The 72,089-nt window shown below is 36.1% G+C and overlaps 3 protein-coding genes and 2 pseudogenes across 3 annotated transcripts; 3 read left to right on the forward strand and 2 right to left on the reverse strand.

Annotated features, from left to right (window-relative positions):
• Positions 1-1,538: 1,538 nt before the first annotated feature.
• On the forward strand, positions 1,539-8,376 carry LOC142629575 (putative RNA-dependent RNA polymerase 1). The gene is made up of 4 exons (XM_075803577.1): positions 1,539-1,766; positions 4,150-5,990; positions 6,533-6,683; positions 7,495-8,376. Exons 1-4 carry the CDS (start codon positions 1,539-1,541, stop codon positions 8,281-8,283), a joined length of 3,009 nt encoding a protein of 1,002 aa, XP_075659692.1. The 3' UTR covers positions 8,284-8,376.
• Positions 8,377-12,567: 4,191 nt separating this feature from the next.
• On the forward strand, positions 12,568-23,887 carry LOC142628721 (RNA-dependent RNA polymerase 1-like; annotated as a pseudogene).
• An 11,502-nt stretch (positions 23,888-35,389) lies between these two features.
• On the reverse strand, positions 35,390-36,022 carry LOC142628722 (uncharacterized). The gene has a single exon (XM_075802766.1). It carries the CDS (start codon positions 36,020-36,022, stop codon positions 35,390-35,392), a length of 633 nt encoding a protein of 210 aa, XP_075658881.1.
• A 257-nt stretch (positions 36,023-36,279) lies between these two features.
• LOC142628724 (uncharacterized) lies at positions 36,280-40,572 on the reverse strand. The gene is made up of 4 exons (XM_075802767.1): positions 40,466-40,572; positions 40,235-40,348; positions 37,461-37,675; positions 36,280-37,196 (listed from the first exon to the last, which is right to left on the reverse strand). Exons 1-4 carry the CDS (start codon positions 40,570-40,572, stop codon positions 36,280-36,282), a joined length of 1,353 nt encoding a protein of 450 aa, XP_075658882.1.
• A 30,858-nt stretch (positions 40,573-71,430) lies between these two features.
• The window catches only part of LOC142629886 (RNA-dependent RNA polymerase 1-like), a 4,891-nt pseudogene continuing 4,232 nt past the window's right edge, over positions 71,431-72,089 (forward strand).

The following is a 72,089-nucleotide window of genomic DNA, read 5'->3' on the forward strand; positions in this document are numbered from 1 at the left end:
AGCCATTAGCAAAATTATGCCGAAATACATAATGCTCATAATAGTGTGTTAAGAATAAGCAATGCTTTCTACCAAAAAAAAAGAAAAAAAAAAGAAAGAAAAAGAATAAGCAATGCTACCAATCATGTACTGCCACCTCATAATGCTACAAAGTGGTACTTGTACTCAACTTTGCTGACACGTTCTCAAATCTTTGGCTTGGAGGTGTGTAAAGTTTCTGTAACTCAACTTTCCTCATCACCGGCTTAGAGACCAAGTGACTGAGATTCTTTGAGGAATCTGATGATGAAATTCGTAACAAGAAGAAGAAAAAAAAAAAGACAGAATGTTCCTTGGAAAAGCATCGAACGCCGCCACATGTCAAGACAGAAAATGTTTACGTCAGCTTCACATATCAGCAGAAGTAATGCATATACAATAGTCCCCGCGAAGCAGGGAATCATGACAGTTATCTTGGCGCCACACTGCACTCTACTCTGTCTATATATAGTTTGATCATGAGCCTTACTTCTTTCACTGCAACATATTTTCTCTACTTCTCTCTTTGCTTAGCTTTTAAGGTGAGACTCTATTGCTTACTTTCAATCATTCACTTCCATTTCTCTTAATCACACTTACATATATATATACATGGTTGAAGAATGTCAAGAAAAACAAGAATTTGAAGCCTCTGATCATCCTGGTTGAAGAATTAGTATTTCTTTGAGATTTAATTTCTTCGAAGTACATTAATATGCATTGAATATTTGTTTAGTACTTGTGTTGAAATTTTGAAAATGGTTTTGATGATTTGATTGCATCAATGTTGCAACCTTTGCGTTTTTGGGCATGACAGTAAGCTAAATTTGATATCTGATTTTCACTTTCAAATGCACATGAAAGAAGATTTTTTTAAAAGTAGTTTTCTAATGTTTTCCTGTCTATTTTTTTGGGGCTCCATTTATTATTACTGTTCTTTTTTGATCTTGAAAGATATCTATTTAGTCTCTTTGATTTAGTTTTGTGGGTTCTCTCTTATTAGTATATTATAATACTTCATGTGTAAGGTGCAGTGATATGTAACACTTGAACCAGTATTACTTGGCTAGGCTGTTAATATTTGTGTAGTTTCATTTTAGTTTGATAGGCTTTAGAGATATAGTTTCAAATTTTTGTTTTAGTTCTTCCCCTACCTAGCTAATGGTCTTACTTGTTTAAACCAATCCATGGAAAGATAAACTGCATCTAAGTATTTGGAACTACTGTAAACCATTCCTAGACAGTCATATAACCAGCGGGGACATATATATAGAGACTCGGGAAAAAATGGAATGGGGATATTTGAACCCCTTTTAATTTGCTTTTTATTTGTTTTTGTTCAAGTTATTTACATTGTAAGCCTGTCTAATATTTTACTATGATTGATAGTTTCTGAACTTTTTTCATTGAATACCTTAATTGGTAATGTGGTTCTAATGACAGCCAATTTTTGCAGAATTTCAGAAATCATAGTCTTCTTGGATAATCAACACCTGTTGCTGTGCTCTAGATAATATACCATGGATAATATAGCATTGCACTTTGGATATCAGACTTCAAGGGAAACCTTTTCTGTGCTCTGGAAACAGGAAAATGTTTTTGTCAGATTTGACTCAAACATGAGAAATTTGTACTTCTATTTCTCTGATCTTTCTGAAGAATACAAGCTTGAACTCTCTTATGAGAACATTTGGAATATTGAGCTCCATCATCCACACGGTCAAGCTAAAAAGTTTCTTCTCATTCAGGTTAGCTGGTTAAAACATTAATTATAAATTTTCACAATTTGCTGCTTTCCATGCTTTTTTTAGTTAACATTCAAACAAATTATTCTTCTTGTTGTTGTTTCCTTTGCAAAGCTATGAGGAATAGATTGACATGGGTGATAGTTATAATTTGGAAAAATTTAATGAAGTAGGAAATGGGATAGTATATCGCAATGTGTGGGTGTGTTCATAGTTCTGCAGAAACGCATAGAGTTGGTAATCATATTTCTCCCGTAATTATGGTTGTTGCTTGTAACGGTGAGTGTGTGTGTGTGTGTGTGTGTGTGTGTTTGTGTGTTAACATGTATTGAGTCTACCAATCATATTTTAGCATATGACACCTTTAGCTTGTAACTACAGTTCGTAATTACGTTCTGAAGTGTTCCATCTGGATTTAAGAAATAAGGCAAACTACTAGCTATATAAAATGGGTAAAGAACTCCTTAGATTATACAACCTATCTCTTGTTGATCAAGAATGTGGTAGTAAATGGTGTAGAGCCACTAGTGAATACTGGAATTTGGTCTTCCTTGGAAACAGGTGCTGTATATCCTTACAATGGGAATTAAAAGGACCTAATTTAGACTTCTTAGCATGTGTAAGCATTCATGCTACGCTATTCATGTCTTACTTTAAGGTCTTTCGCAATTAGCCGTACTTAACATCCTGCTGATGGGGTTGGAGAAGAATGGTTGGCGAAGGTTTCAATTTTCAACAAAATTTTGGTTATGAAAGCATTATTGGCTCCCTTTACGGATGCTGGAACTCCATATTGTATGTGTTAGTAATATAAATATTTCTTGAGAAGTAGAATTAGGGAAGCTAAGATTAAGGTTCCTGTGTGATTACTTTTTACATAATAGACTAATAGAGAACTACATTTTACATCTTTTGAATGCACTTTGTAAGGGGGAGCAAAAGCTTTTTATGATTGCCTTCTAGTTGGATAGTTCAATTGGTGTGGACACAAGATACAGGCCCCCAATTATACACATGTATGAGAGGAAGAGCAAAAAGAAGACGGCATAACCTGTGGCCTTATGGATGAAGCCTATTAGTTATTGGGCTTGAGATTAAGCAAGCCCGAGCATTTAATAATTAGGGTTTCTTTATGCATTTTGTTATTAGCTATTTAAACACTTTTTCTGATTATTGTAAGACAGCTTTTGAGAATTATTAAAAACGTGTGTTTTTTTTTACACTGATGCCGACTCCAGTTTGCTTGGTACTGACTCCAAGCAGCCCTTAGGTGCTGACTCCTAGGGTTTATCCTATTATTTTTCTGTTCTATTAGAATATTGTGGTTGTCCTATGTCATCAATCTTGCTCTAGTTCATGGTGTGTCTGTGATTCACCTATTACACAACCTGTCCAAAGGTTTCTTGTTATTCCTCTTTGATCTGCTATAATTTTCTTCTGGTTCTAAGGTCTAGTGGTTGTGCTACTTTAAGAAACCGATTTCCACAAGGCAAGTGGCCTCTTATCCTCACCTTGGTATTATTGTTATTATTATTATTATTTATTCACATTACAAACATTGACTAAGAAGATTAGGGGAAAAGCTAATGCTTGCTGTGTCTCCATATCTTGAAGGTGGACTTCTTGAGAACTCTTCTGCGAATTTTAAGATAAGACCAGAAGGATATTCATTTTATTTGTTTGACATCTCTCTTCCCTTTAGCCTAAATACATAGATCCCATCCCAGCTATATATCTCTCACATTCCACAGCTTAATATTGGTTGGTTGGACACCCTACCATGTGGCTCCAGTGTTAGTTGACTTCATCCAGTGGAGGTCACCACATCACAACATCCAAGGGTATCCACGACACAAATCGGACTACCGACCCTTCTCTTTTGATCTATATACCATGGACTGATCCTTTCTCTACCCAATCAAGATATGAAGATATATATAACTCACCCCTGTTCTTTCCCCATCAAGTAGAACTTAGTATCACTTAGTGATTAGAGATAACCGCTAGCCTTTTTTATAGCTAATACCAAAAGATGAAAAAAATTGTACTATACCTCAAAAGTAATAGTCAAGTAATAGTTGAGACCCCATAGTTGTTTATAAAGATTAGATCGACTCAGTATACTCAATGTAGGACTTAGACCCACACAACACCCACTCAACTAATTCAATTCAATATCCAATCAATCCAGGGTATCACAAAAATATACTTATTTACATTTTCATGTCAAGAATGCTTAACTTCATTACTTTTGAAATAATGCTTGTCAATGTTATTGGTAGAACCCTTAGTCTTCTTTTATATAGGTTGAACCTCATAGATTTATGTGATATTGAAAATTGAATTCTTTTTTCTTGTCTTAACGAATTTTTCTTTGCATTGTTAGTTACTTGGAGCTCCTCGGATTTATGTGGAAGATCATACTCATCATTGGGTTCGAGAAGTTGATTTCACTCCATCGTGTTGCATTGGCCAATCTTCTGCTCTATGTTTAGAGCTCCCACAGGAGGGCCAGCTTCCAAAATTTCATGGAGATTTTGTATCTTATAAGGAAAATGAGGGCCCTTTTGTTCTGAAGCAAGGTATTGCTCTCTCTTGCAGTTCAGGACTAGTCCCTACTGTGAATCCACCCGAAGGCTGTGACTTGCCTTATAAAATCTCGTTTAAGATCAACTCTTTAATTCAGCATGGTTATCTTCCTGGGCAAGCAATTGATGAAAATTTTTATCGGTTGGTCGATCCTAAGAGAATAACAATTGAGCATATAGAAAGTGCCTTGGACAAACTGTCTCATTTGAAAGAATGTTGCTATGAACCCGTAAGCTGGCTTAAGGAGCAGTACATAAAATATGCCACATCGATGCGACTTCTCAAAACTGTTGCCATATCTTTAAATGATGGGTTGGTATATATACACAGGGTTCAAATAACTCCATCTAAAGTGTATTTCTGTGGTCCGGAGGTGAATCTGTCCAATCGTGTGTTACGCAATTATCCTGAGGATATGGATAACTTTCTTCGTGTTTCATTTGTTGATGAGGACTTGGATAAACTGCACGCAACAGTTTTATCATCATGTGCATCTTCGGCAAATGGGGAGAGGCAAACTGGCATTTATGATAGGATACTATCCATTTTACGAAATGGCATAGTTATTGGTGCTAAGAAGTTTGAGTTTCTTGCCTATTCAAACAGTCAATTACGAGAAAATTCTGTTTGGATGTTTGCTTCAAGAACTGGGCTGACTGCAGCAAACATCAGAGAGTGGATGGGTGATTTTCACGAGATTAGGAATGTGGCAAAATATGCTGCCAGATTAGGTCAATCTTTCGGCTCTTCAAGAGAGACAGTGAGCATTATTAGGCAGGAAGTTGAAAATATTCCTGATGTAGAAGTTGTAAGGAATGGAATCCCATACTGTTTCTCTGATGGTATAGGTAAGATATCTGCAGAATTGGCTAGAGAGGTGGCTACAAAATGTGGCCTAGAAATTTCTGTTCCATCTGCGTTTCAAATTCGATATGGTGGGTACAAAGGTGTTGTGGCTGTTGATCCAACTTCTTCAAAGAAGTTGTCATTGAGAAAGAGCATGTGCAAGTACAAATCAGAAAACATCAAACTAGATGTCTTGGAATGGAGTAGGTATCAACCTTGTTTTCTTAACCGTCAAATAATCACTCTTTTGTCTACCCTCGGAGTTACAGATCAAGTTTTTGAAAAGAAGCAAAAGGAGGCTATAGAACAGCTAGATGCTTTGTTAACAGATCCATTGAGCTCACAGGAAGCATTGGAATTGATATTCCCAGGAGAGAGGACAAAGGTTCTAAAGGAGATGCTTTTGTGTGGTTATCTGCCTAGTTCAGAACCATATCTTTCAATGATGCTACAAACACTTCGTGCATCTAAGTTGCTAGAATTACGGCTCAAAAGTAGGATATTTATTCCAAATGGAAGATGTATGATGGGATGTCTAGATGAGACAAGGACATTGGAATATGGACAAGTATTTGTTCAAATTTCTCGCTCTAGTAGGCAACTCTCTAATGATTTCTCCCATATGTTTCGCACCAGCAGCTCAATCCCGAACAATTTAATTTTTGAGGGTGAGGTAGTTGTTGCTAAAAATCCATGTTTGCATCCGGGAGATGTGCGTGTTCTAAAGGCAGTTGATGTGCCGGCTTTGCACCACCTGGCGGATTGTGTTGTTTTTCCGCAAAAGGGAAAAAGGTAATAATGTGATATCCCATTGTAGATAATTCTAAGGCATGAAATCCTATAATATTTGCACTGGGAGATGCACATGCATATAGAGTTTATACATAATCCTATACCAGCACTAGTTTATACACATTTATGTATACCTTTACTTACTTACATATACATGAATAGGTAAGATATATAATGAGCCATTTGTACTTCTATGTTGCATGCATAGATATAATATGTATGTTATTTAAATGATATGCAACATATTCTCCTCCACTAGGTTAATTACAATGAGGATAGCTGGTCTATTTGTATGTCCATATATAATATGTTGTTATCTTAACTTATTTTATATTAAGTTTGCAGACATACAATGTCCTTTTTCACCACTTCTAGGATCGGAAAAATCTAACTTTTTTGGCATGCTCATCAAATAATTTTATATTGTACTTGCATACTAGGATGTTGTGTTATTTGTCTTTATTTGTTTTCTTGCCTTGGCAAGACAGCACCTAATTAAACAAATAAATAATTTACTAACATTAGTTGAACAATTGTATTAGACCTCATCCAAATGAATGTTCTGGGAGTGACTTGGATGGAGATCTGTACTTCGTCTGTTGGGACCCTGATCTTATTCCTCCTCGACAAATTCAACCAATGGAGTATATCGGAGCAAAAACTATGCCACTCAATCATGATGTTACAATAGAGGTAATTTCACTTTATATGTAGTAACAAGCCATGCATATTTTGTGCACACCACATTTTAATTTGCCTCTGCAATTAATATATGCATAAAACAGCACTATAAAAGTAGGGTATTATAGCTCTTTCTGAACAAATGTCTATTCATTTGCTTGTACCACTTGATGAGAATACACCTTGTTTCCATCATCTAGCCTTTGCGATTTGGGTTTTCTATATGTTAAAGACATTTAAGCATTTAGTTTATATATGGCTGTGGATATTCTTGTGCATCTAATAAGCAGTCATTTACGAAACTGTTTCCGAACTTGTTTTATGTCAAGAAGGAAAAGTGTTGTTTCCATACTCTAAACAATTATCTTTTCTGTTTGTGTTATATTATTCGCCAATGCACTGTGTTCTTTAATGAGCACAAAAGAATAAGCTATGCACATATCACATATGCTCGATCGAAACACTCTTTTTTGGATATTTAGGATCATTGAGAAAAGTCTGCAACAAATATGTTTAATTTTGTTAAAGGCTCTGTCTTGCTATTCGGGAATTAGTTTGGAATCTGGAAATTCTAAGCACGAATTTCCTTATCTTGATCAAATCTAGAAATCCTGGGCCTTATGGTCATTCCATTTGTTCTTCCTGACATTTTGAGTGATAGAGAAATCTAGGCTGGAGTGAGTCATACTTAATGGTAGTAATGCAACACACGTTCCTCACTTATGTATTTAAAGATTGCATTCATTCCTCATATTCTCCACCCCATCTGCAACAACATCCTTCTATACCTTACATAACAAAGCATGTGACCTTTGTGCTACAGGAAGTTCAAGAGTATTTCGTCGACTACATACTCAATGACCGTCTAGGAATCATCGATAATGCCCACATTGTCTTTGCAGATAGTGAGCCCCGTAGGGCAATGAGTCCTAAATGTATTAAGCTTGCAAAATTACACTCAATTGCGGTTGACTTCCCAAAAAGTGGTATTGTTGCGGAAATACCCAATTATCTGCGTGTTAAGGTATATCCAGATTTCATGGAAAAGCCTGATAAACGCACCTACAAATCCGAACGTGTGATAGGAAAGCTTTTTCGAGAAGTGAAAGAACTTGCATCGCTCACGAGCCCTGTGACACCCTTCACCTCAGAAGTAGCAAAGCAGTGTTATGATCCTGACATGGAAGTAGACGGCTTCAAGGACTACATCAGTGATGCTTTCTATTACAAAAGGGAGTATGATCACAAACTGGGGAGTCTGATGGATTACTATGGAATTAAAACTGAAGCTGAAATAATTAGTGGAAACATATTGACAATTTCAAGATCTTTTGATAAGAGGAGGGATCTGGAACAAATTAATTATGCCGTAATGGCACTAAGAAAGGAAGCTAGGAGCTGGTTCCACAAGGGAAGTGAGTCGACTTCTGAAACTGATATTGTCAACGCAAAAGCAAAAGCATCAGCTTGGTACCATGTGACATATCACTATAGCTATTGGGGTTGCTGCAATGAGGGAATGGATAGAGCTCATTTCCTCAGTTTTCCATGGTGTGTCTTTGACAAGCTTATCCAGATCAAGAAGGATAAATTATGTAACATCATAGCTTGAGACTTATCAGAATTGGAGCATTAGCTGAGTCATGAATTGATCTTGGATAGAAGTTTAGTATAAGCTCCTAAGTATGTATTTAAGAAATTTGCTTCTTTAATTACTTTTTATCCTTACTTATTGTAATTGGTATATGGTTGTTGATAAACTACATGTAAATGCTCCAGGTAGTTGTTTGGGGCTATAAATTATGTTTCAATTCCTGTTGGAAAATATATGTATGTATGGTTTCTTGTCATATTTTATTTTTTATCAACATCTAGTGTTGCATTCAGATCCATTTCTCCTTGTCAATAAAGCTTGATACTATTTGAGCATATGCTTGAGAATATCTTGGCACATTATATCAGACGGCTCATATGTCAAGATGTCGGACGACTCATATCAATGCATGGTCCTTGTGGGATGGGTCAAATTTGCCTGTTGGAGAGGTCTAATTGAAATGTTCCCTATCAGAAAAAGAAAATTGAAATAAGTGAGCAATAACTTAAATTTTTTTTTTTTTTTTTGTTAATATAATCCTAGTACGTTTCATCTTTTATTTCCTTTTTGCTTTTTTTTTTTTTTTGTTTTGTTTTCAAATGTATTGATCGATTCCCATTTTCTTTTTTTATTGATTATTTTCTGATTGAGATGTATTGATCAATGGGTCTATGTCTCTATGTTGCTCATCATGCCCGGATGATTGATAAACGAGTGTGTTACTAATGGAGGGGCGCTAGTCCTACGTGTATTGCTGCTATTGTGCTGTTCAAATGTAAAATTTCATGGAATGCCCAAACTTTTGCTATTAAGCCTAAACTAAAAGTCTAGTAGTGCTTTAGTCCAAACTTTTGGTTTGGTGGTGCGTTGCTCCTAATTGTAAGAGCATCCACATCAGGCTAGTTCTAGCCGGATGCTAAAAATATAGCTAAAGACCCTCAAAAATCTCTAATATCAGCCTCTTTTTCCTCCTTTTTCTCAGGCAGTACCTCTTAGATTTAGGTTGTTGCGGTTTGTGTTTATGAAGGAGAAGGCGGGTTTGTGTCTGGTGATGGTAGTGGTGCTTCTACGAAGGAGAAGGTAGTGTTGTATGGGGCAGAGAATAAAAATATTTATTTATTTTTTGAAAACAGAAAATACTATTTAAATTAAGTAATTTTGAGACTGATGTATGTGGTTGTTTGTTAAATAGCAGAGGCTTAGTTTTTTGAATTAGTTTAGCTAAAATTCTTATTGAGGTTGATGTAAATGCTCTAAGTCCTTTGTTTTATATGAAGTTGCTGAAATTTCCCTAAAAATAAAAATAAAAAGTTTCATTGACAAAATGTAAAAATAAAAAATAAAAAATTTCTGTGTATCAATATTTTTAGAACTTAAAAGTTAGAAAAAGAAAAAAAAAAGATAGAAAAAAAATTTTAAAATGAAGAGAAAAAAAGTTCAAAAATTATTGTTACCTTTAAAAAATTTTAGGACTTTTATATTATTTATGCAGTAAATTTTTTTATATATAAAATTGTGTATACAACAACGACAATAAACCTTAATTCCAAATTTTAGTGTTGGCTATAAATCCTCATCAGATTAGTTAGAGTCTGCCACATATATAAAATTATGTATAAGTAATAAAATTTGGAAGTAATTATATAATAATTTTATAAATGGGGTAATTACATTAAACTCACCTGTGGTTTGGGTGAAAATCACTTTGCCTACCCGTGATTTGAAAAGTGTCACTTAACTCACCTGAAGTATGCTCCTTTTGTTTTCTGTAACCCACCTCTGTAAAAATCAGGGGTAAATAAGTATTTTTGCTCAAATTTTATCTCTCTTTCCTCCCAAAACAAAAAATAGCACAAAAATGCAAGAGAAGTAAGATCAAAAGGGAGGGTTTTGTGAAAAATTTTATGTCTCTCCTTGCGTTGTTGTACTCGAAACAAAACGTCAACAAAATCCTCTTTACCACTTCTCACACCTTGTTCCTTCACATGTTCCTCTATAATTTCTTCACAAATAGCTCGTAAATCCTCCAAGTTCTTGCTCAACCTTTTCGTGTACCCATTCAGTGAGTCAACCCAGGAAAAAGTTGCCCAAACAAAACCAAGCAAACAAGGCTTGTGTCTCGGTCAAAACCCCAACAAAATGATGCTTCTGCCCTTCGTCCTCCCCACTCTCCTCCTTAAACCTCTTCCCAAACGCCACGCGACATAGCACATCGTTTGCCAGAGCGAAAAACATCTTACCCAGGTTGAGTTCAGACCCGGATTGAGCTGACATGGAGCCCAGCAACCAATTCACCTCCTCGTCTCTGACGAGTTGGAACCAGCTGACCAGTTTTGAGTTGAGCAACTCAATGACGCAGATCTTGCTGGCTTGGCACCTGAGCAGTTGAAGGAGAGGTACTAAGCTGAGAGAAGGTTCGGCCTGCTTGTGAAAACATGGTCGTTGGTTTTAAGGATGAGTTTGGCTAGGTGAGCTGACTCTCTCTTCAATTCCTCACTCTTGCCAACCCAAGCTGTGGGTTTCGCCATGTTTAATGTGGGTTTCGGGTTTAATGGTTTGTGGGTTTGATGGTGGTGGATTTTGGCCGTGGTAGTGGGTTTGTGGCAGTGGATTTTGGTTGGTTTTGTTGTGGATTGTGGGTCAATGGTGGTGTGGCTGGATTTTGTCTAGGTTTCGTGGTAGCTAGGTTGTTGGATTTCACTACCATGCCTCCCTTCTTTAGGTGGATTGTGGTCGTGGTTTAATGGGTTTTGTTTTTTATTTTGTTTATGCTAGGTTTGTGGTGGTGGATTGTGGCTGGTGGCAAATCGATGGTGGGTTTTGCCGTGCGTTGGTTGTGAGTTGGTGGCTGGGTTGGTTTGACATAGTAGTGAGTGGTGGTGCCGTGAGGGGCTATGGGTCAAAGAGAGGGAAGAGAGGGAGAAAATAGAGAGATAGAGATGCCGTGAGGGGCTGTAGGTGTTCTTTATTTTTTTGGGTATGTTCTTCATGTTCTTCGTGAAAACCCTCCCTTTTGATCTTATTTCTCTTGCATTTTTGTGCCATTTTTTTGTTTTGGGAGGAGAGAGACATAGAATTTGAGCAAAAATACCTATTTACCCCTAATTTTAACAGAGGTGGGCTACGAAAAACAGAAAACAATAGGAACATACCTCAGGTGGGTTAAGTGGCACTTTTCAAACCACGGGTAGGTAAAGTGATTTTCACCCAAACCACAGGTGGATTTAGTGTAATTACCCCTTTATAAATTGATATTTTTTCAAGTTAAACTATAAAATTATAGACCACAAAATGATTACTACATGGTTTAAAAATGTTATAATTTATTTATTTTATAAGTTTAACAAAAAATTATATAAGTTATAGGCTTGTCTAATTTCTAAATTATTATAAGAGGATTAAATAATTCCACTATAAAAAAAATTACAACACAACTCATTTAGATTAAATAAACTCTAACAAATAGACACAATTTAATCGTTATGATATCTTTTTTATGGGTAATCAAACATTAAATTATCACTTAATATTCATGTAAGTGGTATTTTAATATACAAATTTGTTTTAAGTATTTTATATATAATGCATGTGTATTGTGTTCTTCCATAATGTGTATAGAATTACATAGGCATGCAAATGTATAAATGATAAGGTAAGGCGAAGGATAACTAATGCATATGCAGCATATCTAAGGCTCCCAAGCAAAGAGGGTATCATTCAATATATGCATCTTCCCTTTTATGATATACGGGTGGAGGAAGTTGGAAATATTTTGAGTGTATGGAGCCAAGCATCTTGGCAAGATCAAGCCTTTTGGGGGTCTTGATACAACAAGACACAACTTGAGTAGTTGATTGGTTTGGGATAATCTTTTAGCTAAACAAACCCATGTTTAGTTATAAATATTTCACGAGAATCTAGGTGCTTAGAGTAGGTTATCTATACTACTATTTAAAAGGTTTTTAAGCTTTGGACTCTTAACACTCTGTTTGTTTCAACATAAAATATTTTTCAGAAAATATTTTACACATTTTACCATGCTTGTTTGGATGTAAAATTTGGTCAACTGTAAAATATTTTACAATCAAATTGTAAAATTAAGTCTTCTATGTGTAAAATGTTTTACGCCTAAATTAAGTGTAAAACATTTTACCCTTGTCTCACGACAACTCTCCTTCCCTTTCACTCTTAAGTTCTCTCTTCCTAGTTCCCCAAACCAAACCCACCGCGCCACTCATCCTTCCAGGTTGGTCGACTCTCTCTCCCTTCCCTCTTACCCATCTCGCACAAACAAAGAAAGTCATGAGGAGGGCTTCATGGTGGAGAGTTGTTATGCTGGTGGTGGTCAAGGAAACTTTCCAGCATGATTTGGATAGCGGCAATCAAAGGAAGGTGCTATGGTTGTGTTGATTGCTTAAACTTACAATATTATCATATTTTTGATAAGCAATATCACATCAATTTCATGTTTAATTACACATAAATATGTAAGTTTGAAATATTTAAAGAAAATATACTTATAACATGTATTTTTCTCTTGTAGGAGATTAAAACCATTCAGCTAATCATTCAAACATACAACCAAGAGGATACACGGGTCAAGATTAATTGGAGCATGGTTTTTGGAACATTAAATAAGTCAAAAGTGTATGAGAATAAAAAAAGGAAGAAAGAAATTCATCCAAGCCAAAATTGAAAAAATCTTGATATGGAAAAATCTTGCACTGTTTCAGTATTTTTGCCCATAACTTCTTACACAGATTTCCGATTGACTTGATTCTTGTAGTCACAGAGGAATGTTCAAATATCTACAAATTTTTACCTTACCACAAGGTCTATAAAAATCATTTTGAAGGTCAAAACTAGGCTGGAAGCTGAAAGTGGATAAAATTATGAAAGTCAAGGGATCTCCATCCTAAATTTGAGGGATTTTCTCTTTTTCTTTTGAAGGGGACTGAGGATATAGGAGGGAAGAACCTTAGAATGGTTTTCATCTTTTGTTTTATTTTTTTAGATGTTTGGCATTGTTTTTATGGATTTCTTTTGCATAACTATGTGTGGCTAAACTAAATCTCTAGATAGAGTTAGAAGTGAAACCTAATATTTTTATCAAGTGTTTTTGAGATTTTCTATGTGTTTTCTATGGATTAATGACTGAATTTTGATATTGATTTACTATTTGGAATCCTTGTATGTTGACAAATTTTTAAGATTTAATATGATTTCTATTTATATTAAATGTTTGAACTCCTTAATTAGTTATGATTTGAGAATATATTGAATGCTTAATCTCCCTAGTAACATGACAATTGAATGATTTGCTCAATCACTCATAATCAATCTATTTTATACCTTGTTTGGGTACTTGATTGTTTTGTTTTTCAATTAGGCGAGTTGGCTCTCTACCCTAATTTTGTTCAAAATAATCCACAAGTTCATATGGTAAAATATTAGGTGGATCCTTGAATCCCTAGTGTTTTCTCTCCATTAATTTCTCTTAAATTTATTTTGCTATTTTCAATTTTAGTTTCAATATTATCTTGCTCCATCTATTGGTGGAAAAACAAACGAACAACTATGTTTATTTACGACTTGACATTAGAAGTTTTTACATTAGTGTCAATCGTTCCCTGTGGATCGACCTCAAACTCACTGAGATAATATAACTTGTGAAACATCAGCAGGCATTATTTTAATCGCAACAGGAGATTTGGAATGGATTTAATTTTATGGGTTTTGTTTAGTCTAAAATGGAGATGTGGGTTGACATTGATAGTAGATTGCAGTTCCATTTTGCCTTTGCAAGTTGTCTCTATGGTGGATGGTGGCCACAGTGAGTTGTCTGAGGTCAACGCTGATGGTTGGCTTTGTAGGTTTGTCACTCTTGGTTGTTTGGGTTGCTGATGATGGTGGCCAATGGGATGGGATGGGATTACAATGAGTTAGTGGATGACAATGGTTGTGGTGGCTGGGTTTGTAATGGTTAGTGGGTTGCTGGGTATGTGGTGTTTGGTCGTGGCTTGTTCATGATGGGATTATTTCTCAAATGTTTAGGCCACAACAAACACTTGCCAAACACTTAAAAATGAAAATATTTGGCAGTAAATTATTTTACATTTAAAACTATTTTACATTTGAAAATATTTTACTTTGAAACAAACTTTTATAAAATTAGGTACCATAAATAGTTTTTTTAAAAAGCCAACTATTGTCCTAAATTTTATTTAAAAAGAAAAAGAAAACTACCAACCCATCCCTTAATCAAATGCAAGTTCATATCTCAAACCTAACTTTCAGTCCGTTTGGGATCTGCTTATTTTGCTGAAACTAAAATTTTTTTGCTGAAAGTACGGTAAATAAAGGTTAAAATTAGTTGAAATAGTACAGTGGGACCCACAAATAGTACCAAAAAGTGCAATGGGACCCACAAATAGTACAGTGGGACCCACAAATAGTACCAAAAAGTGCAATGGGACCCACAAATAGTAGCTAAAATAAGCTCAATAGTAAAATAAGCTGGCAAAAATTATTTTTGCCAAACAAACACTAAGTTCATCATCCCACGTTTTTACTTTTATTATTTTTTCTTTATTCTTTAATCCTTTATCAAGTTTTACCTGTTTCTTTTTCCTCTTTTTTTTCTTTTCGGTTTCCTTAGCAATAACCAATTTCTTTTTCAAATGTTATGTACATTTTTTTTCTTGAACATATCTACTCTTATGTTTCCACTAATTTTATACTTTCAACAATGAGCATTTTTTTTTTCATTCCACGTGTCTTTCTATCTTTATCATCTTTTCCCTTTCTTCTACAAATTCTAAAAAACAAATCTAATCCTACACATCCAGTCACACATTCGCACTAATTTCAAAAGAAGACAATCACTCAAAATTTAATTAAGAAGTTATGAACAAACCATTTGTTTATAATAAATTTCATTATATTTCTTTCTCTTTACCCTTTTTTTTTTCCTTCTCTTTGTATCTATTTCTCTAATTGCTCCACCGCATTCATAAAAGTAGGCACTGCATATATAAATCTCCCATATTACAAATTTCTCTCATTTTAATTTATTTATTTTTAAACCTAGCCTCATGACACCCTTGAATGAGCAAATATGTAAACTTCAGATTCGAAAAAAGGGAAAATTAAAAAAGAGCCTCCTCGCAAGTGTGAAGCGCAAGTGATGAGGCTCGTTAATATAATGGTGAAAGAAAATATATATTTCATAATTGATTGATTGTTTTTATACAATTAAATACTTATGATTTGGTTGAACTGAGATAATTCAAGAATGTATGATAACTTAGATTAATAATGCGGTTATGTCTTTTTAGATAAAACCAAAACAAAAAAAAGTTCCAAACTCTAAAACACTAGTGATCGGTCCACACAAAAAGCCATAATTACACAGTAGTCAATACAAAGCCACAAACTAGTCTATGGTCTACACAACACACTAGTCCATAAAAATCCACAACCCACAAATACAACACACCATAGTTCATAAAAAAAAAAAAAAAACGCAGAGGGCAGAGCAATATAACAAAGACAAAAAAAAGAGAGGAGAAAAATTTCTTAGATTTACCAGACTTGTGTGTGACTGTGATCAAGGATCTAAGAAGTAGCAACAACAGTAACATAATATCTGATTTGAGGAAAAGAACAATAGCAGCAGCAGTGATGGAAGCGTTGATGACGTTGAGTGGAGGAAGAGTGATGTTAGGGTAAAAACTTGGGAATTGTAATTTAGGTTTTCAGTCCTTTTATTTTGTTTTTTTAGTTTGTCAATTATTTTTTCAGATTGCATTTGTATTCTTGTTTTTTTTCCTTTTTCTTTTTAATAATTTAGAGGGGGGGGGGGCAATGGCCCCCTTTGCCCTATTGTAGGTCTGTCCCTGAGTTGATGACAAGGTGGTATGGAAAATGGATAGAGCCATAGAGGAGGCCCTACCGTATGTGTTTGGCAAGCGAAAAAGTCATTTCTAAAAGAATTTTAAACTTAATTTTGAGAATGACCAAATACAATTATGGTAATGATTTAGACCACAAATTTTAAATTACAACTTAATCAATATTAGGCTAATCTATCAATTAACACTAATTTTAAGTGATCAACCAATTGATGACAACATATACATGGATAAACAAATTTGAGCATATAAAATGGACAACCATTGGAAGTTAAAGACATAATACCACAAAGATAACATCAGGTGTGTTATCAAAGAGGAAAACCCAAGAATCAAGTGTAAAACCTTTCTATTGCACTATCGAAAACAATTCACTAGGGTACATAGTTGCAATATCTAATACATATGAAGCCCTCTAAGTGTAATTTATGTACTCAGGCCCTTGAAACTCCTACTAGCAACAAACTTTGCAAATCCTATCTCCACTCTAGATACTGGATCCACAATGAATACCAATTGCATCTTCAAGCCTCTATGGCTAATTTGTGGTAGTTCCAATGATTCCCAAAAACTTTAGTTAGCCCTCATAACACAATGATAATGATAGGTAGGAAGGATCTATTCTCCTATCAAAGTATTTGCTTGATAAATACAAAAATATTTTGACAAAGAATATGCCAACACAAAATAAAGCCTAACAATTTTGATAGGTCCTACACAACATATACTTTTCCCCTCCTTTTGTATCACACATTCTACAAATAAACTATTGGTAAAGTGTATCTAAATGCAATTTGTCGTCTAAATGCACGTTGTCAAACCAAACACTGCAATTTAGGCAAAGACTCTAGTTTTGAAAAAGGCTAGATGTCTCAAATATTTTAAAACAGTACCTTTGAATAAAAGAAAAAGGTATTACTTCATGAAAATCCTAAATAAAATTATAAAATAAAACAATTTTTTTGGTATATTATATTCTATACACATCTATATCTATATAATATCTAAAAGTTGAAGTGTAATATTTAATGTTTTTATGCTCCTATTAAACCACATCATCGGCCATATCACCATTTTTTTTATTGATTTGTGAAGCTCAAATAGTGTGAAACACTATACGAATTTAGACCCCCCAATTTTAAATTATGGCTTATTTGCTTTTACTCTTACTTAACAAAGTGCGAAATAAGAGTAAATGATATGTAATAAAATTGGAACACTACTTTAAGGTATAAGCAAGTACAATAAACAATAATGTAAAGCTTAAAGAGTAGGAAAGAGAGATGCAAATACAAGATAGCACCGAAACGTGTTATCAAAGAAAAAACCGAAGTAGTTGGCGAAAAACCTCTCTGCAAGCCAAAATCAATCTACTAGTGAATAGAGTTGGAGTACATGAATAACGAAGAGACACTCCAAGCCAAATCTATCCAATGACCTTGAACCTTCCAAATTCCTGCTACCAATGGGCTTCACGGAGCCATGTCTTCACTAGTTGTCCAGAAGGATATCCATTTTATTTTTTTTGACATCTCTCTTCCCTTAGCCTAAATACAAAGATCCCATCCCAGCTATATATCTCACACATTCCACAGCTTAATATTGGTTGGTTGGACACCTTACCTTGTGGCTCGAGTGTTAGCTGACTTCATAAAGTGGAGGTCACCACATCACAACATCGAAGGGTATCCACGACACAAATCTGACTACCAACCCTTTTCTTTTGATTTATATGCCATGGACTGATCCTTTCTCTACCCACTCAAGATATGAAGATATATATAACTCACCCCTATTCTTTTCCCCATCAGGTAGAACCTAGTATCACTTAGTGATTAGAGATAACAGCTAGCTTTTTTATTTTTTTAAAAAGCTAATACCAAAAGATGAAAAAAATTGTACCATACCTTAAAAGGAATAGTCAAGAAATAGTTGAGACCTTATAGTTGTTTATAAAGCTTAGATCAATTGAGTATATACTTGATGTAGGACTTAGACCCACACAACATACACTTAACTAATTCAATTCAATATCCAATCAATCTAGGGTATCACAAAAATATTCTTATTTACATTTTCATGTCAAGAATGCTTAACTTCATTACTTTTGAAATAATGCCTGTCAATGTTATTGGTAAAGCCCCTAGTCTTCTTTCATATAGGTTGAACCTACATAGATTTATGAGATATTGAAAATTGAATTCTTTTTTCTTGTCTTAACAAATTTTTCTTTGCATTGTTAGTTATTTGGAGCTCCTCGGATTTATGTGGAAGATCATACTCATCATTGGTTCCGAGAAGTTGATTTCACTCTGTCGTGCTGTATTGGCCAATCTTCTGCTCCTTGTTTGTAGCTTCCACATGAGGGCCAGCTTCCAAATTTTCATGGAGATTTTGTCTCTTATAAGAAAAATGAGGGCCCATTTGTTTTGAAGCAAGGTATTGCTCTCTCTTGCAGTTCAGGACTAGCCCTATTGTGAATCCACCCGAAGGCTTTGAATTGCCTTATAAAATCTTGTTTAGGATCAACTCTTCAATTCAGCATGGTTATCTTCCTGGGCAAGCAATTGATGAAAATTTTTATTGGTTCGTCGATCCTAAGAGAATAACAATTGAGTATATAGAAAGTTCCTTGGACAAACTGTCTCATTTGAAAGAATGCTGCTATGAACCTGTAAGCTGGGTTAAGGAGTAGTACACCAAATATGCCACATCGAGGCGACTTCCTAAAAGTACTACTATGTCTTTAGATGATGGGTTGGTATCTATGTAGCATGAGTGCGTTTCTTGATGCGGGTGTGGGTGCAGGTGCGGGTGCGGGACTCGACAATTTTTTGAAAAAGTATGGTGCGGCAGAGTGCGATGACTAAAAAATTTCTAAAAATATTTTTATTTATATTTTTAATATATTTCTAAGCATACTTTTTGGGCTAATATTTAGAACTACCAACCCAAGTAGCTTAGATTGGATTGAAAATTGTTTTTCCACTATCTCAATAGAAATTAGCCCATAGATAATGAATACAGGCCCAAAGGGTTTAGCCGTTTAGGTTTACTTTCTCTCTCTCTCTATATATATATATATATATATATATATATATATATATCATTTAGGGTTTTTGGCTGCCTCCTTTACCATTCTTCTTTCTTAGTGCCACAGCTAGAGACAAGCAGAGCCAAAAAAATATGAAGACCATCTTGTCATCAGAGACCATGGACATCCCAGATGGGGTCAGATTAAGGTGAATAGCTAAACACTAAGGTTATCGGTTAGGCGCCGATACGGACCGATTCGGCCCGAATCTAGCCCGAGTTGACGCAAATCAGCGCGTGTCAGGAAAAGAAAAAAAAGAAAAAGAAAAACTGGGCATGGCACCAATGCGCAGGTAGTGGTGTTGCCGGTCACATCCCGTGTCACATTTGTGCCGCATTTGTGCATCCTAGGTTGGTATATGTACCCAGGGTCCAAATAACTCCATCTAAAATGTATTTTTGTGGTCCTAAGGTGAATCTCTCCAATTGTGTGTTACGCAACTATCCTGAGGATATTGATAACTTTCTTCGTGTTTCGTTTGTTGACGAGGACTTGGATAAACTACACGCAACATTTTTATCATCGTGTGCATCTTCGGCAAATGGGGAGAGGAAAACTAGCATTTATGACAGGATACTGTCCACTTTATGAGATGACATAGTTATTGGTGGTAAGAAGTTCGAGTTTCTTGGCTATTCAAACAGTCAATTACTAGAAAATTCTGTTTGGATGTTTGCTTCAAGAACTGACCTGACTGCAGCAGATATTAGAGAGTGGATGGGTGATTTTCACGAGATTAGGAATGTGGCAAAATATGCTGCCAGATTGGGTCAATCTTTCAGCTCTTTAAGAGAAACAGTGAGCATTAGTAGGCATGAAGTTGAAAATATTCCTGTTGTAGAAGTTGAAAGGAAAGGAATCCTATACTGTTTCTCTGATGGTATAGGTAAGATATCTGCAGAATTGGCCAGAGAGGTGGCTGCAAAATGTGGCCTAGAAAATTTTGTTCCATCTGCATTTCAAATTTGATAGGGTGGGTATAAAGGTGTTGTGGCTGTTAATTCAACTTCTTCAAAGAAGCTGTTACTGAGAAAGAGCATGTGTAAGTACAAATCAGAAAACATCAAACTAGATGTCTTGGAATGGAGTAGGTATCAACCTTGTTTTCTTAATCGTCAAATAATCATTGTTTTGTCTACCATCGGAGTTATGGATCGAGTTTTTGAGAAGAAACAAAAGGAGGCTATAGAACAACTAGATGCTTTGTTAACAGATCTGTTGAGGTCACAGGAAGCATTGGAATTGATATTCCCAGGAGAGAGGACAATGGTTCCCTTTTTCCACAAAAGGGAAAAAGGTAATACTGTGATATCCCATTGTAGTTAATTCTAAGGCATGAAATCCTATAATATTTGCACAGAGAGATGCACATACATATAGAGTTTATACATAATCCTATACCAGCATCACTTTATACACATTTATGTATACCTTTACTTACTTACATATACATGAATATGTAAGATATACAGTGAGCCATTTGTACTTCTATCTTGCATGCATAAATATAATATGTATCTTATTGAAGTGATACGCAACATATTCTCCTCCAGTAGGTTAATTACCATGATGGTAGCTTGTCTATTTGTAAATCCATATATAATATGCTGTTATCTTACCTTATTTTACATTAAGTTTGCAGACATTCTAGGTTCTACTTGATGGGGGACAGAAAAAATCTAACTTTTTTGGCATGCTAATCAAATAATTTTATATTGTACTTGCATACTGGGATGTTGTGTTATTTGTCTTTATTTGTTTTTCTTGCCTTGGCAAGACACCACCTAATTAAATAAATATAAAATTTACTAGCATTAGTTGAACAATTGTATTAGACCTCATCCAAATGAAGGTTCAGGGAGTGGCTTGGATGGAGATCTGTACTTCATCTGTTGGGACCTTGATCTTATTCCTCCTCGACAAATTCAACCAATGGAGTATATCGGAGCAAAAACTAAGCCACTTGATCATGATGTTACAATAGAGGTAATTTCACTTTATATGTAGCAACAATCCGTGCATATTTTGTGCACGCCACATTTTAATTTGCCTCCGCAATTGATATATGCATAAAACTGCACTATAAAAGTAGGGTGTAGTAGCTCTTTCTGAACAATTGTCTATTCATTTGCTTGTACCACTTGATGAGAATACATCTTGTCTCCATCATCTAGCCTTTGCCATCCTGCGTTTTCTATATGTTAAAGACAATTAAGCATTTAGCTTATATATATCTAATGACCAGTCATTTACGAAACTGTTTACGAACTTTTTTTATGTCAAGAGGGAAAAGTATTGTTCCTATAATCTAAACAATTATATTTTTTGTTCGTGTTATATTATTCTCCAATGTATTAAGCTTGCAAAACTACACTCAATTGCGGTTGACTTCCCTAAAACTGGTATTGTTGCCGAAATACCCTATTATCTGCGTGCTAAGGTATATCCAGATTTCATGGAAAAACCTGATAAACGCACCTACAAATCAGAACGTGTGATAGGAAAGCTTTTTCGAGAGGTGAAAGACCTTGCATCGCTCACGAGCCTGTGACACCCTTCACCTCAGAAGTAGCAAAGCAGTGTTATGATCCTGACATGGAAGCAGACGGCTTCAAGGACTACATCAGTGATGCTTTCTATTACAAAAGGGAGCATGATCACAAACTGGGGAGTTTGATGGATTGCTATGGAATTGAAAATGAAGCTGAAATACTTAGTGGAAACATATTGACAATTTCAAAATCTTTTGATAAGAGGAGGGATCTGGAACAAATTAATTTTTCTGTAATGGCACTAAGAAAGGAAGCTAGGAGCTGGTTCCACAAGGGAAGTGAGTCAGATACTGAAACTGATATTGTCAACGCAAAAGCAAAAGCAAAAGCATCGGCTTGGTACCATGTGACATATCATTTTAGCTATTGGGTTTTCTGCAATGAGGGAATGGATAGAGCTCATTTCCTCAGTTTTCCATGGTGTGTCTTTGACAAGCTTATCCAGATCAAGAAGGATCAAGTAAGTCACATAATAGCTTGAGACTTATCAGAATTGGAGCATTAGTTGAGTCATCAATTGATCTTGGATTGAGAAGTTTAGTATAAGATCCTAAGTATGTATTTAAGAAATTTGCTTGTTTAATTAGTATTTATCCTTGCTTTTTGTTATTGGTATATGGTTGTTGATAAACTACATATAAATGCTGCAAGAAGATGTTTGGGGGCTATAAATTATGTGTCAATTCCCGTTGGAATATATATATATATATATATATATATATATATATATATATATATATATGTGTATGTATGTATGTATGTATGTATGGTTTCTTGTCATATTTTCTTATTCTTCAACATCTAGTGGTGCATTCAGATCCATTTCTCCTTGTCAATAAAGTTTAATACTGTAAAGTTGTGATTTACAACTATGTTTTATGTTAGCTTTATTCCATGACAAATAATGTTGTAATTGCATTAATTTTTTTCCTTTTATTTTGTGAGATTTTATTGTATTGAGTTTAATATTAAGTTGGTGAAGAATCGAGTATGAATTGAAGAATCAGTGTAGTTTCGCGACTAGCTCACAAGAAGCTCGCGAGAAGAGCAATTCGTGAAAAGGCCACGTGAGAAGTACATGCTAGAAGCTGAAGAGTTGTACCAAGCTGTCAATTTCGCAACTGTTTCGCGAGTAGGGCCAACCCACGAGGTATCAGTGAAACTCTTTGCCTAGAGGATTTTAAGTGTGATTTTCTTATCCTTCACCCATACTATATATACCTTCATTATTCACAAAAGTAAGAGAGACTATTCAGAGAGAAAAACCCTAGATAGGTTTTCTACAACACAACACACCCATTTTTTAGAGAGAAAGCTACTCATCCTTAGTGAGAAATCATTGTAGCCACTTCTCCATTCCTCTCCCATTGTCATACCTTGAGAGGAGATTCATACCTAAACACAACCCACACCTATTCAAAGTGTAAAGAGTGTTTTGGAGTTTGGGAAGCTTTAAGGATTTGCCAAAAGAAGCCAGTGAGGCTTGGCGGATGCAATTGGGCATATTGCGAGATCTGGAAAGTTAGAGAAGACATAACCCCGAGAAGTCTGTTGGTAGCAGGACCTTGAATGGCTCAAGTACGTTGGATAGACTAGGCTTAGAGGGTCTTTTGTTATTCGTGTACTCTAACTTTATTCTCTAGTGGATCGATTTCGACTTGGAGGATCGCGAAGAGACTTTTCGCTGAGTTCTTCAGTTTCCTCTTCAATAACACGTCTCGGTGTTATCTTGTGTTTATATCTTTCTTCCCTTACTCTTGTACTTTAATTTTATTGTTTATTATTTATGTGTATGCACTAGAGTAGATCCGGTGATAGCGCTTCATTTACTCTTGTTCCGCACTTAGAAAAGTTAAAGTAAAAACAATTAAGCTATAATTTTAAAATTGGGGTCTAAACAAACTCTCGTGTTTTAGTACAAATCCAAGCTTTCAGATACTGTTTGAGCATATGCTTGAGAATATCTTGGCACATTATATCAGATGACTGATATGTCAAGATATCGATTGACTCATATCAATGCATGGTCCTTGTGGGATGGGTTGAATTTGCCTGTTGGATAGGTCTAATTGAAATGTTTCCTATTAGAAAAAGAAAATTGAAATAAGTAAATAATAACTTAATTTTTTTTTGTTAATATAATCCTAGTATGTTTCATCTTTTATTTCCTTTTTCCTTCTCTTTTTTTTTTGTTTTGTTTTTAAATGTATTGATCGATTCCAATTTTCATTTTTTATTGATTATTTTCTGATTGAGATGTATTGATCAATGGGTCTATGTCTCTACGTTGCTCATCATGCCCGGATGGTTGATAAAGGAGGTGGTACGGATGGAGGAGGCCCTAGTCCTACGTGTATTGTGCTATGCAAATGTAAAATTTCATAAAATGCCCAAACTTTTGCTATTAAGCCTAAACTAAAAGTCTAGTAGTGCTTTAGTCCAAACTTTTGGTTTGGTGGTGCGTTGCTCCTAACTGTAAGAGCATCCACATCAGGCTAGTTCTAGCCGGATGCTAAAAATATAGCTAAAGACCCTCAAAAATCTCACATATCAGCCTCTTTGTCCTCCTTTTTCTCATACCGTACCTCTTAGATTTGGGTTGTTGGGGTTTGTGTTTGTGAAGGAGAAGGTGGGTTTGTGTCTAGTGATGGTGGTGGTGCGTCTATGAAGGAGAAGGTAGTGTTGTATGGGGAAGAGAATACAAATATTTATTTATTTATTTATTTTTGTAGACAAAAAATAATATTTAAATAAAGTAGAGAAATAGATATTGACATTGATGCATGTGGCTGTTTGTTAAATAGTAGAGACTGAGTTTTTCAGGTTAGTTTAGCTAAAATTCTTATTGAGGCTGATGTAAATGTTCTAAGACCTTTGTTTTAAATGAAGTTGCTGAAATTTCCTTAAAAATAAAAATAAAAATTTTCATTGACAAAATGTAAAAAAAAAAAATGTGTACAATGTTTTTAGAACTTAAAAGTTATAAAAAGAAAAAAAAATGATAGAAAAAAAAATTAAAATGAAGAGATAGAAAGTACAAAAATTATTGTTATCTTTAAAATATTTTAGGAATTTTATATTAGTTATGTAGTAAATTATATATATATATATATATATATATATATATATATATATATATATATATATATATATATATAATTGTGTATACAACAACAACAATACACCTTAATTTCAAATTTTAGTGTTGGCTATAAATCCTCATCAGATTAGTTAGAGTTTGCCACATATAAAATTATGTATAAGTAATAAAATTTGGAAGTAATTCTATAATATTTTATAAATTGATATTTTTTCAAGTTAAACTATAAAATTATAGACCACAAAATGATTACTACATGGTTTAAAAATGTTATAATTTAATTATTTTATAAGTTTAACAAAAATTTATATAAGTTATAGGTTTATCTAATTTCTAAAATTATTATAAGAGGATTAAATAATTTCCACTATAAAAAAATTACAACACAACTCATTTAGATTAAATAAAATCTAACAAATGGATGCAATTCAATCGTTATGATATCTTTTTTATGCGTAATCAAACATTAAATTATCACTTAATATTCACGTAAGTGGTATTTTACTATTCAAATTTGTTTTAAGTATTTTATATATAATGCATGTGTGTTGTGTCCTTCCATAATGTGTATAGAATTACATAGGCATGCAAATGTATAAATGATAAGGTAAGGCGAAGGATAACTAATGCATATGCAGCATATCTAAGGCTCTCAAGCAAAGAGGGTATCATTCAATATATGCATCTTCCCTTTTATGATATACGGGTGGAGGAAGTTGGAAATATTTTTAAGCGTATGGAGCCAAGCATCTTGGCAAGATCAAGCCTTCAAGGCCTATTTAACAATTTTGGGGGCTTCAGGCGAAAATTTTAAGTGGAGCCTTGTTATATTTAAATATTAATTAAATAATATATATTGAATTTTTTATTTAAAATCTATTTTTCTTGCTTTTTGAGACGCAAAATTACTAATTAAGTTTTTGTATTTAAGACTACTATAATACAAATGATTTGATATTATACACATCAAATTATTAATTGGTATGATAATTTATAATAATTGATAAAGTAAAAAAAACGTGTTGTCCATGACTGTGGGTTGTGCAGCTTGGCAACTTGTGCAGTGCGCAGTGTGCAATGCAGATGTCTAGCCTGTCCAATGGCTATGTGCAAAAAACATGTCCTATGACTCCTATCAATCAATCATGCAATGAAATAGACTAAATATATATATAATTGAAGTTGAATAAATAGCAGACTCCTTTCCTTATCTTAATTTTTGGAAAGATAGAGAGGGGGAGAAGATTACCTTTGTTATGCGCACAGCCCACGCTTCCCCTTTTCAATTTTGATTTTGAATTTACTGTGAATTGAAGGGAATCAACAAAGAAATATTTCAAGCAAGATTGAGTTTATAGAAAAAGATCAAGAATCAAGATGAAAAAAGGAAAGGTAAGAATATATATGGAAAGGTAGAGAGATAGAGAGATGAGAGATTTTTTCTTTTGTTTTTGAAATTTATAATCTTTATTTTAGCATATTTCAAGACAATTACGTTGTATTATTAGTGAATTTTTCTGGTATTAATTTTGATTTTAGCATATTTCAAGAATGAATTAATAAATTTGTCTCCTAAAATTTAATTTTGTTAGCTGAAGTTTGACTATATTTGTTTCTTCCTTTTTTAATCTTCTGCATTTTAGGATACAATGGGGCCTTTTTAATGCATTTTATTGACCAATAAAAGTACTTAAATTTTTATTAATTAAAATATATAGATAAATATATTTTATATATATATATAATTTTTTTTACAAGTGAGGGCCTTCTTTTATTCGGGGGCCTTAGGCAATTGCATCACCTATTAAGTCGGCCTTGCAAGCCTTTTGGGGGTCTTGATACAACAAGACACAACTTGAGTAGTTTTTTGGTTTTGGATAATCTTTTTGCTAAACAAACCCATGTTTAGTTATAAATTTTTCACGAGAATCTAGGTGCTTAAAGTTGGTTATCTATACTACTATTTAAATGGTTTTTAAGCTGTGGACTCTAACACTCCGTTTTTTTCAAAATATAATATTTTTTAGAAAATATTTTACACATTTTACCATGTTTGTTTGGATGTAAAATTTGGTCAATTGTAAAACATTTTACAATCAATTTGTAAAATTAAGCCTTCTAAGTATAAAATGTTTTACGCCTAAATTAAGTGTAAAACATTTTACCCTTGTCTCATGACAATTCTCCTTCCCTTTCACTCTTAAGTTTTCTCTTCCTAGTTCCCCCAAACCAAACCCACTGAGCCACTCATCCTCCCAGGTTGGTCGACTCTCTCTCCCTTCTCTCTTACCCATCTCACACAAACAAAGAAAGTCATGAGGAGGGCTTCACGGTGGAGAGTTGTGATGCTGGTGCTAGTCAAGGAAATTTTCCAGAATGATTTGGATAGCGGCGATCAAAGGAAGGTGCTGTAGTCGTGTTGATTTCTTAAACTTACAATATTAGCGTAGTTTTGATAAGCAATATCACATCAATTTCATGTTTAATTACACGTAAATATGTAAGTTTGAAAGATTTCAAATAAATATACTTATAACATGTATTTTTCTCTTGTAGGAGATTGAAACCATTCAGCTAATCATACAAACATACAACCAAGAGAATAGAAGGGTCAAGATTAATTGGAGCATGGTTTTTGGAACATTAAATAAGTCAAAAGTGTATGAGAATAAAAAAGGGAAGAAAGAAATTCATTCAAGCCAAAATTGAAAAAATCCTGATGTGGAAACATCTTGCATTGTTTCAGTATTTTTGCCATAATTTCTTACACAAATTTCCGATTGACCTGATTCTTGTAATCACATAGGAGGATTCAAATATCTACAACTTTGTACTTTACCACAAGTTCCATAAAAATCATTTTGAAGGTCAAAACTGGGCTGGCAGCTGAAAGTGGATAAAATTCCGAAAATCAAGGGATTTTCATCCCAAATTTGAGGGATTTTCTCTTTTCTTTTGAAGGGGACTGAGGATATAGGAGGGAAGAACCTTAGAATGTTTTTCATCTTTTGTTTTATGTTTTTAAAGGTTTAGCATTGTTTTTAGGAAAATTCTTAGGTAGTCCTGGAGTATAGTAAAATGGTGCTCCTTCCTCTCACATTCATGGTAGACTCCACCATGAATTTAATGAGCGGACCCCACCATGAATGTGAGAGGAGGGAGCACCATTCTCCGTACTCTGAGAGTACCTAACAATTACTCTTGTTTTTATGGATTTCTTTTGTATAATTATGCATGGCTAAACTAAACCTCTAGATAAACTTAGAAGTGAAACCTAATATTTTTATCAAGTGTTTTTGAGATTTTCTATGTGCTTTCTATGGATTGATGATTGAATTTTGAGATTGATTTATATTTGGAATCCTTGTATGTTGACAATTTTTAAGATTTAATATGATTTTTATTTATATCAAATGTTTGAACTCATTAATTAGTTATGATTTGAGAATATATTGAATTTTTAATCTCCCTCGTAACATGACAATTGAATGATTTGCTCAATCACTCATATTCAATCTATTTTATACCTTGTTTGAGTACCTTATTGTTTTGTTTTCCGATTAGGCTCTCTACCCTAATTTTGTTAAAAATAATCCCCAAGTTCATATGGTAAAATATTAGGTAGATCCTTGAATCCCTAGTGTTTTCTCTTAATTAATTTCTCTTAAATTTATTTTGCTATTTTCAATTGTAGTTTCAATATTATCTTGCTCCATCTATTGGTGGAAAAACAAACGAACAACTATGTTTATTTACTACTTAACATTAGAGGTTTTTACATTAGTGTCAATCATTCCCTGTGGATCGACCTCAATCTCACTGACATAATATAACTTGTGAAAAATCAGCACTTGGGTTTGCATTGTTTTAATCACAACTGGAGATCTGAAATGGATTTAATTTTATGGGTTTTGTTTAGTCTAAAATGGAGACGTGGGTTGACGTAGATAGTAGATTGCAATTCCATTTCGCCTTTGCAAGTTGTCTCTATAGTGGATGGTGGCCACGATGAGTTGTCTAGGTCGACGCTAATGGTTGGCTTTGTGGGTTCGTCACTCTTGGTTGTTTGGGTTGCTGATAATGGTGGCCAATGGGATGGGATTGCAATGGGTTAGTGGATGTTGATGATTGTGGTGGCTGCATTTGTAATGGCTGGTGGCAACTGTCTTTGCAATGGTCGGTGGTGGCTGGGTATGTGGTGTTTGGTGGTGGCTTGTTTATGATGGGTTTATTTCTCAAATGTTTAGGCCACAACAAACACTTGCCAAACACTTAAAAATGGAAATATTTTACAGTAAGTTATTTTGCATTTAAAAATATTTTACATTTGAAAATATTTTACTTTAAAACAAACTTTTAAATATGTTAAAAAATCTAATCTAGATTTTTTTTCAACCATTTTCTACATATTTTATAAAATTTGGCACCATAAATAGTTTTTTTAAAAAGCCAACTATTGTCCTAAATTTTATTTAAAAAAAAAAAGAGAAAACTACCAACCCATCCCTTAATCAAATGCAAATTCATTTCTCAAACCTAATTTCCAGTCCATTTGGGATCTACTTATTTTCCTGAAACTGAAAGTTTTTTGCTGAAAGTACTATAAATAAAGGTAAAAGTTAGCTGCAATAGTACAATGGGATCCACGAATAGTACCAAAAAGTGCAGTAAGACCCATGAATAGTAGCAAAAATAGGCTGAGTAGTAGTATTTATAGCTGACAAAAATAATTTTGGCCAAACAAACACTAAGTTGATGATCCCACATTTTTACTTATTATTATTTTTTCTTTATTCTTTTTTCCTTTATCATGTTTTACCTGTTTCTTTTTCCTCTTTTTTTCTTTTCGATTTCCTTAGCAATAACCAGATTCTTTTTCAAATGTTGTGTACATTTTTTTTTCTTGAACATATCTACTCTTATGTTTCCACTAATTTTATACTCTCAATAATGAGCATATTTTTCATTCCATGTGTCTTTCTATCTTTATCATATTTTCCCTTTCTTCTACAAATTCTAAAAAACAAATCTAATCCTACACATCTAGTCACACATTCGCACTAATTTCAAAAGAAGACAATCACTCAAAATTTAATTAAGAAGTTATGAACAAACCATTTGTTTATAATAAATTTCATTATATTGCTTTCTCTTTACCTTTCTTTTTCTCTATCTCTATTTCTCTAATTGCTCCACCGCATTCATAAATCTCCCATATTACAAATTTCTCTCACCTCAATTTGTTTGTTTTTAAACCTACCCTCATGACACCATTGAATGAGCAAATATGTAAACTTCAAATTGGAATAAACAGAAATTTAAAAAACTAAACCCTCCCAGAAAAAGAACCTCCTTGCAAGCGTGAAGCACACATGATGAGGCTAGTTAATATAATGATGTGAGAATATATATATTTCATAATTGATTTGTCTTATACAATTAAATACTTATGATTTGGTTGAATTGAGACAATTCAAGGATGCATGATAACCTAGAATAATAATGTGGTTAGAATAGATTTCAGAAAAACCCATTCACTTTAAAACCTAATTTCTATTTGAAACTATGAGAAATTCATCTGAACAATAAGAAAAACATGATTGGACTTATTGAAAGCATGAAAGAACTAATACATCAAAAGAAATCTAATTGAACAATCAAATATGTTGTCTAAAATCTTAGAAAGAATTATATTGAACATTTATACTGTATAGAAGAAACATAACACCTAGCCCTAGCAAAGAGTTTAGCCTGCCATTAGAGAAAGGAAAATCAAGGGTTTTCTCCCCAAAATTCATTCTCCACATCCTCCCTTCCAAACCCTAACGTAAAAGTGTCCAAAGAAAATAAAATTTTACTATTTTAATTTTTGTCCAAATTTTATAGCTGTCACTTGTGAGTTAATTTTGGCCTTCAAAAATTGTGAATTTCGAAAAACTCAAAACTAGAAAGTTGTAGATATTTAAGTCACGGTTCCAACCTATCTAGCCTTGTGTCAATTGGATTTTTTAGAAGAGAGATATGCCCCAAAATACTGATCAGTGCTCAAATTTAATTTTTCCTTTTTAGATTTTGCCTCTATGATTTATTTTATTATTTGAAGCTTCCAAACATGGTAGGCAACCCAAGCACTCCAGCTACACCTCCTTAGACATTTTTTTTTGGGTCAATACGAGGACATTTCCATTTAAATGGGGCATAAGCCCAGCAAGGATACATCCATACAAACTTGACAAGCTATTATCAGGGGAGCATCTTCCATACAAATTAGACTATTAGATGCAGAGCTAGCATGCCGCTCCAACAAGTGGGCTGTAGTATTGTTACACCTACTAACATGGTTGGCTTCCCACACCTTGAACTCTTGCAAGCATCTTTTTGTTCCCTCCACGACTTTATGGATGGAGCTTGGGGGCGGATTTTGGCTTGACAGAGCAGCTATCACTATAATTGCATCTCCTTCAATTATGACTTCCTAGGGCCTAAATCGCATGCCAAGACAATTCCTTCTTCCGCTGCTCTTGCTTCCACTTCTAGAGCCCCCAATGGAAAGGGTAATTTTTTACACATTGTGCCCATTAGTAGGCCATTTTCATTCCAAATTACTACTTTGATTCCACAGCAGCCTAAATTTTTGGACACCACTCCATCAACATTGATCTTATACCAGCCAAATCTGGGGGGGCGCCATGTGGTTCTAACCAGAGGGGCTTGCGTTGGTGTGGTGAGAGTGGTCAAGGAGTTTTGTCTGAACTCTTCCACATATAAGGTAGAATCTTTCGCAATACTCCTTGCTGGTTTGCACTTGCCTTCATGCTTGACAGCATTTTTGTTATTCCATAGACACTATGCCGTGGTGGCAATCAGCTCCCAATCTAAATCATTAGGCCCTTCCTTGAGATTCCACACTATATCAATAAATTCCTCCTTAGGGCAGTACCCGTTGGGCAACTTTATACCAGCTGCCTTCCACACTTGTGATGCAAATCTGTAGCTCCACAAAATATGACCAGTTGTTTCACTCTCCACACAACACACACTCGTCCGATGAGGCCACTCTCCTTTTTTCCAAACAGTGGTTTGTAGGAAGGATCCCCTAACACACCCTCCACATAAAATGCTTGATCTTGCTTGGGCAGTTCAAATTCCATATGGACTTCCACAGGTTTCCCATTTTCGAGTTATCCAAACATTCACCACCTTCCTCACCTTGTTTTCACTCTTCTAGTGTTTTGAGAGCTACTCCACAGGCATTTCTAATCGAGAATGCACCATTTTTTGTCCAGGCCCAGGACTGAGAGTCCTCAGATAACCTCGAACTGATTGGCATGCCCAGGATCACCTCCGCTTTATGATGGAGGAAAGTACCACTTACCTTTTCAATGTCCCGACCTCCCCTGTTCATGTCTAAGAGGTTTTCAACCTTTTCCAACCCAGATTCTTGTCTTTTAGGACTAACCACCTTAAAGGAATCAGGGGTAGGCATCCATCTATCTTTCCAAATGTCCACCTTATGACCATTTCCAATATTCCATCGTAGTCCTCTCTCAATGTTGCTTCGTGCAGCCACAATGCTCCGCCAAACATATGACAAATTTTTACCCAATTAAGCTTCCATGAACGAGGACATAGCAAAATACCTAGCCTTGAAAACATGGTGAAGAAGGGAGTTTTGGTTCATTAGGATCCGCTAACCTTGTTTCGTTAACATGGCTTTATTGAAAACTCGGAGATCTCTAAAACCCAATCCGCCATTTGACTTTTTGGTACACAATTTCTCCCAAGCCACCCAAGCCATTTTCCGCTCTTTATCCTTCTGCCTCCACCAGAAATTTCTTACCAAAGTGTTCAACTCATTACAAAGCAAGATAGGAAGTAGAAAACAGCTCATCGTATAGGTGGGTGTTGCTTGAGCCACCACTTTGATGAGAATTTCTCTCCCAGCGTTGGATAGAAGTCTCCCTTTCCACCCTGCAATTTTCCTTCCCACTTGGTCTTTAATCCGGCTAAAGGATTTTCTCTTTCCCCTTCCAACCATCATGGGCAGACCGAGATACTTCTCATGTTGGTGTATGATTTGAGCACCAAAGAGGTCCTTTATGCCTTCTTGAATCTCACCCGTAGTGTTTTTGCTAAAGAAAAGGGAAGTTTTTTCCCCGAAACTTCCTCGTAATCTTTTAGGACCTTGATTAACCAGTTGCCCTCTTCCCTAGTAGCTCTACAAAAGATAATATTGTTGTCGGTGAAGAGGAGGTGTGAAATTTGTGGAGCCCCTCTACCCACCGACACCCCCTTGATCCTCCCCAAGCTCACCTCCTGTCTCAGCATTGCAAAAAGGTCCCCAGCACACAAAAGGAAGAGATACAAAGATATGGGGTCACCTTGCTGCAACCCTCTTGTAGGGGTGATATTACCTTTTGGTACTCCATTTATGAGGAATGAGTAAGTTACTGATCAGACACACATCATGGAGAGGGAGATCCACCTTTCTTGGAAGCCCATTTTCCTCATTATTGCCTCAAGATACGCCCACTACACCCTATCATACGCCTTGCTCAAATCGAGCTTTATCGCCATCCAGCCCTCCTTTCTGGTCCTCTTTTGGTTTATGCAATGCATGGTTTCAAAGGCAACTAGCACATTGTCTGTGATCTATCTTTCGGGTACAAAAGCACTATGTTCTTTACTGATCACCTTCAGTAGAATTTTTTTCAACCTGTTTGCAAGGACTTTGGAAATAATCTTGTATATAACGTTACACAAACTTATAGGTTTGAATTCTATAATTTTCTAGAGGCATTTAACTTTTGGAATTAAACAAATATAAGTATCATTCAAGCCTAAAGGCATGGTGCCTAAATTTAGAGTGTTCAGTATGCGGCTAATTACATTAAGACCAAAAAATCCCAATATTATTGGAAGAAGATAGGGGGCATACCGTCTGGGCTTGGGGCTTTCATGGGGTGCATCTGCTTGAGGGCCATTCTGACTACTTCAACTTTGAACTCTCCCATAAGCTTATTGTTCATATCTAGAGAAATTTTTGGAGAAACCGCATCCAAACTTGCTACATCAATACTAGGATGCTCGGTACTATATATCTTTGAAAAGCAATCCAGGATAATTTGTTCAATCCCCTTCTAATTTTCACACCATACCCCATTTGGATACCATAGCCATTTAAGCATGGTCCTTTAGCTCCTCTTTAATTCTAGTTTGGCCTCCATTTTCTCACAAACTCCTGTAAAATCATATTTTTCACATGGTTTCTTGAAAGTAGAAAATTACACGCAATGAATGACATCATATTTAAGAAATTATGTAAAGATAAATAATAGGGACTAATGCAAATTATGGCTTAATTATACAAATTAAGCATAGTTATTAGGAGAGAACGTCAACATAAATATATAACAAATATGCATTTTAAGGAGTTATTAGTCTTTGACAAGCTTATCCAGATCAAGAAGGATAAAGTAACATAATAACTTGAGACATGTTGGAATTGGAGCATTAGTTATGTCAGGAATTGCGCTTGAATTGAGAAGTTTAGTATAAGATCCTAAGTATGTATTTAAGAAAATTGCTTGTGTGACTACTATTTATCTTTTCTTATTGTTATTGGTATATGCTTGTTGATAAACTACATGTAAATGTTCCAAGCAGATGATTGGGGCTATAAATTATGTCTCAATTCCTGTTGGAAAATATATGTATGGTTTCTTATCATATTTTCTCATTCTTTAACGTTGTTAGTTCTCCACTTTATTTTCTCATTGAGGTCAAACATAGACAAGAGATAGCTATCCCTCGCCTAAAATAGCATTATTTCAAATTGGAAAAAGGAAATTGAAATAAGTAAATAATTTTTAGTCTCTTTCTCTCTGTTTTTTTAGTCAGTATAATCCTAGCATGTTTCATCTTTCGTTTCATTTCTATTATTTTTGATGAATGTATTGATCAATTCAAAATTTCTTTTCTTATTGATTCTTTTCCAATTGAGATGCATCACTCTATGAGTCTATATGTCTATATCATGGGAACAGCCAGGGGGTGTAGTTCTTATAGTAGCTCTGCTAGTGTTAGTTGTAACACACCTACAGATAGAAGTGAACATGCAGCCCATTATCTTGTTCATCATACGCGGATGGTTGATGTATGGAACTAGGATTCAAACCTGGGGGGGGGGCAAAGCTTAAAAAAATTTATGAAAATAAAAACTAACATCTATTTCATATTCTACAAAATACTACATATAAAATAAGTATTTCTTAAACATTTTATATTATAAAAATGTCAACAAAGTATAACATACAAAATAATTGTTTCTTAAACATTTCAACACATATATCAAAATGGGACTCAACGCTCTTTTAAGTCTCAAAAGTCGTCTTTGATTAATTATGTACCAAATTTTGCAGCAATCTCCTTCTCAATGGACAAAATCATAGGGTCCATTAGAAAATCATCTTCCATCTTGTTGTGAAGCCTTGTTGATAATATTCATGGCTGAAAATGCTCGCTTTGTAGTTGCAGTAGAAACTGGAAGAGTAAGCACAAGTGTAATCACTCTATAAATATATGGGTAAAATAATGATTTTCGAGTTTTTACCAACCATTGGCACAACTCAGAAATACTTGATAGCTTCTTGAAGTCCGGATGCCAAGCTACATTGTGCTCATAATGATCAACTTCTGCCTTCAAAAGTGTCATTTCTTGATCTGTGAAGTCTTTCGGATAAAACTTGTTTACTAACAAAAAAATGTCTATACTTCTAAAAGACTCACGTGCCTCTTTAGGATCAAGAGCTGAACTAAGATTTAGCAATTCCACTGCATGCTTACTAAATCGATGATTTAATTTTTGTATTATAGAATCTATCACAGCATAAAAAATATCTACCCAATAATGACACTCAATTGTGAAGTTATCTTGTTGATAACGAGATAGACCTCCTCTCTCAACATAACAAGCATTCATATCCGGGACATCTATGTCACGTGCCTCACAAAATGATTTCATAGTGGTAAGTAAATTATCCCACTTGTCATCTCTGAATTTTTGAATAAGTGCTTTAGTGGATGAAACAAAATTCATCGCATATAAAATGTCTTGAGACTAACACTGCAAAGCTTGACAAAGTGATCAGTTTTCTTCATAATTTCTTTCATGAGATGAAAAATGAACACAAATTCAAAAGAAATCATAGCATGATAACATGAGTATGATGCTTCTCATTGGGAAATAGTATTTTTTTCCTTGATGATCTTAACTAAAATTTCACATGTTGGACTAAATATATTTACCAAGCTAGAAATCGATCTCAAGTGAGAACCCCAATGAGTATCTCCAGTTCATTGTAATGTGCTAATCTGATTAATTCCTCTTCCAATTTCAAGCTCACCAATTTCAACAAAATATGCAATTTGATCAGCATAAGCTTTTTTTAGTTGCTCAGTATGCTTGCATGAATCACCAACAACATTGACAATAGAAGATAATCTATTAAAAAAACTTTGAACAAGAACAACTTCTTTTGATGCTGCCACTAATGCTAATTGCAAGAGATGTGCAAAACAATGAATGTCGTAAGCATATGGACAATCATTTGAAACCAAAGCTTTTAATCCATTCCACTGACCTCGCATATTGCTTGCACTTTCATATCCTTGCCCACGAATATCTTGGATATCCAAACTATGATGTGACAAGACAGAATATATTTCATCTTTTAGGGTTAATGCCGTAGTATTGGGGACATGAACTACCCCAAAAAAACATTCTCGAACAAAACCATCTTTGTCTACAAATCTTATAAAAATAGCCATTTGCTCCTTCATTGACTCATCATGAGCTTCATCAACAATTAGGCAAAACTTTGAATCACCAATTTCTTCACGAATTGCCTTCTTCACCTTGTTTGAAAATACATGTAAGATTTCCTTTTGGATTTTTGGTGATTTGTAAGAGGAATTTTTGGGAGCTTTCTCTATCGTTTCTGCAACATATTCATTATATGATACCACCAAATCCAATATTTCAAGAAAATTCCCACGATTAATTGAATCAGAACTTTCATCTCGTCCTTTAAAAGCAAGTCCTTGAAATGCAAGCACTTTGACAACATCAATTGAGGCCTTTAACCACAATTGATTGCTTGCAATTTGATAAGAATTGAAATTTTCAAGTACCTTTTGTATGTGTTGAGACTGGTTCATCAAATCTGTCATGGCTTGCTCAGAAGCTCTATGAAAAAAGTTAGGTTCTTTCCCTATATGATTTAAAAAGGAACAATTATTTCCATCATTAACTTTCATCCAATTCTAAAATCCATCCTTAGTGAATACATGACTCCCAGAATTCCCAGTTGGCTTGTCAAAGAGAAAGCATAGTAAACAAAAATCCGCATCTTTATTAGTTGAATATTCAAGCCGGGTACTAAATGACTTATTTGCAAACCATGAATGTTGAAATTTTCAAGAATGACTTCCAAATTTAGTTTTCTTGTACTCATCTAGTTTAGGTTGGTATGAACCAAGCTTAATGTCAGCTTGTCGAATTTCATCCCATACATTAGCATCATATTCCCATATTTGCTTATGCATTCCAGGATCACGCACCAAACTTGTACTTTCGTCAATGGTAACATTCGGAACCTCTGTTTGGAGATTTTCAAAAACTGGGACATCAACGTTAGAGGTTGGCAATCTTTCATCATCAGCTATGGCTTCAGAATTATTTAGATTTTTTCTTTTGAAAAATTTAATATTGTAGTGGACTTACTCATGATCTACAAATTAAAAAAAAATGTTTCATTATCTCCATATTTCGTAGTTCTATTACACCAACTAAAAAAATGGGACTTCTCAACGAACAAAATAAAATGAAAACCAAAACAATCACAAACAGACAAAGACAAGTTTATATATATTACTAATATTAGCCACATCACACAAAGTCACAAAGACAAAGTTTTTGATAAAACCAAAACAATTAGACCAAAGACTTTGGTCTCACAAAAAATTCACTTACCAATGACTAGTCTCACAAATTCATAATCACAATACTCACAAAACTGTCACAACCAAAGACTAGTCTCACGAATTCACTATCACAATTCAGTACTCACGTCCTACTATCCTAGTGGTCCCACTTTATGTCTTTATAGATAAAAACAAAACAAAAAAAAAGTTACAAACACTGAAACACAGGTGACCGGTCCATACAAAAGCCACAATTACACAGTAGTCAATACAAAGCCACAAACTAGTCTATGGTCCACACAACACACCAGTCCATAAAAAGCCACAACTCACAAAAACAATACATCACTGTTCATAAATAAATAAAAAAAAAAACACAGAGGGCAGAGGGCTAAGGCATGGCAATATAGCAATGACAAAAAAACAAAAATATGAACTTGAGAGAGGAGGGAAAGTTCTTAGATTTACCAGACTTGTGTGTGACTGTGATCAAGGATCTGAGGAGCAGCAACACCAAATCTGATATGAGGAAAAGAACAGGAACATTAGCAGTGATGCAGGCGTTGATAAGGTTGAGTGGAGGAAGAGTGAGGTTAGGGTAAAAACTTTGGAATTGTAATTTAGGTTTTCAGTCCATATTTATTTTTTATTTTGTAGTTTTTAGTTTGTCGGTTATTGTTTTTTTTAATGAGAGTTGTCGGTTATTTTTTCAAATTGCATTTGTATACCAGTTTTTTTTTTTAATTCACCGGGGGGGGGGGGGGGGGGAGGAATGCCCCCCCCCCCTGCCCTACTGTAGGTCTGTCCCTGAGTTGATGACAAGGTGGTATGGAAAATGGACATAGCCATAAAGGAGGCCCTACCATGTGCGTTTGGCAAGCGAAAAAGTCATTTCTAAAAAAGTTTTAAACTTAATTTTGAGAATGACCAAATATAATTATGGTAAGGATTTAGACCACAAATTTTAAATTACAGCTTAATCAAGATTAGGCTAATTTGTCAATTAACAATAATTTTAAGTGATTAACCAATTGATATAAGCATGATGACAACATATACATGGATAAACAAATTTGAGCACACAAAATGGACAACCACTGGAAGTCAAAGACATAATACCACAAAGATAACATCAAATTTGTTATCGAAGAGGAAAACCCGAGAACCAAGTGTAAAACCTTTCTACGGTACTATCGAAAAAAATTCAGTAGTGTAAACAGTTGCAATATATAATACATATGAAGCCCTTTAAGTCTAATTTATGTACTCAAACCCTTCAAACTCCTGCTGGCAACAAACTTTGTGAATCCTATCTCCACTCTAGGTTCCAGATCTACAATTGAATGCCAATTGCATGTTCAAGCCTCCATGGCTAATTCGTGGTAGTTCCAATGATTCCCAAAAACTTCAATTAGCCCTCATAACACAATGGTAATGATGGGTGGGAAGGATCTAATCTCCTATCAAAGTATTTGCTTGATAAATACAAAAATATTTTAACAAAGAATATGCCAACACAAACTACATCTATTTAGCAGATCAGTCAACGAAGTAAAAAAGGAAACACCCGATGCATTTATCCACCCAAGCAAAGACTGGAAGAAAGACATCTTCAACTCTTGAGTCACTTTTTTAGTTCCTTCAAAAATTCGGGCATTCCTCTCCCTCCAAACACCCCACATCAAACAGTGAAGGACCAGATCCAAATCACCCCATTTCTATGCATTCTGAACTTGCCTGGCCAAGCTAGCTAGATGCTCTACTACATCCTTAGGCATGACCCTAGATACCCAAAAAAGTGTAAACACCATACTACACAACTCTCTCACTATCAGACAATGCAAGAGTAGATGATTTATAGTCTCTCCTGCTCTTTTACACATACAATACCAATAAATAATAATATGCCAACGCTTCCTCAAATTGTCATTAGTCAAAATTCTACCCAACACTACCATCCATACAAAGAAATTAACTTTTGAAGGCACTTTGGGACTTCACATAGTCTTCCAAGGAAAAGACAATTGGGAAGGGGATTGTAAATCTTTATAGTAAGATCTAACATCAAAAATCCCCTGAGAAGCAGGTTTCCACCACAACTCATCCATAGTAAGTTGATTTAAGTTGAGGGAACAAAATTAGTAGTAATAAAAAATGACATGTCAATGAAGTACATAATAGAGAGTATGAATAGAATGACAATCATAGTTTTAAAACTCGGACAGGACCATACGGTCCGACCGGGAAAACCGCGAACCTCTCAATTTTGCAGTTTTTTAGCTTCAAGAACCGTTCAATGAGAAAAAAAGCAGGGACCCGTGCGAACCGTGGTTGGACCATACGATTATGAGAACCGTGACTGGTTTTTGAGGTTGGGACGGTTGCTTTTTTCGGCAAAGTTTTGGCCAATTCTTCAGCAGTACTTTGGGTTTTTTCAGATCTGGAACCAAATGAGAGGGAGAAAATTAAAAATTAAAAAACAGAGAAGAAGCAGCAGAGGAAGAAGAAGACAACGAAGAGGAAGGAAAAAAGCAAAAATGAAGAAATCAACCCTCACAGCAAGCAGCCTTCATCATGTGAACCCAAGCATGTGACTAACTTCCAGATGACTAACCCAAGCATCTTACTCTTCTTCTTTGTAGCTTCAAACATGCTGTTAGACATTGAGACTTGAGATTACATCATAGTTTCTTCTCATTCTTCTTCTCTATATTGCTCTCTATTGTTCTTTCTTTGTCTCAGTATTCTTCATTTTCTCTTGTTATTTCTACATTTTTGCCTTCTCTATCTTCCTGTCTCTTCTCTTGTTATTTCTTGTTTTTGCCTTCTCATATACTCAACCTGACTGTCAGCCACAGCCTTTATTCTTGGGCATCGATTTTAATCTGGTGGACAAAACAATGTTTTCTTTCTCACTTTTCTAGGCTTCTAGCTTTAGTTTATACTTTATATTTTATTTTTAAAATTTCATGGGGAATGGGTAAATTACCAGAGCCTTGGGTCTCTCAACAAAAGACAAAAGTTGAGTGGGAAACAAACCAATAACCACTGCCGCCACTATTCATGTTTTTTTTTTTTGGTAGTAAAACCGGAAATGTCTATTAACTTTTTTCTTTTCCAATTAATTTCATGGGAAATGTCTATTAACTTTTATATTGGGTTTCGTAAAAATAAAATAAAAAAGTTTATAAATAGTCAAATATTTGGAACTATTTTAGGTAAATTTTCAATTTTTATTAATTTAATATATTAATTTATATTTTAATTAATTATGACGTCATCATGGTTCAATCTCGGTTCAACCTCAGTCTAACCTTAAAAACCTTGAACTTTTCCCTTTTACGGTTCATTGAACGGTTCGGGTCTGAAAACCATGATGATAATACATGTGATTGACCTTGACTAGTTTGTTGAGAATCAGTTGCCAGCCCTTAGATTTTTTGAGACTAAAGCTTGGTTGTTCTAGTTCTTGCAAGAGCAAAATATTGGGACAAAAATTGGCACATCATAGATGTCCTTTCCTATATATGGATAGATGGAGACTTGAGGATTTAGGAACTTACCCTTTTTTTTTTATAAGTGAAAACAACGCATACGTTTAAGGACAAGGAACTTACTATTTTCTTACACAGCGCTTGTGTTATAAACATCAAAGAAATAATGTATACAGGTTATTAACATTAGTTTCCCTTTGATTTGATCTTTCATTCACAAGATCTAATATTTCGTTCTCTTTGCTTCTCTTTCAGAAGATCTAAAACACATCCCTCTGAATGTTTGCATCTTTGATTTTCCTTTTTTTTTTTTTTGATTTTCCATATTTAATTCACTGTTTCACTTTCCAAGCTTTGTATTTTTTTTTGGGGGGGGGGGGGGGGGGGTTGGTTAGTATATCAGAATATTGTTGTAAATATGTTGTGTGGGAAGTAATTGTGTTAGGTTTGTTCGAAGGTTGGGAAAATGCATTCTGTTTGGATGTCCAGAAAACGTTGGAAAATCCTGGTATAGGACGTGAAGGTGAGCGGCAGAATATTAAAGAGCAAAACAAAACCGTAGGCTTCACCACTGTATGATGTTTGGCTTCACCACCAAACATAGAACGTAAATCAGAAATATTCTTTATTCCCCAAAATACACTATCCGAAAAAGTCTAGGGAACCCATTTGAGGGTGGATCCCCAAACATTTTGGGATGGTGTATTTTGGAGAATAAAGAATATTTCTAATTTATGTTTTATGTTTGGTGGTGAAGCATTTGGTTTTGTTTGTACTTTAATATTATGTTGTTCACCTTCATGTCCTACACTAAATCCATTCCGTTTGAATTGTGTGTGTTTAGTTCCAGAGAAAATATGGGAAAATGAGTAATTTTTGGGATGAACTCTGTTTTTCGATCTATATTTTTTGGGCTTGTGCGTGTGTGTTTGTTTCCTAAGAAAATCAAATGAAAATGTTATGGTAGTGGATAAATAAAATATAGTATAAATAATATTTTTTATTGACGTGGACAAAGCCACATTGTTTAGAGCAGAAGGGCTCCTAATCAAAAGATTCAAAACGATAGGTAATGTTAGGGGACTAAATTAAAATTTTGAAACTTTTAAGGCTAAAATCAAAATTACTCATATTTTAGGGGTGTAGAATGCAATTTACTCATAAATTTATTTAAAGGAACTTGCTTTGGTGTTTGCGCCAACTCCCTCTAGGTGGGAAAGACTCGACCTTGTCAAGTAAAATCCTGCTTGGTGTTGTAGCAAGTCACTCAATAGGAAATGAACTGCCATTGTACACCCCTAAGGTCATTGGGTGAATGTTACAGCCCTTATGTCTGTTAGAAATCAACACTAACTCTCTTGTCTCTAGAAATTTCTAGAGTTCCATTCAATTTGCTTCTCTCTGAAATTCTCTAGAACTTTTCAAACAATCTTTTTCTTTAGAAATATCTAGAGTTTATCTCAACCTCTCTCTCATTCTTTAGAACATTCTCTTGCATTCCGGATTTCTCTACGATAGTGTCTCCTGTAAACTCATGTGATAGTTGGGCAAAATTCATGATTTAGTGGTTCATTTGTGCCACTCCAGTAGTGCTCAAATAAATCTGGATCAAATTGCTATAGGTCGTCTCTGGTAATCCAAGTTTAGTCTAACTTTGGTCGTCCTTGGTAGAGAACCAAGAAGCTGTGAATCGCTTAATCTCTATTGAAAACAACTTGCTTGAAGGGGTAAAAATAGGAGACGAATCTTTCTTCCGGACTTGAAGGGACGAAGTGGAAGAAGACGGATTGATATCGTAGGAAATGCGTATATGACAGTGTAGGTCATTGAGTATCCGTCCTATATAAATTGTTTATAGATTCTTGGTTAAATGTCACCCGATATGTTTGACTTGACTTTTGCTTTCTCTCCACGCAAGCGTGTACACTTGAAATTCTTGCGTTACACATTTGTCCATAATAAGAAGACTCCTATATGGAAAAGAGTTCAAGAAGGAAGTTGTATCTTCAAAGGAGAGGCAATTCTATGCCAATATAAATACCCCAGAAACCCTAAACATCAAGGTACGCACAATTGACTCAACTCTAGCACTCTAGGGTTGTAAAAAATTCTAACTTGACCTTCGGAGGGTTTTTGGCCGGCACCACACCGGTGCTCTCTTTTAGGTCTTTTATTTTCTCTTTGCAGGTGTTGTCTTGGATTGAAGAGTGCTTGCAGCTTACTGGTGATTTTTTCGACTTCATCAGTTGGCGCCGTCTGTGGGGACAGAAGCGTATTCAACCGCTGCTTTATTCCTAAGACAAAAGGTTGCATGGTACTCACTAGATCAATGGCAACAACCAACAATCAAGGTGAGGAACCGCACGCCACAGCATTAAAGAGGCAAGTCCAAACGGTCGCAGCGGCGGTTGAATGCCTCACTAAGCAGAATCATGATTTAGAAGAGCAATTACGACAAGGGAACACACACCAAAGTGCACCAGAGGAAGACCAGGAAGGCGCTAGTCTAGAGGGGAGAAATGCGGTAGGGTCTGAGGGTAGCAATGCCCCGACTAGACCGGAGCGGCAGGAGACCAACCCGCCGTCCGTTTCGGACACCTTACCACCTCACATCGCAGCTGAGATGCAGCAGATGAGGGAACGTATGGACGTGATGATGACTGCCCTGAGGGGACGAATATCCAGCGACCTGGATGACCTAGTCCATAGAACATATTCGCCCTTCACAACGCTCGTGACTTCGTGCCCCCTTCCTCCAAAGTTTCGCATGCCACACATCGAGAACTATGACGGATCCAAAGACCCTTTGGATCACTTGGAATCTTTCAAGACCTTAATGCATCTTCAGGGTGTGCCAGACGAAATCATGTGCAGGGCTTTCCTCACCACGTTGAAAGGACCTGCAAGGGACTGGTACAGTAGGCTAGCACCTAACTCCATCAGCACTTTTAAGGAATTAGGCGCACAGTTTGTATCACACTTTATCAGGAGTCACCAGCATAAGAAGTCTACTGCGTGTCTATTGAACATCAGGCAGCGAGAAGGCGAGACCTTAAGATCATACATCGACCGATTCAACTAGGAATCCCTCGAGATAGACGAGGCTGATGACAAGATACTCGTGGTAGCGTTCACGAACGGGCTAAGGAAGGGTAAGTTCCTGTTTTCTTTATACAAGAATGACCCAAAGACTATGTCCGACGTATTTTTCAGGGCAACAAAGTATATGAACACAGAGGGCGCCTTGCTCGCTAGAGAAGACAAACCTAGAAAGAGGGAAAGGCAGGAAGATATGCAACCGGAAAAGGGGCAAAAAATGGCAAGAACAAGAGAACGACGGGAGGATCGGCGACCCAAGCTGCCTACGGGAAGGTTTACAAACTTCACCCCCCTCACAGCCCTAATTGACCAGGTGTTGATGCAGATTAAAGACGAAGGAACTTTGACGTTCCCTGGCAAGCTAAAGGGAGATCCGAATAAGAGGCCAAGAGACAGGTACTGCCTCTTTCATGGCGATCATGGTCACAATACGACAGACTGTTATGACTTAAAGCAGCAAATTGAAGCCCTCATTAGGCAGGGAAGGTTGCAGAGGTTCGTAAGGAAGGAGAGAACAGATCAAAACCAGGAGCTGAATCCCAGACGGGAACATGAACGTCCCAGACCACCGATGGCAGACATACGGATGATAATGGGGGGCACTACTTCAGCAGGGTCGTCCAAAAAGGCTAGAAAGACCTACTTACGGACGGTGCAAAACGTCCAGTCGACAGGTTCCTTGCTAGAAGGAACATAACGAGATAGCCCCAGCATCGAGTTTTCGGAAGAAAAGGCGCGACGCCTTCACCACCCACATGACAACGCGCTTGTGGTCAGCATACAAGCAGGGGACTACAACATCCACCGAGTTTTGGTGGACAACAGGAGCTCGGCGGATATCCTTTATTACCCCGCGTTCCAGCAAATGGGGATTGCTAAAGAGCGCCTGATCCCAACAAGCGTGCCCCTTGTTGGCTTTGGAGGAACCAGGGTCTATCCTTTGGGATCTGTCACGTTGGCGGTGACGGTAGGAGATTACCCGCAGCAAATAACCAAGGATGTTTCTTTTCTCGTGGTTGATTGCTCCTCAGCATATAATGCCATACTTGGACGGCCCACTCTCAATGCGTGGAAGGCCATCACCTCTACCTACCATCTGATGATCAAGTTTCCCACCGAATACGGAGTTGGAGAACTACGAGGAAATCAGGTGGCTGCGCGGGAATGTTACGTTGCCATGATGGAGATGGATGACCACCTACAGGCAATGAACATCGAGGAACAGAGAACAGTAGTAGAACCTGTGGAAGAGTTGGAGGAAGTACGACTGGATGATTCTAGGCCGGACCGAACCACCAGAATCGGCACCCTAGTCGACCAAACGGTTCGACAAGCGCTCGTGTTATTCCTCAAAGAAAACCAAGACGTTTTTGTATGGAGCCATGAGGACATGCCGGGAATAGATCCGAAAATCATAGTTCACAAATTGAACGTGTCACCTTCTTTCTCTCCAGTTTGACAGAAAAAGCGCGTGTTCGCCCCCAAACGGGATCGAGCCATAGCAGAAGAAGTACAAAAGCTACGAGAAGCAGACTTCATACGGGAGGTGTACTACCTTGATTGGCTGGCAAATGTAGTAATGGTCAAGAAATCCAACGAAAAGTGGAGAATGTGTGTCGTCTTCACGGATCTGAATAGAGCATGCCCTAAAGATAGTTACCCACTCCCGCGCATTGACACCTTGGTAGACTCCACCGCAAGACATGAACTTTTGAGCTTCATGGACGCCTTCTCCGGGTACAATCAAATTAAGTTGGATAAGACTGATCAGGAGAAAACATCATTTGTGATAGGCCAGGGGCTTTTTTGCTACAAGGTAATGCCTTTCGGGCTTAAGAACGCGGGAGCCACGTATCAGAGATTGATGAACAAAATGTTCGCGCACCAAATTGGCAGAAACGTGCAGGTTTACATGGATGACATGCTGGTGAAAAGCGTAAAGGTGTCTCATCATATGAGGGACCTCCAGGAGACTTTCAACACTCTTCGGACATACAAAATAAAGCTGAATCCAAGCAAATGCGCGTTTGGAGTCACCGCGGGAAAATTCTTGGGATTCATGGTATCCCAGAGAGGCATTGAAGTCAACCCAGAGAAAGTAAAGGCGATTATGGAACTGTCTCCTCCAAGGACGGTAAAGGAAGTACAGAGTTTGACCGGGAAGATAGCAGCCTTAAACAGATTCGTATCTAGAGCGATGAACAAATGTCTCCCCTTCTTCCGAACATTAAGGAGATCTTTCGAATGGACGGACGAGTGCCAAAAAGCATTTGAAGAGTTGAAGGCATATCTCTCTGCTCCGCCATTACTTAGCCCATCTACGCCGGGGGAGGAATTGTTCCTGTACCTTGCTGTCTCATCAGCAGCGGTTAGTGCAGCTCTCATCAGAGAAGAAAGGAAGATACAAAAGCCCGTGTACTTTATCAGCCGGGCACTAAGAGGAGCAGAAGAAAGATACCCGCGGATGGAAAAACTCGCTTTCGCTTTTGTGACTGCAGCTCGAAAGCTCAAGCCCTATTTTCAAGCACATACCATAAATGTCCCGACGGATCAGAGCAATCCCGAAATTGCTGGACGGATGGCTCTGTGGGCAATCGAGCTAAGTGAGTACGATATCCAATACCAACCACGAACGGCTGTGAAAGGACAGATACTGGCAGACTTCATTGCGGAATTCACTACCGTTGAGGAGCAGGGGGCAGGAGAGACGCCCACATGGAGAATTCACACAGACGGATCTTCCAATAAGCACGCTGGAGGTGTCGGGGTCGTACTCCACACCTCGGAAGGAGATAAAAATGAATGCATGATCCGTCTGGACTTCACCACTACTAACAACGAAGCGGAGTACGAGGCCTTGGTTGCGGGATTGGAGCTTGCAATAGCGACTGGGCCTAGGAAGGCGGTCGCCTACTCCGATTCTCAAATCGTAGCCAGTCAAATTAATGGGAGTTATGATTGTAGGAATGAACGAATGAGAAGGTACCTCGGGGAAGTGAAGGGTCGAACTAATGACCTCCAATTCACGATAGTTCAGATCCCAAGAGAAGAGAACCAAGAGGCGGATCGATTCGCAAAGGCTGCTTCGACCGAACCTATGATCGCCCCAAAATAGGTATTGTCCTTCATCCAGCTTTCATCACTATTAGATAATGTTAGAATGCAGGAAGTAAGCGTTGAGAACGATTGGACGGTTCCAATTATGGCGTACCTCAAAGACGGCAAGCTGCCAGGTAGCAAAGAAGACACAAGGAAGTTGAAGGTTAAAGCTGCCCGATTCATCCTGATTAAAAACGTCCTCTACAAAAGAGGATTCTCCCGACCATATCTAAGATGCCTCGGCCGTAAGGAAGCAGACTACGTGATGAGGGAGGTCCATGAAGGAATTTGTGGGAACCATTCTGGATCAAGGTCTCTAGTGCATAAGCTACTCCGAACGGGATACTACTGGCCAATAATGCAAAAGGATGCCCATATGTACGTTAGAACTTGCGACAAGTGTCAACGATTTGGCAATCTCATTAGGCAGCCAACGGAAGAACTCACCCCTATGACGGCTCCATGGCCGTTCGCACAATGGGGGTTGGACATCATGGGTCCATTCCCTACAGCGGTAAGGCAGTTGAAGTTCTTGGTGGTTGGTATTGACTACTTCACCAAATGGGTGGAAGCAGAAGCTCTGGCTACTATCACGGAGAAAAACATTCGTAGCTTTGTGTGGAGAAGTATTATTTACAGATATGGGATTCTAAGGGTGCTCGTTTCAGACAACGGGAAGCAATTCAATAACGATGCATTTCGGGACTTTTTTTCTCAACTGGGAATCAAAAATCACTACTTGTCGCACGCCCACCCACAGGCCAATGGACAAGTTGAAGTCATGAACCGGTCCTTGTTAAAGATTATCAAGACCCAACTCGAGGGGGCAAAGGGCATATGGCCGGACGAACTACCAAGTGTTCTATGGGCGTACAGGACAACGACAAGAACACCAACAGGAGAGACACTGTTTCGATTGGCGTATGGTACTGAGGCCCTCATACCAGCAGAGGTGGGATTAGCGAGCTACTGTGTGGAAAGCTACGACGAGAGCAAGAATAATGAAGCATTGCGTTTAGAACTTGACCTTGTAGATGAAGTCAGGGCAGCAGCAGTACAAAGACTAGCACGATACCAAGACATGATGGCAAAACACTACAACTCCAAGGTCAGGCACCGGGACTTCCAGGTGGGAGATCTAGTATTGTGAAAACTACTCGGCGCTACAAAGGATGCCTCCTAGGGAAAACTGGGTCCTAACTGGGAAGGCCCGTACAGAATTATCTCATGGCATAGGAAAGGAACGTACTACTTAGATATGTTAGACGGAAGGAAACTGAGCCATCCATGGAACACAGAGCACCTGAAGAAATACTACCAGTAGTGCAGCGGACATAAGACAATATCTACCCCCTTGGTTCCAATTTATTTTTAAACTGTTGTAGTTTTTACTTATTAGAACCTAAGTTTTCTTTTCCATTAACAATATGGTCTATCGATCTGATATAATGAGAAGAATTTTTATTTAGAATATATGAAATGTATGGTGCTCAAAATCTACAAAGTCCGCAAAGTGGACGGATCATCCCAAGGGATGAAGACCTATATAGTCCACAAAGTGGACGGATAATCCCAAAGGATGAAGACCTACAAAGTCCACAAAGTGGACGGATCATCCCAACGGATGAAGACCTACAAAGTTCGTAAAGTGGACGGATCATCTCAAGGGATGAAGACCTACAAAGTCCACAAAGTGGACGGATCATCCCAAGGGATGAAGACCTACAAAGTCCACAAAGTGGATGGATCATCCCAAGGGATGGAGACCTACAGTCCACAAAGTAGACGGGTCATTGCAAGAGATGAAAAACCTACGAAGTCCACAAGGTGGACGGATTATCCCAAAGGATGGAGACCTACGAAATCCACAAAGTGGACGGGTCACCCTATTGTATGAAAAACCTACGAAGTCCACAAAGTGGACGGATTATCCCAAGGGATGGACCTATGAAGTCCACATAGTGGACGGACGTTAACCAAGTCCACAAAGTGGACAGATCTTAAAAAATGGATGAAAATCTAGCCCAAATAAAGGACGGACATCTACAAAGTCCTCACAGTAGGCGGGATTATCTAAAATGGGTAAACGTCTAGTCCACATAATGGATAGATCCCTATTGTGTCTGCATAAGAGATGGATATCTATCAAAGACCACATTGTGGACAGGTCTCCTAATGGATTAAAATTGTTAAACAATGGACGGACCCCTGCGACAAATTAGACTTGCATGCAGCAGTAAATTAAAAATACTCGATGGATAAAAAGCAAGCAAATAAGCAAACAAGATTCAATAAGATGAAATGTGCACAATTACAAAACGACGGTTCAACAAATTAGATTACAACGGTTAAAGTTTTTACCGCAAAAAAAAAAAAAAAGAAGAAGATTACTACTGATGCTTCGGGGAAGAGTTTTCAATCATTTGACCGTTATTTGGTTGACTTGGAGGAAGAGTTTGACCTTCGTCAGCTGGAGCAGTGACGGCAAACACATCGTTTGTGCTTTCTGAACGGAAGGATTGCGCAAGTGTTTGCCCTTGAGCGTCAATAGAGACATGGGACACGTCCAGATCGGGATACGACGACTTCACCTGACGGATGGCGTCATCGAATCCGTCAGCGAAAGAGCTCCCAAGCTCTGCCAAAAGGAGGTCAGAGTCACGATACTCCTGGACAGCTACCTCTTTTGCATTGTGAAGTTGAGCCTTTGTATCCGTCAGTTCTTTCTCCTTGTCCTTCAAAATTTGGCGCAAATGCTCATTCTCCTTCTCCAGCTCACCTCTGACCTGCTCCGAGCACTTAAGCTTCCTATCCATGTTGATCTTCCAGGTCTTTAGGTCGTGAAGCTCATCCTCCATTGTCTTATTCTTCTTCCTGAGACGGTCCATGGTTGTCTCGTGATTGAGGCAACGGCCCATTAACCCTTTCATCATCAGCATGGCCTAGAAGCAAAATACAACACTATGTAAATGACGGATGAGAATGAGCATAACAAAGCTAGAGGACGGATTCAAAATTACCTGTGCAATATTAAAGAGGCCTGTCTCTCCCATCACCTCCGTCGCATGGTTGCCGAGGTCCTCATAATCGTTAGCTGTCAGGATGGATGAGAGTTTTTCAAGGGCATAACTTGAGTCTTCTCGAAAGAGAACGGGTGGTTTCTCCCTGGTGGGAACTGGACCCTTCATCAAGCCTTTACCCTTTCCATGCCTGACGGGTGTTTTCTCGGCCTCCAATGCCACGACAGGTTCTGGTGTGGTCTTCTGCTTCTAAGGAGGACGGTCCACTTTCTTTGGTTGATTTTGTTTTGACAGAATAGATGGAACCGTCCCCTTAACTTGACCAACCTCTTGTTTTTTCTTCGCTACTTGTTGTTTGATGAAGGCTCTTCTCTTGGCAGCGTCCATCTTTGCAAATCAAAGATGGATGTGAAGATAGGCAAAAGTAAAAATACTAACGTTAAAGGAAGACGGAAAGAGTTACAACGGACTTACGTTTTTGAACTCTGCTATCATAACGACCGGCGGCAGATGAAGGTTCAGGACCGTCATAATACCAATGGAGAGTATCGAGGATGACGAGTTGTGCCCACGTCCTCTCTTGCAGCTTCGTCTTGTTGAAAATTCTCTCCAGCAAACTCCACTGCTCTAAGGTAACTTATGGACGGTCCCGAGCTGCAAAAAAGATGGTTAGATTTTGAAAAAATAAAATAACTTTCAAAGTTCAATTAGACGGAAACTAAAGCAATGGCATACCCGACGGAGGCATTATGCCCCATGTAGTGTCGACGGGCATATGTGTGCCATCCCCTGGATGACACATCCATTCGTCCCCTTCCAAAAAGAAATACCTACTCTTCCAGTCTCTATTTGAGTCCGGTGTATCACTGACGAGCCTCAACAACAGGCTTCTGGCTACAAAACTATACATTCCTTTTAACTTGACGATCTCCATTGGACGGTAACAGTGGAAGAATTCTTCCACCGTCAACCTTCGAGCACCATCAGACATGGCCCCATATAAAACTTTTAAGCCTATGAATACTCTCCAGGCATTTGGGGAGATCTGAGTGACGGATGGGCCAAGGTATTGAAGCAGCTGACGGTGGAGAGGACTCAAAGGGAAGCTGAGCCCTGCCTTTAGGGCTTGCTCATAGATCCCAACACCGTCGACCCCCCTGTAGTAACATTTTTCAGACTTTTGGGGGAGACGTAGATGGATGTTAACGGGTATTTGATACTTGGTCCTAAGTGTTTTGAGGTGGGATTCAATGATTGAGGACCTAAAATCGTTTACCGTCCAGAGGGGTAGCATGACGAACTCTCTAAGACCGTCCGGACCAATCATAGATTGAACGGGGGGATCCACACCATCTAAGCCACTACTTGACGACTCTGAACTCTCCGTCTCCAGAACTTCATCTAGGGAAGAAGAGGTACTGGACGGATTCCTTTCTTCACTTGAAGTGTTAGGATCTCTTGGACCTGACGGTAATCTCTCATCGTAGCCCGCCCCGTCGCAGACAAACGATTGATTACTTGACGCACTAGACATTACCTACATTTATGATGGTATAACCTAAGACATTGACAGATCTAAAGAAAGTGCATATATAAACAATAAAATAAAGAGAAAGACGGGAGAAAGGTTTAGAGTACATACCGAATTGAGATCTAGCAAATACGGAATGACGGATAGACTAGCTGAACGGCAAGAATGCACGGTGGAAATGACGGTGGCCCTTTGCTTGCAAATTTTTTATAGGAAGAAAAAATGAAGGGAGAAGAAGCAGGCTTTTATAGAGTGAAGGGCACGGAATACGAAGGGACGCCTTGTTTTAGGTGAATAGCTAATCAATGAGGACCACATGTCCTTCGCCAGAAACACATGCCACGTGTCCTTCGTCATAGTACGCTAGGACCGTCCTATCTCAATAGATTGCCGTATGAATCACTCCATGAATCCGTCTGGTTTCAAAGACGGATCCAAGGAGTGAAGGGGGCAACTGAAGGGGTAAAAATAGGAGACGGATCTTTCCTCCGGACTTGAAGGGACGGAGTGGAAGAAGACGGATTGATACCGTAGGAAATGCGTATAGGACGGTGTAGGTCATTGAGTATCCGTCCTATATAAATTGTTTATAGATTCTTGGTTCAATGTCACCCGATATGTTTGACTCGACTTTTGCTTTCTCTCCACGCAAGCGTGTACACTTGAAATTCTTGCGTTACACGTTTGTCCATAATAAGAAGAATCCTATATGGAAATGAGTTCAAGAAGGAAGTTGTATCTTCAAAGGAGAGGCAATTCTATGCCAATATAAATACCCCAGAAACCCTAAACATCAAGGTACGCACAATTGACTCAACTCTAGCACTCTAGGGTTGTAAAAAATTCTAACTTGACATTCGGAGGGTTTTTGGCCGGCACCACACCGGTGCTCTCTTTTAGGTCTTTTATTTTCTCTTTTCAGGTGTTGCCTCGGATTGAAGAGTGCTTGCAGCTTACTGGTGATTTTTTCGACTTCATCATTGCTCATCCATAATAGCATTAATGGATTCTTTATGTGCTTGTGGTATTTGTAGTGGGACAAGATCAGGTATAGGGCAGGTGGTAGGGCTAGTAGGGGTCAACAAATGGGACCTCAGGAATGGTTGTTGGACCTTTGCAGGGAAGTAAAAGTTGGTGTGGACACCAGAGCATGAATGCTAGTATATATGTTTTCATAGTTTCCATATGGGGATCAGGGATGTCATTCATTGCCCTTTTATTGTTTCGTATTTTTTCTCATTTTACCAGTTGAATTTTGTTTTTTATATTCGCTTTTATTGCAATTGAGGAATTTATAATGTATTAATTGATTGATTGTAATCTTTGTAGCTCCTTAAACATTTGAGGCACTGCATTTTGAATAAAGAAAATTTCTGATTAGAGTGATTCCTTGCTTTGTGCTGATTCCAAACACCCTTAGGGAGTAAAGTGGTGAAACCTAGGATTTTCTTTTTCCTTTCTTATTTCCCACAACACATCTACACCAACTTGGTATGAGAGTGTCTGATTCACTCCACCCGCTTCAAAATAGACAACAAAAAATCAAAGCTCCCACACCTAGACCACACTAAAAAAAAAAAAAAAAAAACCAAAAACATATCTTACAAAACCATGCAAAGCTCCTTTCGACTGTTGATACCCAAGGAGAGTTGTGCTGCTGCCAAAGCTGCCGCCGCAGCTGCCTAATCTGCCCTATCAAAAATGCCACCACAAAACCCCAACCATTCCTGAGTCCCACAATCCTTCCCTGCTTTGAATCCTAGAGTCCTACCCTTTCAAAACAAGAAACCTAAATTTTAAAGCCATAACTCAGCCCACAAAAATTTCCTGCATCACTGCTCTGGTGTCCACACCAGAACACCTCTGCATTGATGCTGCTGTTCTGTGATGGCTGAACAATAGTGGGGCTTTCCTCTTTTTATTTTTCTTAGGTTGAAAATCATCTTTGGCACAAAATGTCAAGGCAATTACCATTATACAATGTCTCATTTTGTTTGTAATTCCATCCGAAATCTGTAAAGGCGGATTGAACAATTAAAAGCAACTCCTAATTGAAGGTTCAACCCATAGTTCATTTTCTTTCCTTGTTGACTAGGACACAGCCAGGGATATTCTAAAGAATGCTCCAGTTGTTGTGGTTATTGATGATCGGGTATCCAATCACTTCCCTACTCCATTGGAGGTGTCAAACAAAGAAGATGTTGCGGTTGGTAGGATCCGCCGTGACGTGTCCGAGGAGGGCAACAATGGGTCAGACTTTTTTTTTTTTTTCTTTAATCGTTGCTTTTCCACTTTGACAAATCTTAAAACTAACAGAAAACTTTCAAATATGAAGGTTGGACATCTTTGTCTGTGGTGATCAAATACGCAAGGGAGCTGCGCTTAATGCCGTTCAGATTGCCGAGATGTCGCTATAGTCCATAATTAGTTTCGGAAATATGATTTGATTTTATGGATTTATCAGTATGGTGAGATACGGCACTTTCAAGTTATTTACTATCATGTAACCTTCATATACGGTTGTTGCCCTTGTATGGAGTCTGTTAAACATTGAGCAGTTTTAGAGGCTTAGTATAAACTACTAAGCCTCAGCTTCAGTACGTCACTAAATGATTACAGCTTATAGTATTTGCGGTAAATCCTCCACTGGAAGATTCTGTTATAATAACATGTAGCTTAGAACTAAAGCTATCTGGAAGCTTTTACTGCTTCAGATAAGTAGGTGACAAGTGTCAGTCTCCAACAATCTATCAATTCTTGTTCTCCATTTCTCTGCATTATATTCTTCCATTTTCTATGATCTATTCAACATGAGGTGTCCAACTCTAGTTACCCAAATATTTGTATAACCCAGGTTTTGATGGAAACTATGAATGTGCACAGCGGAAAAATAACGGATCTACTTCATTCATAAAATTTAACATTTATTATATAAGTTTCAGAATTTGAGAACAAAAGAGTATATCTTGAAACAGTGAATTTCAAAACTGAAGATCAGAAGCGCTTGGGAATACTTTTAATCTTCACTCCAATTCTACTAACGCCCAAGATATGTGGTCTCTCAATCAGTTCCAAAGGGAGAAAATGTCAAAGTGTCTAACACTTCCATGCACCACTTCACAATAGTGTTCTTCCAAAATTCTCTACAAAAAATTCTGTGTGTATCTCCCTTTGTGTCTAACCGATTATCTAATTGGGCTGGCCTTTTGGGCCTTTTCAATTGGGCTTAAGTGTGTGGCTTGGAGTGGGACCAAAAGGGACCAATAAGACACTAGCTCCAATGAGTCTTGGGCTTTTCTCTCAACTCTTGACAAGTCCAAAGTTATCATTACCTATATTTAATACCACGATATAAATATAGTTGCACTCTAAGTCTTATCTATAAATTATATCCCAAGACTTCATTATACATGCAACTCCTTCATAAAATATTCGTAGTAATACAAAGTCATGAATGTAGACTGCCACTTTGTAAATTACTACATTTTATTCCATGGACCACTTCACAATAGTGTTCTTCCAAAATTCTCTATAGAAAATTCTGTGTGTATCTCCCTTTATGTCTAACCGATTATCTAATTGGGCTGGCATTTTGGGCATTTCCAATTGGGCTTAAGTGTGTGGCTCGGAGTGAGACCAAAAGGGACCAATAAGACACTATCTCCAATGGGTCTTGGGCTTTTCAGTCAATTCTTGATAAGTCCAAAGTTACCATTACCTATATTTAATACCACTATATAAATATAGTTGCCCTCTAGGTCTTATCTATAAATTATATCCCAAGACTTTATTGTACATGCAACCCCTTCATAAAATATTCGTAGTAACACAAAGTCATGAATGTAGACTACCACTTTGTAAATTACTACATCTTATTCTTGAGTACCCAGTTTAATCCTTTAAGTTATTCATCATATATTTATGAAATCCAATTTCATAAATATATACTTTAGTAACTATTTACTAAAGTAGTTAGGCTTAACATTCTGAATAACATACCCATTAAACTTATCTCAATGTAATATTTTGTATCTCCGTTAAGAAACTATGAATTCTATCTTGAGAATATATGTTCCATCAACATTAAATGTGGTTGCCCAACATACTGAGGTTTTGACTGTTACTCTAGATCTCACTCCTGATATATCAAAGCTACCTACACCTCATGATCATATTCATTATTCTCTTAGAATTAAGAGTTCATGCAAATATAAGTCGTGAGTTTATTATTCATTTGACAGTCGATAGGAGAATAATAAATCTCACACCGATCCTGTTCAATATGTTTTAACTCTTAAAACATATCAACATATCAACTAGAAATCTCCATTTTCATGATCAAGACAAATCATCTTAGTTGATATGTTATAGTCTTCGCAGAAAAAATGCCCAATTTTCATTATTGACTATGAACTAAAATTCTGAGTTTACAAAGAACTTGTGATTTATATCTTCTGTAACTTTTCACATAAATCACATACTATGCATCTCAAGGACTATATGATAATGTCCCAATATTCATGTTACCAATATTTTAAACAATAGCAAAACAACTTTATTAAACACAACATTAAGTCATACATAATGTCATACATAATAAAATACATAGCATCATACAATAGGATATAAGGGCACACATCCTAACAATCTCCCACTTGTACTAAAGACTATTGTGCACTAATCTAACTCTCATCTCCTTCTAATGTGACTCGAAAGTCCTTTGAGGCAAGGCTTTGGTAAAGGGATCCACTAGATTCTTTACACCATCAATCTTTGCTACCGCCACATCTCCACGAGCAATAATGTCTCAAATGATGTGATACTTTCTCTCTATGTGCTTTCCTTTCTTGTGATTCCTTGGATCCTTGGATTATGCAACCGCTCCACTATTGTCGCAGAACAATGTAATAGGAACTTGCTCAATTCTCATAACACCAAGATCAGAAAGGAATTTCTTGAGCCAAACAACCTCCTTTACTGCTTCACAAACAACAACATACTCAGCTTCCATAGTAGAGTACGCAATACAAGATTGCTTAACACTCTTCAAACTTATGGCTCTACCTCCCAAGGTGAAATCACATCCCGATGTGGATTTTCTGAAATCTAAATCCGACTGAAAATCTGAATCTGTATAGCCAATCAAATCCTCACAACGGTAAATAAGCATATAATCTCTCGTTCTCCGTAGATACTTGAGAATATGCTTTATAGCTTGCCAATGTTTTGGTTATGGATTTGATTGATATCGGCTGACTATGCCAACTGAATAACAAATATCCAGTCTAGTACAAAGCATAGTATACATGAGACTTCCTATCGCAGAAGTACAAGGAACCTGCCTCATCATGTTTTCTTCCTCTTGAGTTTTAGGCCTTTCGTCATCAGACAGAAGACCTCCATGTCTAAAAGGAAGTAGTCATTTCTTGGAGTTTTGCATGCTAAACCGTTCTAGAACTTTATCTATATATCCAGCTTGTGACAAACCTAACATCCTATTCTTTCGATCTCGCCAAAGCTTGATCCCTAGAATATAGTTAGCTTCGCCTAAGTCTTTCGTATCAAATTGGCTTGACAACCAAACTTTAACCGATAACATTACTCCTACATCATTTCCGATGAGTAGAATGTCATTAACATAAAGCACTAGGAACATTACTACTTTGTCTTGATGTCTTTTATACACATATGGTTCATCAAGATTTTGTTCAAAACCAAATGATTTGATTGCTTGATCAAATCTGATGTTCCATGACCTAGATGCTTGTTTAAGTCTATAAATGGACCTCTTCAACTTGCATACCATATGCTCTTGGTTCTTTACTATGAAACATTTTGGTTGTAACATGTAGATTTCTTCTTCAAGATTGCCATTAAGAAATGTAGTCTTGACATCCATTTGCCAAATCTCATAATCATAATGAGCAGTAATGGATAAAAGAATTCTGATAGACTTAAGCATGGCTATTGGCAAAAAAGTTTCATTATAATCAATACCTTCTTTTTGTGTATATCCTTTTGCCACTAGTCTTGCTTTAAAGGTTTCAACCTTTCCATCTATCCCTCTCTTCTTCTTGTAAACCCATTTGCAACCAACAGGTTTAATGCCGTGAGGCACATCTACAAGATCCCACACATGATTGGAATACATAGAATCCAATTCAGATTTCATAGTTTGGACCCAATGATGTACATCTATATCATTTATTGCTTCATCATAAGTGTAGAGATCCAATTCTACCTCTTCAGAGATAGCTTCAAAAGTTTCTCCCAAACTTATGAATCTCACAGGAGGCTGAACAATTCTCCTACTACGACGAGGCTCTTGTGTACTAGACATCTCATGAGTAATATCTTGTGGTGTATCCAATACAATCACATCATCCCTAGTTTCATCCATTGGTTGTTTAACTACAGGTTCATTCATTTCAGCCAAGACAACTCTACTTCTAAAAGTGAAATTATTCATATAGTCATTTTCCAAGAATTTGGCATTTGTGTTATCCTTATGACCATAGAATAATCCTTCAATTGTTCCTTTTGGATACGCTACAAAGAAAACCACTTCTGTTTTAGACTGTAACTTGTCAGACTTTCCTTTTAACACATGTGCTAGACAACCCCAAATATGGAGATGTCTCATACTAGGCTTACGCCCATTCCACAACTCTACAGGTGTTTTAGGAACAGACTTCGAAGGTACTAAATTCAGAAGATACATTGCAGTACTCAAGGCATATCCCCAAAAAGAAATTAGTAGAGTTGAATAACTCATCATGGATCTTACCATATCTAAAAGAGTCCTATTCCTTCTTTTTGCTGCACCATTTTGTTGTGGAGCTCCAAGTCGAGTCAACTGAGATATAATCTCATTTTCAGTCAAGTAACCCTTAAAATCACTAAGAAGATATTCGCCACCTCGATCAAATCGAATGACCTTTATGCGTTTACCCAATTGATTTTCAACTTCAGCCTTAAACTCTTTGAACTTGTCAAAAGCTTTGGACTTCCATTTCATTAGGTACATATAACCAAATCTAGAGTAATCATCAGTGAAAGTAATGAAATACTCATAACCACCTCTTGCTTTGATTGACATAGGACCACATACATCTGAATGTACTAGTTCTAACAAATCTTGAGCTCTTCTACCTTTTGCATTAAAAGGTCGTTTGGTCATTTTACCTTCCAAACAAGATTCACAAACTGAAAATTCATTAAAGTCCATGGGCCCTAAAAGTCCATCTTTGATAAGTCTTTGAATTCTGTTTGAATTAATATGACCTAAACGCTAGTGCCAAAGATATGCTTCACTAGTAGAAGGAAACTTTCTCTTTAATGATTTCACATGTGAATTATTATCTAATTCATAATTGTATAATTTATGCTTATCAGGAGTTAAAATATAAAGATCATCCACAATATTGCCAGAACAGATAAATATTTTATCCTTCTTTATTACAACATTGTCTTTTAGGATAATACATTACCCATGTTTACCCAAATAAGTTACAGAAATCAAATTCCTACGAACATTAAGTACAAACAGACAGTCTTGTAATATTAAAACTCTAGAACTAAAACATAAATTAATAACACCAACAGCTACAACTAGAACTCTACTCCCATCCGCTAAGGTTAGAAACAATTTTCCTTTATTCAGCTTTCTGGTCTCCTCAAACACCTGCAAAGAATTACAGATATGATTAATACAACCAGAATCCACACACACTAGGAATCTGTGGGATTCTATACCAAACATATTTCAAGAAGAAATGAAGTTTTCATGCCCTTGTTCTTGGCAGCTTTAAACTTTGGACAATTTCTCTTCCAATGTCTTTTCTCACCATAATGAAAACACTTTCCTTTGAGTTTTTTTTCCTTTATCGGCAACCCTTAAGACAATTTGCTTACCCTCTTGCTTAGTGAAGTCCTTCTTCTTCTTCTTCTTCTTCTTCTTCTTACCTTTGCCTTTCAACTTGGGTTGAAAAGTAGAAGCTTCACCCACATTGGCTTCAACACTAGAAGTACCAAGGATGCCTTTTGCCGCCACTAACTCATTCATTAATTCAAACAAAGAATAAATCTTTTTGTTCATATTGTAATTCAGTTTGAATTCCTTGAATGGTTCCGGTAGTGACTGGAGTATCATATCCACTTGGGATTCTCTATCAATGTCGGCATCTAAAACCTCTAATGTATTCAGATTAGAGATCATTGTAAGACAATGCTCTCTCATTGAAGTACCTTCAACCATTTTGGTATTATAAATTTGCCTTATGGTTTCTTACCTTGCTGAACAGCCTTGCTCCCTAAACATCTCCTTCAAACTATGCATAATGTCCAAAGCAAGTTCTACATCTTGCATTTGATGCTGTAGAATATTTGAGATGGATGCTAGGATATAGCACTTGGCCATTTCATTAAATTTCTGCCAACAATCATATCGTTGTTTTTCTTCAAAAGGAGCATGTAATGAAGGAAAGCTAGGACATGGTTGAGTAAGCACATATTTGTGCTCTTCAGCTGTTAAAACAATGTCCAAATTTCTTTTCCAGTTAACATAGTTGGATCCAGTCAATTTGTTTTAATTAAGAATAGAAACAAGTAGGCTAAATGATGTCATGTTCAAATCTGAAAATAATAAACATGAATATAATAAGTAAACTGGACATTATCAATTTAGCATATAAACATATAGCATGGAACCTTAATAAAACCATAACATGATATATGTAACGACAACCCAATCCTATATTCAATATCCCTCAGCATAGAGTGAACATTAAATACTATGATTGATTGAGAACTATTCTCATTATTAGTGCTATTATGATAACTCTTATCAAACACTAATAATATGTCATTTTTAAATTTAGCCTCTAAGTAATAATAGTAAGAACTCAACATAGAAGATATTATAATACTTAGTCTAGTGTATACTATTGTCTAGAATCATGTGTAGCCACATATCATCTCTTTAACAGACTTATTTGGTAGTACCATGATAAAACACCCTCCGCATGGAATGCAAAGCTCGAAGCTAAGACAAGGCATTTGATCAAACCACTATAAACCAAGAAATCCAAACCTGTAGGACCATGAAATAAATACTCTCCGCATGGAATACTAAGCTCGAGACAAAGACAAATTATATATTTCACACTACTATAAACCAACAATGGAGGCCATGAGATCCAACCCTTGTATCTCTCTCCCATTAGATGTTTTAAGATAAAGATTTTTAAATTTAAAACATGCATAAACTAATTACACATTTACATGCTTTTAATATATATAAAAACACTTAGAAAATTCTGATTCCACAGTCCTCGATCGATCCTCGACAGACTCTCGATCAATCGAGAAAAAGTTCTACGAAGCTCGATCGATTCTCGATAGATTCTCAATCAATCGAGAAACCTTCTGTCTGCTCGATCGCTCCTCAATAGGTTCTCAATTAATCGAGAATCAATTGTATGAAGCTCGATCGATGCTTGACAGATTCTTGATTGATCGAGAGATCTTCTGTTAGCTTGATAGATTCTCGACAGATCCTTGATCGATCGAGCGTCGCGAATTCTGAATTTCCCAGAATTTTTCTAAGACAGTTTTTCCACGTTTTCATGTACAAAACAACCAACATATGATCATAATGAACATAAATTGATATCAAAACTGAATTACATTGATGCTATAGCCTTAAAGTTCAGTTTAACATACTTAAACTATAAATTAAACAACTTTATAACATCAATATCAGTTTTTATCAAAAACAATAATTTCAACATCCATGTAGAAAATTATTTTCTAACAACATAAAACTATTGTCTATAATTTCAAAACTATAAACACGTTAAACAGATATGAAATGAAGACCACTCTGATATCATTTGATGGAAAATATGAATGTGCGTAGCCAAAAAATAACGGATCTACTTCATTCATAAAAGTTAACATGTACTATATAAGTTTTAGAATTTGAGAACAAGAGAGTGTACCTTGAAGCGATAAATTTCAAAATGAAGATCAGAAGCACTTGGGAACACTTTCAGTCTTCATTCTAATTCCACTAATGCCCAAGATGTGTGGTCTCTCAATTAGTTTCAAATGGAGAAAATGTCAAAGTGTCTAACACTTCCATGCACCACTTCACAATAGTGTTCTTTCAAAATTCTCTACAGAAAATTCAGTGTATATTTCCCTTTGTGTCTAACCGATTATCTAATTAGGTTGGCCTTTAGATCTTTCCAATTGGGCTTAAATGTGTGGCTTGGAGTAGGACCAAAAGGGACCAATAAGACACTAGCTTCAATGGGCCTTGGGCTTTTCTGTTAACTCTTGACAAGTACAAAGTTACCATTACCTATATTTAATACAACTATATAAATATAGTTGCACTTTAGGCTTTATCTATAAATTATATCCCAAGACTTTATTGTACATGCAACCCCTTCATAAAATATTCGTAGTAACACAAAGTCATGAATGTTGACTGCCACTTTGTAAATTACTACATCTTATCCTTGAGTACCCAGTTTAATCATTTGAGTTATTCATCATATATTTATGAAATCCAATTTCATAAATATATACTTTAGTAACTATTTACTAAAGTAGTTAGGCCTAACATTCTGAATAACATACCCATTAAACTTATTTCAAGGGAATATTTTGTATCTCCGTTAAGAGACTATAAATTTCATCTTGAGAATATATGTTCCATCAACATTAAATGTGGTTGCCCAACATACTGAGATTTTGACCGTTACACTAAATTTCACTCCTGATATATCAAAGCAACCTACACCTCATGATCAAGTCTATTATTCTCTCATGATTAAGAGTTCACGCAAATATAAGTCGTGAGTTTATTATTCATTTGACAGTCATTAGGAGAATAATAAATCTCACACCAGTCCTGTTCAATATGTTTTAATTCTTAAAACATATCAACATATCAACTAGAAATCTCCATTTTCATGATCAAGACAAATCTTCTTAGTTGATATGTTATAATCTTCGCAAATGAAATGTCCAATTTTCATCATCGACTATGAACTAAAATTCTGAATTTACAAAGAACTTGTGACTTATATCTTCTGTGACTTTTCACATAAATCACATACTATGCTTCTCATGGACTATATGATAATGTCCCAATATTCATGTTACCATTATTTTAGACGATAGCAAAATAACTTTATTAAACACAACATTAAGTCATACATAATAAAATACATAGCATCATACAATAGGATTTAAGGGCACACATCGTAATAGGGTTGACATGCAATATGACATGCCTCCGTGTTGCATGTCAGGATATAAGAACTGTTAGGAAATTTAGACCCCAATTGATAGAATTAATAAGTTTTTGCTAGGTTCTAAAGACCTTAGGGACTAATGTATTATAACTTCAATGTGTATTATGTTGGCAAACCATGATCAAAACATTTAGTCTAGGTTTAGACTTGCTCAAAATTTGGTTTAATGTAAGTTTGGAATCAAGTTGTTGCAGAAAATTACTGTTCTATTTCTGCACGGCTCGATCAATCGAAGAATAGACTCGATCGATCGAAAATCGTGGATTAGGAATTTTCTACAGAATTTTAAGTCGGCCCAAACAGCAGTTCAAGCCCATTTAGGATTAGGGCTTCAGATCTACTTCTCCCACTATATGAAAGAAACTCTAAACACGTTTTTAAAGGCTTCTAAGAGAGAGAAGAGAGTGCCTCTTTTTGTATCTAGGGTTCATACTCAAAAGCTTTTTAGAGTCTTTTTTGTTGTTTATGCTGTGTATGTGAATCTCTTGTGAGATTTAGAGGTGTTTACCTTCATATATATTTAGGGTTATCAAGAATCAAGATTATGTCAAGAACTTAATGATCATTCAGTTGCTGCATTAAGAGCTTAAAGATATATAAGCAAGAGTGCTTGTGCTTGCTGGAGAATCCAAGAAAGAAGAAGTCCGTGGTTTCGGAGCTTGCAAGTGGTCATGTTAGTAAGTTTTCTACTTGTGGGTAGCAATAGGATGTTAGTGGTCTAAGTCGCTATTGTACAAACTTCGATTCTTTCATAGTGGATTCAATTTTATCTTGAGGATAGTTAGGTTAAATCCTTCGCATATTTTTTACCGGTTTGGTTTTCTTGGGTCATCATATCATTGTATTCTTTATATGTCCGCTGCTTTGCATGATATGATATATTTGTGTTAACCTAGATTTGCATAATTTCCCTAAGTTAATAACTTGGCTAAATAATTGGGTTAATCTGGTTGTTTAAGGGGTCTAAATAAACTTAACAAGTGGTATCAGAGCGGGTAGCTCTTTTGTTTTAAATCTTTTGATCTAAGAGCTGATCTTTGATCCCTGCTATCATGGATAATTTTAAGTGTCTTACTATTTTTGATTGTGATGATTTGAATAAAAAAGACACTGTTGTTTCTATTGATTTTATTGATGCCTGTGAAACTCTTCATAAGGAATTGTTGAAATTTATGAAAATTGCTAAGAAATTCAAGGAAGAGTTAAAATTGGCTAATCTTGAAAAAGAGGAATTGATTGTTAGATTAGATGAATCTAATAAAAAAAATGAATTTTTGAGAAATCAAATTTCCTCTCAAGATGAGAAGATGAAAAGCTTAGAACAAGAGTTAGTTGAATCTAAAGCTAAAATTGAAAATTTGACTAGTACCAAGCCTGCTGTTGATAACATAAGTGTTTCTGTTTCTCTTAAGCCTAAAACTAAGAAAGTTTATATCCCTCTTTTCAAGAGGAATAATAAAGAAAATGTTTATTTTTCTAGGTTAGACAAAGGTAAAAGTTTTGACGTAGACGCTAAAGTTTCTAAACCTATGTCTAAATCTACTATTAAAGAGCATAACAAATCTGTTTTTGTGCCTACTTGTCACCTTTGTGGTGTTGTTGGTCATATTAGACCAAATTGTTCTTTGTTGAGGCAAAAACCAAAATCTGAGACTAGATTTGCTATTAGGAATACTGATATTCCTAAATTTGTTCCTGTTTGTCACTTCTATGGTGTCTCCAATCATATTCGTCCTAATTGTCATAAATTGAAATTTAAAAATTCTTTGTTTCAATCTAGGATATGTGATGATATTTCTCCTGTCATAAGTCCATATAAATTGTTTCATATGCTTTTGAAAAATTTAAGCTTGTTGGCTTGTGAAAACAAATTGCAAGATTTCAGTCTTTCTCAGAAAATTGGTGTAATACCTCAAATACACTCTGTTTCACATGGATTTTCACCTACAAAGCCCAAAACTCGTGCTATATGGGTGAGAAAAGATTCTCTAAGGTGAGTGTTGTGTACTTGTCCTTAATTTAATTCTTTCAATTGTTTGTGGACATGTTTTATTTTGGTCTTTGGTTGTTTTATTTTCATAGGTTGTTTTGATTATTCAAAAATCCAAAAACATTGAAAATTTTCAAAAAAGACAAATATTTTATTTTGTGTCTAGTTTTATTTTTTTTGAGGATTACATGAATTATGATATCTCTCTCTTGATTTAGAACATGCTTGACATTGTGGAAAAACTTGAATAGTATGTGTTATATAAGTGCTAAGCTATTTCTAATTTTGTGTGAGTATGTACTAGTTTGTACATGTACTCAAGGGTTAATTAATAATTTGATATTTCTTGTTTGTGTACCCTCTATAGCTTAGTTAAGCATTGTCATGCATTGTATTTGCATTTTTAATCATTTAGCATAATGTGTGCTTTTAGTTTTGGTCATAAAATTTTTTTAAAACCAAAAAGATTTTTATTTGTTTTGTATTACATATCATGGATTTGTAATCAAGGTTGACCATATTATCTTTACATAACATGTTTATGTACCTTGTTTAGCTTGGATGAGCTTACTTTCTTGCACTTTACTAGTTTGAGCTTTGTAGTGCATGCTGTGTGGGAAGATGTTTATATTTTTTTATTATTTTGTCTTGATCTTGAAATCATATGCCTTTAATTGTCAGACTTGATCTTAATGAGAAAGGCATAAATAACCATCTCACCACTATTTACTAGTCAATCATGAACACCTTAGTGCATATCGTAAGATTTTGTGCTCGAGAAAGTGTAGCACATCCACAAAAAGAATATAAGGTGTAGCCTCGATTTAAATGCTAAAATTGGTATGTACATTATTGGGCTATAATTCAATCAATCAATTAAAATTGGTGTGTACATTATCCCAGCTAATTTTTAATAAGTTTCTGATCAAATAAAATTGATGTGTACATTATGAGGCAATTCAAGAAACTTACATGATTGCAAGCTTGTTTTCTAGGAGATGTGAGAGTTATATGATGTAACCCTTTGAGGGTTAGTCTCTTTTAAAGGTATGTGATGGATTTTGTAGAAATTGTGATTGATTTTTATCTACATATCACCTAACATGTATCTCAAGCTTTTACTAGTTGTACACACTATACAAGTTACTCTTTGTTAAACTTGGTACATGATATTGTGTGTGAATTTGGTTTGGCCATCCAAGATTATATGTTCTATAGTGTTTGATGCAAAATATGGTTAAGAGTTTGAAAATCTCTATTTTTAAAGATCTGGGTTGAATCATGTGTTTTTGAAAAACTTTTAATCTCATACTCATGCATTTCATTCATGAAATATTATGCTTTGAGGAGTTTCTGCATTACAATGCTTTGTTTTCAAAATTTTAAATTTTCTAGATTTTCAATCAATCGAAACTGTCTCTCAACCGATCGAAATTGCGATAAAAATTTTGGTTTGAATTTGCCTGGCTCGATTGATATTCGATCGATGCTCGATCAATCAAAATTGAAAAATTTTCAGTTTTTAAGTATTTGACCAAATTCTTTTTTTCATGCATCATTTGTGTTTAGGATTCACATGCATTGCATTGTTTTCTGTATCCATCTTGCAGTTTTACAATCATATCTCTCATTGTTTTCACACATACCATGCATACACTCTGCTAAATTGGGTACTTAACTTGATTTAAAAATTGATTGATTAATTTTTGAGTCCTTTGTACTTTCTAGTATATGCTATTTTTATGTGTGAACTATAAAAAATATTTTTTTTAAGAGATATGATGGATAATTAATGTGCAAATATTCTCTCTACTCATGCAACTGTTTATGGGTCACATAGTGTCAAGTTTGCATTTATTGAAAGAGAGAATATTTTTCTTCATGTGCATCCTCAGCTTAGGTTCTAAGTTTGGTTTGTGTCTTTTTATTTTTCCCCACTTCCTAGTTTTCCCCAAAATTGTTTTTCCCAAAACTTGTTTTGTTTTTCCTATTTCTATAGGGGGAGAAAAGTTTTTTTAACCTTTGTTGTTCATAAGGGGAGTTGTTGCTCTTCATAGTGGGAGTTGCCTCTATTTTCTATAGAGCTTGAATTTTGTGTTCCCTTTTTTTCTCTTTTTCTCTGTTGCGTATATTTTCTGTCTACCTTCGGATTCGGTTGTCTTTGTCAATACGTGACAAAAAGGGAGAGAACTAGGTGAAATGTCTTTTGGAATCCTATTTGTTTTGTTTAGGGGGAGTTGATTTTTTTTTTGGAGAGAATATAAAAACTTTTTGATGTATCTAACTTAGGAGGAGAGTTACACTCTGTTTGTTTTGAAGTAAAATATTTTTCTGAAAATATTTTACACTTTTTACTGTGTTTGTTTTGATGTAAAATATGGCCAATTGTAAAATATTTTCCAGTCAAAATGGAAAATCAGGCCAACCAATTGTAAAATATTTTCCAGTCAAAATGGAAAATCAGGCCAACCAACTGTAAAATATTTTACGCTTAAAACAAGTGTAAAATATTTTACAAAAGTCACTCAGTCATCTCTCCCTACTCTCTTGACACTGCTTTCTCAACATCAAAGTTTCCCTTCCACAAACTAGACCTCCACTGATTCATTCATCGGCCCCTGATCCACTCATCAGCGCCACTCATCACCAACTGCATCTCCATCGCTGTCAGCACCACCCACTGGTTCACCTCCCTGAGTTTTTTTTTTTCTCTTTTCTTTTTTCTTTCCATTATCCTCCGTAGTCGTCTGCCCCACTGTGTCTTGGCCACCTCCACCGTCGTTGATTCATTCTTTTAATCTCAGTTTTGGTTTTTTTGTTTTTTTATCATTTATTGCTGTGTGGCTTTACCGATTTGGGTTTTTGGATGGTTTATGGGTCATGGGTGGCTGGGTTTGTGGGTTGTGTTGGATGGCTGGGATGTTTTGTGAGTCTTGGTGGTAGCTGAGTTATGGGTTTTGGTGGGTAGCTGAAATGGTTTGTAGGTAGCTAAAATGGATTGTGGTGGTGACTCTGTTGTGGGTTGCAGTGGGTGGTTGGCCATCTTTTTTTATGTTTTTCCTCTCCAATAGGTGGATATAAATGGTCAGGTGTTGGGTTCAAGTCACTACGGTGGTGGTTTGGGTGGTTTTCTTCTTATGCTATTGAGTTCTGTTTCAAGCGTTTTTTGAGGTTGGTGTGCCAGTGGTTTTTTTATCTCATTATTTGTTCTTCCTGGCAGCTGATACACAATTGTAGACCATCTGCAAGTGACAATGAAGAAGTGTGAGACAATCCACTTAATTTTAAAATTTGAAGAAGTACCAAGTTGATGTACTGACCAATTACTAGTGGTTATTATGTCATCTTTATTATGCCTGATGTTTTGGTAAATTTGTTTACAAATTGAAAGTAATTAGAGCGTACCTATTCCCCAGTGATTCATGTATTGGTGGTGGGTTGGTTTTTACTGATCTAGTGGTGGTTGCTTGGATTTGATGGGTTGTGAGAATGGGAAATTTGTTTCATTTTTAACGTATACAAACAAACACCGTAAAATTAAAATGTTTTCAGTAAAATACTTTACCTGTAAAATATTTTACTTTTGAAAATATTTTACTTCGAAACGAACAGAGCATTAGTTTACTTTTGTTTTTATATTGTGTTTCATATTGGTTTACTTGTATTTTCCACACATGCGTTTATGCATTTGTTGAGTGTTTCAGGAATATACAGGTTAATTCAGTTGTGGCTACTGTCTACATTTGCAAGTGATAAATAGTGGTTAGGTTGAATTGAGTTTAGTGCTTTTTAAATCTGATTGGGTTTTTTGTAACTTTGAGCATTTTATGTTTGTGATGTGTTTTGTCACGGATTGTCAAAGTGGGAGATTATTAGGTTCTAAAGACCTTAGGGACTAATGTATTAGAACTTCAATGTGTATTGTGTTGGCAAACCATGATCAAAATTTTTAGTCTAGGTTTAGACTTGCTCAAAGTTTGGTTTAATGTAAGTTTGAAATCGAGTAGTTACAGGAAATTACTGTTCTATTTCTACACAGCTTGATCGATTGAAGAATAGACTCGATCGATCGAGAATCGTAGATTAGGAATTTTCTATAGCATTTTAAGTCGGCCCAAGCAGCAGTTCAAGCCCATTTAGGATTAGGGTTTCAGATCTACTTCTCCCACTATATAAAGGAAACCCTAAGCACGTTTTTAAAGGCTTCTAAGAGAGAGAAGAGAGTGCCTCGTTTTGTCTCTAGGGTTTGTACCCAAAATCTCTCTAGAGTCTTTTTTGTTGTTTATGCTGTGTACGTGAATCTCTTGTGAGATCTAGAGGTGTTTGCCTTCACATATACTTAGGGTTATCAAGAATCAAGATTATGTCAAGAACTTAATGATCATTCAATTGCTGCACTAAGAGTTTAAAGATATACAAGCAGGAGTGCTTGTGCTTGCTGGAGAATCCAAGAAAGAAGGAGTCCATGGTCTCGGAGTTTGCACGTGGTCATGTCAGTAAGTTTTTTACTAGTGGGTAGCAATAGGATGTTAGTGGTCTAAGTCCCTATTGTAAAAATTTCGATTCTTTCATAATGGATTCAGTTTTACCTTGAGGATAGCTAGGTTAAATCCTTCCTAGATTTTTTACCGATTTGGTTTTCTTAGGTCATCATATCATTGTGTTCTTTATATTTCCGCTGCTTTGCATGATATGATATATTTGTGTTAACCTAGATTTGCATAATTTACCTAAGTTAATAACTTGGCTAAATAACTAGGTTAATCTGGTTGTTTTAAGGGGTCTAAATAAACTTAACAGTTTTAAACCCAAGTTGTTAATTAGATTTATTATAAATAAATCTTGTTAAAACAAACAAGTATCAATATCATGTCAAAATCATATTCAGCAAAAAAGTAAATAAGACAAAATATGATGACATAGGAAAACTAATAAAACAAACTAGTTTCATAGTAAAAAAACCTAGAGGGAAACCTTCCCGGAAAAAAATTCACTATAGTAAAGAGAAGTTTATGGCTTAAATACTTAAACTTGAAACATTGTTTCTTGAAGCATTGAACACATCTTAGATCTACCCAATTACAAGTAAAGTGGGTTTTGTTAAAGGATTAGCCACTACATGATGACATATGTTCAATACATGGTGACATATGTTCCTAACATGAATCACATATGTCATAACAATCTCCCCATTTGGCAATCTGTGACAAAATCACAACAAACAAATGAACATAGGAGAGAAGTCATAAATCACTCAACTCATACTCACTTGTAGAATACAATAAAATCTATCTTAACACAAACTCTTGAAAAATATTGCAAGAAGAGAGTTTATGGCATGGAAGACCTTGACAACCTGTATTTTTAAAACATTTAAATAAAACTCATCACGGCATCTCAGTGCAAAACAAAAATAAAAGATTACATACAATAAAGAAACATGTGCATAAAGAGAGAAAAAAAAACATATGTAGAGGTAGGTGAAGAAGACATACATCATTATATATATATATATATATATATATATATATATAAAAGATAAGCACAATGTACGTAAATATAGTCACAAGACCGTTGTACAAGAAGAAGGAGGTAAGCACTCCCCCTAACAAGATGAAACATATCTCCCCTTACAAGGGTATGTATTTCTCCCTCTAACATGTAGAATCTTAAAATATGCTATGGATGACAAGATAATAGAAAGATGCAAAACATGTAAAAGCAATGCATACAAGAGGATCTCGATAGAATGAGAAGCTGTCGAGCAGCTATCATGCAACATATTCACTGCTCATATATCACGACAGTTCACTGCTCTCTACTCTCTCTATATATAGTTTGATCATTAGCCTTTCTTCTTTCACTGCAACATATTTTCTCTACTTCTCTCTTTGCTTTGCTTTGCTTTTTCATAGTCTTCTTCAATAATCAACACCAGTTTCTGTGCTATAGATAATATACCATGTATAATATAGCATTGCACTTTGGTTATCAGACTTCAAGGGAAAGTTTTTCTGTGCTCTGGAAACAGGAAAATGTTTTTGTCGAATTTGACTCGAAGAAGAGAAATTTGAACTTCCATTTCCCTTATCTTTCTGAAAAGTACAAGCTTGAAATCTCTTATGAGAACATTTGGCAGATTCAGCACCATCAATCACGTGTTCAAGCTAAAAAGTTTCTTCTCATTCAGGTTAGATAGTTTAAACATTAATTATAATTTTTCACAATTTTCTGCTCATGCACCATGCTTTTTTTGTAGTTAGTTAACATTCTAACAAATTATTTTTCTCTGCATTGTTAGTTAGTTGGAGCTCCTCGGATTTATGTGGAAGATCATACTCGTCATTGGGTCCGAGAAGTTGATTTCACTCCGTCGTGCTGCATTGGCCAATCTTCTGCTTTATGTTTGGAGGTTCCCCAGAAGGATCAGCTTCCAAAATTTCATGGTGATTTTGTCTCTTATAAGAAAAATGAAGGCCCTTTTGTTTTGATGCGAGGTTCTACTCTCTCTTGCAGTTCAGGACTAGTCCCTATTGTGAATCTTCCAGAAGGCTTTGACTTGCCTTATAAAATCTTGTTCAAGATCAACTCTTTAATTCAGCATGGCTGTCTTCCTGGCCA

The sequence above is a fragment of the Castanea sativa genome, chromosome 3 (assembly GCF_040712315.1).
Source record: "Castanea sativa cultivar Marrone di Chiusa Pesio chromosome 3, ASM4071231v1".
NCBI lineage: Eukaryota > Viridiplantae > Streptophyta > Magnoliopsida > Fagales > Fagaceae > Castanea > Castanea sativa.

What these genes read in the sequence shown, in the direction of transcription:
- LOC142629575 (XM_075803577.1), top strand. Translation starts at nt 1,539, where the DNA reads ATGGATAATATAGCATTGCACTTTGGATATCAGACTTCAAGGGAAACC. An exon ending in AAAAGTTTCTTCTCATTCAG is followed by an intron (nt 1,767 to 4,149) that starts GTTAGCTGGTTA and finishes TTGCATTGTTAG; the next exon opens with TTACTTGGAGCTCCTCGGAT. An exon ending in ATCATGATGTTACAATAGAG is followed by an intron (nt 6,684 to 7,494) that starts GTAATTTCACTT and finishes TTTGTGCTACAG; the next exon opens with GAAGTTCAAGAGTATTTCGT.
- LOC142628722 (XM_075802766.1), bottom strand. Translation starts at nt 36,022, where the DNA reads ATGAATTTTGTTTCATCCACTAAAGCACTTATTCAAAAATTCAGAGAT.
- LOC142628724 (XM_075802767.1), bottom strand. Translation starts at nt 40,572, where the DNA reads ATGTCTAACAGCATGTTTGAAGCTACAAAGAAGAAGAGTAAGATGCTT. An exon ending in CATGATGAAGGCTGCTTGCT is followed by an intron (nt 40,349 to 40,465) that starts GTGAGGGTTGAT and finishes ATTTGGTTCCAG; the next exon opens with ATCTGAAAAAACCCAAAGTA. An exon ending in AATCGTATGGTCCAACCACG is followed by an intron (nt 37,676 to 40,234) that starts GTTCGCACGGGT and finishes ATTTTTCAAAAG; the next exon opens with AAAAAATCTAAATAATTCTG.